General features: G+C 38.8%; 1 protein-coding gene across 3 annotated transcripts; it reads right to left on the bottom strand.

Moving 5' to 3' along the window:
• Positions 1-14,785: 14,785 nt before the first annotated feature.
• On the bottom strand, positions 14,786-70,287 carry ATP10B (ATPase phospholipid transporting 10B (putative)). Of its 3 annotated transcripts, XM_034066635.1 has the most exons (22): positions 69,998-70,287; positions 68,785-68,979; positions 55,992-56,196; positions 52,402-52,487; positions 49,609-49,715; positions 45,942-46,073; positions 43,586-43,713; positions 42,213-42,465; positions 41,061-41,296; positions 36,310-36,489; positions 35,176-35,758; positions 34,531-34,637; positions 33,666-33,792; positions 31,956-32,140; positions 28,279-28,591; positions 27,012-27,088; positions 26,343-26,468; positions 24,784-24,984; positions 22,931-23,011; positions 22,708-22,812; positions 22,292-22,479; positions 14,786-19,327 (listed from the first exon to the last, which is right to left on the bottom strand). In XM_034066635.1, exons 1-22 carry the CDS (start codon positions 70,270-70,272, stop codon positions 18,820-18,822), a joined length of 4,398 nt encoding a protein of 1,465 aa, XP_033922526.1. In that variant the 5' UTR covers positions 70,273-70,287; the 3' UTR covers positions 14,786-18,819. The 3 variants fall into 3 exon arrangements, with proteins under 3 accessions (XP_033922526.1, XP_033922524.1, XP_033922525.1); XM_034066633.1 differs by lacking the exons at positions 68,785-68,979; positions 69,998-70,287 and adding an exon at positions 66,711-67,341; XM_034066634.1 differs by lacking the exons at positions 68,785-68,979; positions 69,998-70,287 and adding an exon at positions 66,711-67,341 and having other exon boundaries at positions 31,956-32,137.
• Positions 70,288-72,089: the final 1,802 nt, after the last annotated feature.

Genomic DNA, 72,089 nt, shown 5'->3' with positions numbered 1-72,089 from the left:
CCTTGAACACTGACAGGGATGGAGCATTCACAACCTCCCTGGGCAACACATTCCAGTACCTCACCACCCTAACCGTAAAGAATTTCTTCTTATATCCAATCTAACCCCCCCTTGTTTAAATTTTAACCTGTTACCCCCTGTCCTATCACTACAGTTCTTAATGAAGAATCCATCCCTGGCATCCCTGTAGGCCCCCTTCAGATATTGGAAGGCTGCTATGAGGTCTCCACGCAGCCTTCTCTTCTCCAGGCTGAACAGCCCCAATTTTCTCAGCCTATCTTCATACAGGAGGTGCTCCAGCCCCTGATCGTCCTCGTGGCCCTCTTCTGGACTTGTTCTAACAGCTCCATGTCCTTTTTATGTTGAGGGCACCAGAACTGCACACAATACTCCAAGTGAGGTCTGATGAGAGCAGAGTAGAGGGGCAGGATTACCTCCTTCAACCTGCTGGTCATGGTCCTTTTGATATCCATGTGTGGGTCAGCCATGATGAGTGCAAGCTCAGTGTTCCCAAGCATTGCAACCCCCCAAGATTTCACAGGGAGTTGATTAAAACAGATTATTTACTCTGTGTGAGAGCACAAGAAGCCCCTCAGTTTGTAATTTCCTCCCATCCCCTCCACTCCCATTCTCCAAGAAGAACTAAGGAGAAAAGGAAGTAAAAGGTTAAATAAACAATTGTATATATATATTTTCAAGCAGATTTTGATTCTGCTTGATTTGGAGATGAACCAGTATTACAACTACAAATAGAGGGTATGATGTCAGCTACTTTGCTTCCCTTCCTCATATCATCCAGCACTCACACATGGGAACACAGAGCCCATCAGTTTGTCACCAGCTGATGGTGGCTTCAGGCATGCCTTTAGCTTTTTAGGCTTTGGGTATATATTAATATCAGCCTGGAAGGAGCAGAGGGTTTAAATATAAACCTCCCCATTTGAAAGAAAAAAGCAGTGGTAGGTGATTTTCTCATTATTTCTTCTCTCCTGTTGCATTGCAAAGGAGAGAGCAAGTTGAGGAGGCTCATTTACAGCACTTTCAATTTTGAGAAGTACAATTCATATTAACCCATTAAAGTAGGGGGTGTCAGTGCCTGTCTGACTGGGTGGTGAGGGCAAAGGGGAATTACATCAGTGAAGGATCTCAGCCTGCAAAGATGGTGGTACTGCAGCAGCGTCTTGTGCAATAGATGTTTCTGAGAGGCTTAAAACACCCTCTGCAACTGAGGCTGTTTGGCTGCCTCATGGGTCCTGCTTTTTTGCCCTTGGGCTGAGCTGCATTAATGCAGCTTGATGCTGGCCCAGCCCAGGAGCTGGCTCACCCTCCTCCCAGCAGTGATGCCTGTCTGCCAGGCACTGGTCCCGGGGCATAAATAACTCTCACAAGTGGTCCCAGGGCATAAATAGCTCACAATGGTCTGATGTGGAACTAAGCCTCCTACTTTACATGCATTGTAGCCCTGCTGCTGGAAGTAAACTTGTACATGCAAATTGTACATCAGTAAACAGTGACAAATGTGGCCTGATTCCCCGGGCATTAGGCATTTACATTGGTACTTTTTGTGCTTTGGAAGTGCAAAACATGGAATGGGAAAATAAATTAGCTAGTATTAGGGGTTATTTCACTTGGACTTATCTTTTTACGAAAGGAAGAAACTGCATGGTTGTGCAGCACGTTAAAAAATGCTAGCTGTAAAGTGGCAATGGGTGCTTTTGGCTTGCTTCCTGCAGTTGTTTACTGCTTTCATACCACTTAAATAATGATAAAATTTGTGTGTGCATGGTTCAGCAAGTCATTATTGCAGTTCTCTCTCTGGCTCATGGTGTGCCAGTCTCTCTGCTTGTCCTGCAGTGCCCAATGACATACAGACAGGGGTTGCAGACAGACATTCACTGTGTAGTCCTGATAACAGGTCAAGGATACCTCTAACACAAAATATGTCTGTGAGGTTGACTGAAACAGGTGGGGTCATGCTTCATGCTATAGCCAAGCTGCAATACAACCACTACTGCTGATTTACCCTCACTGTACCAACAGGCTTCATACCATAAAGAAGATAATACAGGAGTATAGCAAGCCACAGATATCCCTTTGCACTAGATTGTTGTACAGAAATATATTGCAGATGATATTTACTTAAAAGACAAGTAAATTTTTATTGTTGTTTCTGTTTGGCATAAGCCTAATTAAATGCTAAGCAGACTGTTTTCCTCTTCACTTAAAATATTACAATTAGTGGCAACATCTGTGTTGTACAATTTATTATTTGTATGTACAGTATTATAAAATACATAAAATATAAAATACTTTCCCAGCATTATAAAGTGGTCTACAAACCCCCTGCAAGTAGCTAATTAAACAATATTAAAATGCTAAGCTAATTTGGAGTAAGAGAAGTCAATATAATTTCTTGTCTTGAAAGTGTTTTTCTTATTCCATTACAGAACTCCAGGGAAAATGTGCTATGGGATGAACTGGTGAGGGTTCCTTTCACTGTATGTGGGGTCTGTATAGTACAGGCTGACACTTCAGTAGAACTCAATTTTAGGACGTTAGATTGCAGAAGTGTCCGATGGGTGGTTGTTGAATCAACAAGGTTTGAGTGAAACAAGACTTCAGGGGATCACAGTCACTGCTCTGTGTGGCACAAGGAACAGACTTCTGCACCTTATGGTACATGGTGAAGATAGTTGCTGAAGAAGAAATACCTCCCTGGCATAAAATACTATTTTACCACAGCTTTTCATACCCTGAAGCTACCTAAGGCTGAACACAGTGGGAGTCTTCTCTGCAAGGACAAAAAGGATTGCTCACAGTGCAGAGCTGTGTGCATTGTTCTTTTGAGCTGGTGTTGAATTCAGTTCCTCTCTCCATCTCTTCATCCAATGCATTAAAAGTTCCCTCCACTGTCCTGGTGTTAAACCCCAGTGGTGGATGCATGTCCTGGGAGATGGAGTGCTTCCAGAAGACCGTTAGCATCAAAGTGCATGGGCAGGAGGTGGACACAGAAACCAGAGTAGCTGTTCATTGTCTGGTGTCTGGTAGGAGCTTGACCCATCTGCGGTGTGACTCACACCCTCAGGAGACTGATTAAGCAGAGGAATACCTCTGTGTGGGTTATAAATAGCTTACAGCGTACATAGCCCAAAGGATGTATAAAAATAGTCAAGGATGACCTTGATTGCCGTCATTGGCAGCTAAATCAGCCTGTGTGTCTTTGCCCAGAGGTGGATCAAACAGGAGTGTGTGTAAGAGCAGGAATAGCTGGAAGGAGAAACTCCTTCTCTGGGGAATTTCAATGGTGACTTTCCTCTGCAGCTGTTACCTGACTGCAACTCCAGCTCAGCATCAGTAACTCCAGATGGAAATGCAATGTCAGCCTGTTAACAGAGACACTGTGAGTAAGCTTACAGATGGGACCCTTCAGACCACCTATGTGTAATCTTAGATGATGGATTTAGGAGAGGTACAAGGGAGCCACTACTGCAGGATTAATGGCATCATGAATTGATGTGAGCCACTAGATGCCTACAAGTGTGGCCCTGCTTTTAGTGAGTAGAAGTGGGAACACGTCAATAGCAAGTCTGTTTTGGAAAGACTCATTAATACTGCCTCTTCTACCCCTTTAATCCAGAGATACCCAACTGGTCTTTGTCTCCTCTCTGAGCTTTTAACCTCAGCTATGAGCTCTTTCTTCAGCTCTGAGAGTTGAGTTCCCAAGTCTACTTAAGCTAGCAGCATATCTTTGTACAGGACAAAAGCTGATTTTTCTGTTGCCACTGCATACACAGCACCTGGAGATAAAGATACATTGGAGTTGCTTTGCCTTCCAGACATCTCCATTCCCACCTGGTGCACACCAGCTCATGGAGGTACCTCACTGTGTAGTCAGCTAGGCACAGGCTTTCTGGTTGTTGCTGCTGGCAGCTTTGTCCAGGAAACTGGGAGTCTTCCTCTTACGTTCAGGTGGGAAGGGAAACCGTGTAACTGGGACCTGTATTTATCAATGTATAGAGAAGAAGTTGGTTGGTACAAAAATAATCAACAACATTTGCCCTGGCCCTTAGGTGTACAAAATATCCATGAGGATTCAAGAAATTACATCTAACATAAATAAAACTGACACTTATCTGGTTTTTGGTGTGTAGGCAGCTGGCTACCCTGCCTGGTTAACCTGCCCCCTCTTCATGCGCTAACCAGCACTATGACAGCACCATGACAGAGAAAGGAGCATGTAGGAGATTTTGCCCTCTACCAGATAGAGATATGTTTGTAGGGGGTTGGGGGGAAAGGCAGCAGAGGTATTGCTTGTGCCCATACAGGGTAGACATGATGGGTCCTGCTAAGTCCAGCAGAGCTATGCTGCTTTTGAGCTGCCAGGTATCCCCCCTGCTGATTCCCAGTTACAATGCAGGTTAAGCCCAAGGATCACAAGACACAGGAGGAAAGCAGAAAGCAAATGCTTTGGGGCAGAGCCATTAATTAATGCCTGTAAAATGTTTTTTTTCCACACTCACTGCTATGAATGTCTTTTTCGTTGTTGTTTTTTAAACACTCAAACTGATTCCTCTTTTCCAGCTTCAGAGTTGATTTAAAGCCCTGTTAGACTTCTCAGATCTATTTTGGACTAGCCTGTTAAGACAAGTCTGCAGACAGATCCCATTAGCACCTATTCTTTCCCCCACCCTGGTGAAGTCCCTTTGTGTGACCTGGAGAGTGATGAACGACTGCAAGTGTAAACTCAGAGACAACCAGGGACTGCAGCAGTAAGCACATGTTCAGGGACCAACTAATGCACCCACAGAGGCCATGTAGATAAAGAGCAACTGTACAAATAGCCAGGCAATGCAATATGTACCCACTTGTCCCTTTCTAGAATATTTTTATTTCTAGAATATTTCTAGAATATTTTCTATTTCCCTTATTTTAGCAAATGCACTGATATATTGCATGTCTGATCAGTCTTAGGAAATTCAGTCTTAGGAAATTCACAGTCTACATTTTTTTCCCTCTGTGAAAGCTTTTAGTAATTCAAATCCACGATGAGGGACACTTTGTCTTCTCAGCTGTGCAAAGGACACCTTAGGCTCTGCCTCTATGATGTTGGACTACTCAAGACTCCCCCTTGCAAATTATTAGACCTAATTTGGCTTTTGTTAATTCTGCTTTTTCACAATTTTACTTCATAGGCCATAGAGACTGGTTGAACCTGATCCTCACTACAGTTGATCCATCAGCCAAAATCACACTAAGTTTTGCTGGCCAACAGGACTGTTCATTTTGGCTGAGCTCTTCCATATGCAGAGAATTATCTGCTCCATTGGGCAGCTCTGGCAGCAGGAAGTCTATGGGAAGTCACAGGATTGTGACACTACAAACCACTATGGTGCTTCATGCTTTGATCTTCAGGTGGGCTGGGAGAGAAGCAGAGAGTTATGAACTGACTGAAGAATAAGGAATTGTACATACTAGGAGGTATTCAATAATATGGGCAAACAGATTAATCTTTATTCCCTGTTAACATAAGCACCTGGAAAAACCTTCAACTCACCTAAAATAATATACATAGATAGACTGATTCGGAGAAAACTCCAGGAACAAACTCGCCAACAGAGTTTCAAGTTGACAAGCAGGTATTCTTTATTGAGGCACTGGGAGACACGGGAGATACCTCCTCCTAAAGTGTGTCCCCGTATTGCTGTACAGGCCATCCTTGTATGGTCACTGGGCATATTACATAATTTTGCAGAAAGTTTCCCACATGCATACAAAAATGTGATGGTGGTCTTTGAGGTCGTTTACTTTTCCCAGCTTAATTAACATTACATACATAGTAATCATCCTGTCCTTCTACTTATTAGTTAGTTTAAGTGCTCCCATCCTGGCCATCAGCTAGTCCCAGATACTCCCCATCCCCAGGTCCTGTTTTTCCATTCTACTTTTCTTACACCTTTTGTACTAAGGTCCTAAGGACCTGAAACTATGTCAACTACCTTCAGGCACCACAGTTATTTTCCATTACAAAGCCATCAAGCTTAACATTACTTAGAACTGATTACATTTTATGCTTTTGTGCCTCCTTGTCTCAAGATGCATACAGATATATATATAAACCTTATGGGTATGCATGTATATATTTCAAAGTAGGGATGTTGGAAATGCACACCTTTGCTTCCCAGGGTTACAGTATTTAATGACTACTCAGTTTAAACCCTCTCACTACATAACTGCCAGGATGAAAACGACTTTTTGGTTCCTTTCCACCTCTACGGTATTATTTTTTTAATGTCAAATGTGATGCTTTTGACACTCATAAAAAGTATTAATTTGTAAATTAATTTATTTATAGTCTTTTTTATAGAGTTCAGCACTGTCAAGTCTGAATGCCCTTCAAAAGTTGCTAGGTGACACCGTCATCTCAGCCTGATGAACAAATGAGAGCTCATACTGTTGATGCAGTGACTTCAAGCAAACATCCTGCTTTTGTTTGACAGAGGCTTCTATCTTTTTTTTTGCAAATCAATCATTGTAGGTTTGTTATGAACTTCAAGCAAGCTCAAATTATACTTTCACCAGTTACGATATAATTCATAACTAAACTAGTTCAAAAAGTCAACGCAAATCTTTCCATGTGAAATCAGAGCAATTCATATATTTGCATGAGCAACAATATTCACAGACTGATCCAGGAAAGAAACATTTTCACAATTTCTAACCTGAACTCCATTTATCAAAGATGTAGCTAATTCCTGTTTCCCTGCCTCCACTGAGTACAGCTGATGGGAAGAGTGCATTATCTTTGTAACACCCCTTCATACTCAGGAAGACTAGTTAAAAAAAGCACACATACAGTGGAGGCAAGGCCCTGCATACAAACCAGAAACCTATGTGAGTATGCATGTGCTTGGGAACCCAGGGCAGAGCCTCAATTCTTCAATCCTGACAATATGGGTCCATCAGAAAAAAACATGTTTTTTTTTCCTGACCCCTTCCCAGTAGCTGGAGCCATATTATAAAGTGGGTGAAAAGACCCAAACACCCTCTTATTTGTTCACATAATTTTATTTTTTCTTTTTTTTCCCTTAAAACAAACATTTCCTGCTTCTTTTCTCCCTGTTTTGAAATAGTAACGACTCTACATTGACTCAAAGTGTTCACAGGGTGTTTCCACTTACACTGAACTGGTGAGAAACATGTTTCTAACAATTTCCCTGTAGGCAGGAACCTATAGAGCTGGGAAATGTCTCTCAGTGGGGTTTATCTGCAGCAAAATTGTGAGTTTGAAAAGGGGCTGTCAAAGGGCTTTCAAGGCTTTGGCCTGGCTCTCTCTAGCAATATTTTTGTGATCCAAATTGGCATTGATTCGAGATGTGTTCCTCTGCAGGGTAAACAATACCTTAAAGCAGCTGCTAATTAGCTCAGCTGTGTTCTGTTCTTGCTTTTCATGTCTAGATACCTCCTTCAGAAATAAGAAACAGAAGGAAAACATCCAAGCAGAAGAGTCAGTAGGCAAAAGAAAAAGAAATAGATAGGGACTGCAAGTGAAAAATTAATGAGGAGAGACCTGATTTCACAAAGCTTATATAAAGCTGGGCTGCGTCTGTGCAAGGAACAGTGACCTAGAAAGAGAAATCTGTAAAAATTCAGAGCAAGGTGCAAAGCTGGAATCCCTTGTTTATGGCCACTATGGGCTCATCTTTGACATATCTATCCAGTTTTCCCTCACCTCTGGCAGGTCCTGGCTCAGGAAGCAGCAGGGCTCCATCAGTGCTCATGGAGAGGGTTTGGCTGAGTATGAGTCCAGAGAAACCGTACCATGGGCTCAGCATGTCTTATTTTACATTTATTTGGTGATATCCAACCTCTTTATGCAGGATGGGGAATATTTATCTTTGTTTTACAAAACCTTAATTATTTGGCATGTTTTTTCATAGCCATTCGCATCAGAGAAAGACCTTGCATGTTAGGGCTGAGATTCTCACCCTAAACACACACTACTTAATACCTGAACTACAGGACAAAGAGAGAGGAGCATCTGCAAGGATGCCACATCAGCACACTCGTTTGAATTACACCTCTTGCTTAATCACCTGTTGCCCTGAGTGGAATTATTAAAAATGAAACCTTGTCTTTTATATTAAGAACATCCCAGGTAATACTGAGCAGGTCACTCTCTGCTGTTAACAGGTCTCTGAGGATTAACAAAGCATTTATCTCTCCTACTAATTTCTCTTGCCAATCTTTGCCTTACAGTTTGAATAAAGGGATCAAGGCATCATCTTCTGTTGCACCACATAAGCTTGTTCTTAATAGTATCATCCTTTAGCAGTGAGTCTAATTTGATTGTTTCCAAACCAGGAAGGACAGCTGTCAGCTACCTCCTAGAATGGATTCAAAGGCTATAATCAAGAAATCTTCTCCAATAAGTTGTTCAAAGCTGGTGCTTATCACTCTTCAAAAGACTGCGAAGACAATAAACTAGTCAATTTACTCTAATGGACAGGTGCAATCTGAGTATTTAGTGTCTTGTTAATATTGACTGGCAAGCTTAAAGGAATTTGAACGCCATGGATGTCAGGTGTTAGACTGGCAAGACATGAAGCAGCGATGATAAACATTTGTACTTGTACAAGAGGCTAATTCCAGTTTATTTTCTGAGGTGTTAACTATTGAAAATAATGATGTTTAAAACTTGCACTTTGTGAAACTGTTCAGATTTCCCTTGGAAACAATTGCTGTTAATTCTCTTAAGGTTACAAGGAGCCACCATACAATAGCAGGGATTTTTCCTGAGGAATCTGATCTGGGTTCTCTCAACATTTGGCACCACTATTTCTTACCCTCTTTTGACTCCCCAACTTTTGCCAGCGTCCCAGCCTCTAATGACTTAAGACAGACTTATTGCCATACCACTTGTACCAGGTAGGGCAAAGGGTTATTATATCCACTTACAGACTGGGAAGGCAACCAGAGAGACTGTTCCACACCTCCTGAAAAGCATTTAGCTCAGGTAGCATCACTGCGCAGCACCTGCAACTGATGAACCCTGAAGCAACCTGTTTGTTTTCCTACAGAGAGCTACTCAGGTCCGTACCCCTTTGGGGGACACCAGCCAGTGAGGCAGCCTTTCCTTGCTTTTTTAGGGTATTTATGTATTATGTGTTTAAGAATGCTGTTGCAGGGGACAGACTATTAAACCATCTGTTGCACAAGTTTAGAAAAATACACACTTCTCAATGTCTGTTTTCTTTGTTTTAGCAGCACATTATCCATTTTGCTGCTGGCACCTGCATCTTTCTGACCCTGGAACCTCTGCGCAGAGCGAAGAACATCCTTAGGGCTGGCTTGGGAAAGGCGGGGTAGTGAGCAAGTGACTTCTTAACCTCAGGATACTAATTAAAAAATGCCCTCGAGTCAGCTCCAAGTCAGGTAACAAAACAAAAAGCCCCAAAAGGCCTGGAGGGGAATGGATGTTCAGAAAATAACAAGCCCTGTAAGACCTTTCTGTTGGTTCCAGGCAGACAGTTTCAATACACCATGCTGAAATCTTACTGAAAGTTGAAACCACTTATGTACAATTTCTTTTTTCAGAAATACAGGCAAATTGTTAACTTTCCTCTTCCCAAATATATGGTTATTTAACAGAGTTGAACTATTAGTGGCTTAACAAAGAACGAAATATACATGAACTAATTACACCATTTTTACAATAAATTCTGTTTTGCCTTTTGTGAGCCGAAACAGTTTTTTCAATGCTGACAGACAATTGATTAGAGCAAAATAAACAATATTAAGTAGACAAAACATTTATTGAATGTGAGCATTTGGGGGATTCTGAATAGTTTCCTATAAAAAGGATTTTCATGTATCACTGAATGGCATATTTAAATAAATTGAAAAGCAGAGATTGGCCTGTGAAACATTGACTTTGACTATCTGTTTTTCATCAAATGCAACTAATTTGCACTTCAACCTATTTCCTGTTTTATTAGGTGATTGTAGCTTTCCAGTACGAGTTTAAAACATTACATGCAACAAATAGGGCATATCTAAGGACATACTTCTGACAAAATACTTTCCAGACTTTTGATGTTTGTGGTATTATCATGAAGGTTAATGATGACAGGAATAATAGCAAGCAGTAGGTGCTGAAACTCTTATAATAAAAGAGCAACAAAATGAATATGAAGCTTTAATGTACTTACATTTATATGCACCTATTATTTTAGTATTTGACTAACTCCACAAACTCCAAAGTTTCTCCTATTTTATACCAAAAGCACTGTATGGAAAGTAGCTGTTTTAAAAACAGACAGATCTCATATTAATTCTGTATCATGATAAAACTTTTGATATAAGCCACACAACTGCCATGGAATATTATATTTCCATTTCATTTGATTTAGAAAAAAAAAATCTATTTCTTTATACTGAGTTAATATAGAAATCCGGAAACTCTAGGCTGTAGTGAAAGCGCTAAAGCCAATTTAATTAGAAAACAAGCAAGAATACCAGATTTTCCTATTTCTCGGTATATGCAGGATCTGTCTCTGTGCCACTGAATGCAGCAGAGGATCTGCCATGGACCCCAGAGGGGTTTCCTTTCACAAGAGAATTCTATTGTCTCTCACAAGCAGCCCTTCAGGTCTAGTATGTGCTAATGAAATTGCTCTAATAAATTAGCAATTACAGCTCCAAATATTAAAATGTAGCTCTCCTCAGCAGAAACCAAAGATGATGAAGCCCTTCAACAAAAAAATCTGTATTTTCAAATGCTGTGATTAAAACCCCAGTTTCAGAAACACATATGTGTAAACCAAAGAGAACTCTTAAAGACAGGTTATAGCTGATTTCCCTGTACAGCTTGTCTTTAAGTTTCTCTGGTTGCTAAGATACTAGCAGTATTACCTTTCACTATGTCTTTAGGATTTGAAGATTTATATTCTCCTATTGCCTGTGAAAGTCTCCTCCCTATATTGCATCTATACCTTTACCTGCACCTTTCCTTTCAGAAAGAGTGTAAGTGAGATTCTCCACACGTATAAAAACACAGACTCCAGGAGTGGATCACTCCTACCTTCCAAGTACTTAAAATATGCTCTGCTAAATGCAACCGTTTTATTTAGAAATTAACAGTTTTGTTGTTGTGTCATACCAGGTAATGTACTCTTCTATAAATGCAAAGAACTTCAGTGGCCTAAAACCTGCCAGAATAATCCATTTTTGTCAGTGACACGGACAGTGGGATTGAGTGCACCCTCAGCAAGTTTGCCGATGACAGCAAGCTGTGGTTTGGTTGATACGCTGGAGGGAAGGAATGCCATCCAGAGGCACCTTGACACGCTTGTGAGGTGGGCTGATGCCAACCTCATGAAATTTAACCATGCCAAGTGCAAGGTTCTATACCTGGGTCAGAGCAATCCCAGGCACAGCTACAGGTTGGGCAGAGAAGAGATTCAGAGCAGCCTTGCGGAGAAGGACTTGTGGGTGTTGGATGATGAGAAAATGAACATGAGCCGGCTTCAGTGTGCACATGCAGCCCAGAAAGCCAACTGTATCCTGGGCTGCATCAAAAGGAGTGTGACCAGCAGGTCAAAGGAGGTGATCCTGCCCCTCTACTCTGCTCTCGTCAGACCTCACCTGGCGTATTGTGTGCAGTTCTGGTGTCCTCAACATGAAAAAAGACATGGAACTGTTGGAACAAGTCCAGAGGAGGCCATGAGGATGCTCAGGGGACTGGGGCACCTCCCATATGAAGACAGGTTGAGAAAGTTGGAGCTGTTCAGCCTAGAGAAGAGAAAACTGCCTGGAGACCTCATAGCAGCCTTCTAGTATCTCAAAGGGGGGGCTATAGGGATGCTGGGGATGGTGTCTTCATTAGGGACTGTAATGACAGGACAAGGGGTAATGGGTTAAAACTTAAAAAGGAGAGGTTTAGATTGGATCTAAGGAAGAAATACTTTACTGTAAGGGTGATGAGGTACTGGAATGGGTTGCCCAGGGAGGTTGTTCGAGGCCAGGTAAGACAGAGCCTTGGGTGACATGGTTTAGTGTGAGGTGTTCCTGCCCATGGCAGGGGGGTTGGAACTAGATGATCTTAAGGTCCTTTCCAACGCTAACTATCCTATGATTCTATAATTTTATATGAGGGTTCTGATTTTCAAAGTTAACTTTCAAATTCTATGCTCAAATACCTGGTTTCCTCAATCAAAAGAATTTTGATGTCTAAATAGTTTTGTATTTTAGCACTCTACCATCAGCCCTGAACCACCATGAAGCCTCCAGGCTGGGGAAGGTTTCTTCAGGATTTTATAAATGATGATGTCCATTTCCAGGAGAACTGAAGATGGAGTGATTTGAAAGCAACTCGTTCTTTAAAGTTCATCACTCTCACTAAGCATGATTAAACACTATATAATTTAACATTATTTGCTGATAGAAAATCAAAGTATTTGCCCCCAGCATGCTGACATTTACAGCAGTGAAGAACATTTGCACATTTTATGCTTATAATAACAGATGAGGTATGAAATGGATTCTGATAATGCTTTGAACACCATGGAAGTCTTGTCATTTATCACAGCATATGAGCTTGCTCTGGATCCCTACCATTATTGTGATGTATTTCTATACAGTAGAAGTAAAGCTTTATTTCAGTGATGGATTGCGGATGAACCTTTGCGAGTCCAATAAGCAGGTCCTTTTCAAGCAAACCCCACTAATCTCATTTCTCACAGTTTCATTTGTTGTTGTTAATAAAGTCCTGGGAGGACAAACAGCTGATGTGGATTGTCTGTAACTCCTTACTGCAAAGAGATCAGATTCTCCATTGAGATTCTCAAGTGTTGTACATTTCTGTGAAAATATATCACAACCAAATGTGGAGTAATCTCACAAAACTGCAAATCAGTCTAAATTTTAAATGAATACAAGTCAAATGCACACATGCTGCCAGAACATTCCTTTTAAATAAGCTGCATTCTGAATCAGTAGTAGGATTTAAAATATTGATTTGGTGTGTGCTTGGACTCCTTTCTCAAAAAGTGCTGGAGAGTTACATTCCTTTGACCTGCAAATTTTAGCTTTGGGTTGGTTTTTTTTATCTGAGAACTAATAGCTGCAAGCACAATTCTGGCTCTTTGATGTCTCTGGACTCTATTCCCTCCTTACTGTGAAATTGAAGATTATAAAAAGCAGCAATGGATCTTAAGAACAGATTCCCATAATTTATATACATTCAAAATTTTGGAGAAATCTTATTTGAATCTTTACAGCATTACCTCCACTTGAAAGAAGATTAAAAACAAAATCATTTTAGCCTACTACAAAGTGTGGGGCCATTCTTCACAGTTTTCGGCACTTAACTGAGAGCACACAGGGACTCATACCTAACTAGTTTTACTTATAAAACATGTTAGATAGACATTTCAAACTTTGTGTGACCTCTCAACAATGCCTAACAGTCGTTTAAGAAACTTGTTTGGAAACTTCCAGAAGGTCTTGGACAAGTTCTTCCTTTACTATTATGATGCATTCCTGGTATGGTACTTATCAGTCCCTCTCCTGTCCTATGTACACAGTAACAGAATGAAGAACCTGCTTTCCTCTTCAGATCTTGATTTAGACCATGACATTACTGGTTTCAAGCTGCCTAAACATTATGAAAGAGAAACGCTTCAGACTGAGCACATGTAGATGGTAGCAGTTGCTGACAAAGTTCTTCAGAAGTATTAACAAAACAAGAAAGGCTTTAATTAGATTTCTGTTGAAACCAGCTGGTTCTAAACAAGCTCTATTGGCCTGCCTGCAGACTAGGGATTTACATTTGTCCATTTTTGGTGGGTTTTTTTATTTGCTGTGGGGTTTTGATTGTTTGGTTAGTTTTTTTAAATGCAACAGAAAATGTACAGGTGTTCCCTAAATGGTCTGAGTTCAAATAGAGCAATGTTAGTAAATCAGGAAGGAATACCAGCATACAAAAGGAAGGCCCAGCTGTGTTTGGATTTATTTTCCAATGTATTGTCTACTTAATTTGTTTTCAGTGCTTGGAATACATTGTTTCCATTTGAGGTTTTTTTTGAATGTCATCTTGTGCAAAGTACAATGCCCAGGAAGACTGAAGTATCTGCTGACCACTGGAATAGTTCAGGGTACTATAAGCATAGCAGCTATTAAACCAATGCATTCAACTGTAGAGCCCAACTTTGTTTTCTGGCTGGCTTCAAGCTCTTTCTGGGACTGCAGTCAAAGTGGAGAACAAGATCTGACCAATTGAAAGCATAACACATAGCTCTGACAAGTTCCTTGTCGGGGTTATCTGAGGCAGTTGAAGAGATTATCTGTGGCTCTTGTGCCACCCTCATGATGAGGGCAATGAACTGTGGCGGAGAAATAGCCCCCAAGGCTGGCAGCAAAACTGCTCCCCAGTCCCATAGAGATCTTGACACAACTTTGTGGTGTTGAGTGGATGACAACAATAAAGTAGCAGCTTTTGATTTCTGTGAAGTCAAGGTCAAAATCAGTCTCCATGGAGCCAAAAATTGACCTTTTGGTTACAGCGGTGATAATTTACAGAGCTCTGCTTTCGTGTTGAAGAACATAATAACCACTCAAGTTCTTTGGGCACTAACATGGAAAGAAACCTGTAATGTATGCCTCGAGGTGGGAGCATACTTCACTAGCTGCACTGGGGATGGAGAATAAATGACGATTGCTTGAATGTCTTCAGAAAACAGACAACTACCCCTCTGATGTGTTTGGAAAAATAATGATTCAGACTCTGTTCAGTCTCAGTCTTGTTTATGTAGCTGAGAATAATCAGGTGCTAAATTAAAGAGCAGGGCAGCAAGTTCTGCTCACAGTTTTCTCATGTACTGATAACTGCAGCAAGTTCCAATCACTGGCAATGTCAAAAGTACTTTATAGAACTTCAGTGTTATTTGGTCAGCTTTCTAAATCCCACCCTCTGTGATCATTATCTTCAAGAGCCTCTTGTCTCCACGTTTATGTTTTTACTCATCAGTGCTGCTTACAAGTACCTAATCATGCCACATCCTGCCTGCAGTCACCTTGCCCCTAAAGCAAATAGCTCTGTACTGGCACACCACCTCAAACTGCAATCAAACAAATGAATTAAACATTGCAGCATCAGCCAACAGAGTGACAAAATATACGTAATTCATCCTTGGGAAAAGTGGTTTCTGTGCTAGAGCACGATGCAAACCTATCTCTAGATAATTTAAACCTGAGTTTGTATTTCTGAGAAATAGAAGGAAAGACAACGAACTGGATTCTTCCTTTTACCCCACCTGAATAATTCTGGATTTTAGACTGAACAGCTATTACTGATATCAAGCAGATAATCAACTGTAACTTTCAAAGACCACATCTCCATCTTGCTGTGCTAAGACACAAAACAAAGTGTAGACATGGGTATGCATTTCCCTCACCTTGTATTACGAAAACTTGAACAACTTCTGTTGAGAACACGATGGATGGCTCTTCACTGACTGTTGCAAGCAGCCTGTCATTGCATCTGTTAGTCAACAAATAGACCTGGTAATCCAGCTCCTGTTCACCTCTGTATGACGTGACACCTTCAATATGCCGCATAGATATAACTCTGTATAGCTCAAAGCACTGTTTCATATACGGTATTCTTACTACGATAATATCATATACCGAAAAAAAAAGAATATGCAATAATTCCATAAAAACACTATTAATTTTAGTGTTTTATAGTTCAAGTACATGCAATATTGACTATCATCAGAGGATACATTGTAAAGTGAGACTCCTGTTCTGTTGTGAAGCATTCATTCCCATTAGAACTAATGGAACATGTATCTTGACAGTATTGTTAAATATACATTGAAATAATTAAAAAAAAAAGCTAGTTTGGAATTCCAGTTAGGTCTAAATAACCCATTTAGTAAATACACTTCCCCTCTTGTATATAAATTCTTTGGAGGGCTTGCTTTCTTACTGTAGGTTTACTTTAACTGGAAGAAAAAATCATGTTTTTTAGCTCTAGATCCTACTTCTCAAAGGGGTTTCAGCTCATGATCAAAAGGAAGTGCCTGTTCACCATCTTTTTAACATGAAATAGTTCATGATTACTGCTTACCCAAGAGTATAGGAAAGATCACACTGATTAGGAGTGAATATAGGTCCTGAGCTATGTCAGCATCTGCTTTGAAGGAGGGATGGTAGCGCTGTCACCCAGGAGGTAGGGTATCAGGGGAGAGATTTGTAAAGCTGTAGAGGCAGCTGGGATGCAGAGGCCAGGTCTTGCCTGATGCTGCCTTTTTTTTTTCTGCTTGTTTCAGCTTTCTCTCTCCTGGAGGATCAGGAATGCCTTTCCTCTATGCTGCAAAATCTCCAAGAAAATTAATCTATTGAACTGTTTTGTTATCATCTTCCACAACAGAATTAACAGGTTGTTCTAGCCGTAGAATTACTTAATGCAGCCATTCAAATCTGGATTCTTTCCTTTAACTGAAATAACTATATTTGCTCACAGTGTGGAGGCGACTTACGGACTGTCTTCTACTTATTTCATCCTTTAATATACTGAGGCCTCCATCACCATAGAGCTTTTAAGGGTGATTTTGTAGGAGATCATAAGGAGTCCTTCCTTCATTCACCTTCTTAAAGGGCCCTCCTTTAGCTATGTGCCATTCCTGAACCTAAGCCCAGCTGTCAGGGTAAAATGCATGGTAGAACAGTTTTGCAGAAGCTGTGATGAGAAAACATGGAACTAATTGGTGCTTTGAATTCAGGAATGTCTACAGGTCTTCTAGATTTGCTTAAGCATAACTTGTCGAGCCCTTTCCCGTATATGCTAAGTCCCTTTGCGCATTCAGATAAATTTGTTATCTGGTTTTTGTGATAAGCATTCCTCTGGAATGGTCTATTAAATAGAGGAGTGACCTCTGAAAACATGAGTTTGTCACTCATGGGTGACATAGGAAAACCACTCTTCTGCCTCTGTTTTTGTCCTCTCAACAGCACACCAAATCATGACCATATTACATTTATTATTACAAAAACACTTCACATTTTGTAATAAAATGCATAAGAAATTGGCATCTTCTTTAGGCTCAAAGGAAATGGACCATTTAATGTAAGAATATGGCTGTGAATCGTGCAGGTTTCATCTTAAGTCTTGTCACCCAAGGTCCATTCCCAGCGAGCGGGCAAACATTTGAGCAATCTCACACTCCATTAACAATAATCTCAGCTATGCCTAATTCCCTTCATTTTGTATATTGTGCAAAAAAAATCTCTTTCTGAATTGTTTTGCAACTGACAGTTAATACTTTAACAATTACAGCTCTATGTATGCTCTTGCTGTGGCTACCAGAAATCCCAGTGGCAGATATGCTACTCAATTTCGCCTGGTTGCTTTTAAGTAACATCTTGAAGACTTTAGTTACAGTAATTATTATAACACACAGAAGTTAAATTAGTATTTTCTAAATATAAGGTTATGAAACAGATCACACATTGTGATAGTAAATAGCCAAATTAATATGGCATGTATAAAAAAGGCCTAAAACCTACTTAAGTCAGAAGCAGCGGTAGATTCACAAAAGCATAGTTGGCTTGAATTTTAAAAAGTTCAGATTTCACCCCACATTGTGAAGAAAAACTTGGGAAATGGTCTTAGTAGTCAACATTTCTATAAGAAATACCAGTCACCTTTCATTGCATTGCAATACGTAGTGATGATGGTGACATTTTCTTCCCCCCTCCATCTTGTTGCTCTGAGATACTGAAAGGGATGAATGTATTATGCATATTTTGGTCATTCTACACTATTTACTTACTGCAATGTGATTAGTGACCTTCATATACTGCTTGTCATAATCTTCATTACTGAAATCTCCATCAACTACTACATGTAACCAACTGTGGGGAGGAACATAATTTATACTTGGTTGAATGCAGCAACACTACATAATAATATAGAGAATGTAAAGAAGAAACTGAATTTCTAGATGAAAAAGTAGAGACAACTTTAGAATTCTGGAACACATACCCTTGAATTTGACTTGTTATATCTATCTCCTTCTGTAGGTATGAAGTAGACTCCACTTCTCCCTGAGTTATTCTCTCAGTTCTTGTGGTTCAGTATTTGTATTTTTCTACTTCATAAATTCATTTGTTCTTTTCTTAACAGTATGGTCAAAACACTGGCTGCATAAAAATAGTGAGCTTACTGTTCAGGGAAACAGACTATAAACTCGATATTGCTATACTGATGAATTCCATATATTAAAACCTGGAACATTCTGTCATTTCTTTCCAATGCTGCTATTCTGCAAATACCTTTAGTACCAAGAGGTAACATATTTTCCAGGCAGAACTGTAATTTTTAAGTTAGTAAGGTCTTTTTAAGACTTTGATAGTAAAAACTAGAGTGGGATGTGTTGCTCTAAGACTTAATATAGAATGGATTCTCTATTACCTCAACAGCATAATAACATCGAAACATTACTAGTACAATTACTCCCAATTACTGTGAAAGAAAAATATCCCTTGATGAAATAAAGTAATTGTGCATTTCTCAGAAACTGTGTAATGCTCATTTAACATTCCTCTAATGAGACAAAACCAGGAAGATCAAGAAGTTACGTAATGACAAACTACATGCACGCTTAGGAAAAGTCACTTATTACAGATGTTATTGTACTAGCCCTCATGTCTCTCTCCTTTTGTAGCGAGCATCATGGTTAAGTATAAATAGATTTTTCATTTTTCTTATAGTATCCTTCTCCATGCGGACTGTGTATCCCATTTCTGAATGTTTCTTCACAGTGTCACTGCACTAACAGATCGCCGATGACTTCCATGGTTAAAATTGTTTTCATTACCTTTAGACAGTTTGCCACTGTCCTGCCCAGGGGTTGTTACCCTGCTGGGTACAAGGGGGTAATGGCCAGAGAAAGGTCCTGCTGAAGGGTCTGTAGCAGTAGATTCTTCCTCTGCCCACCTATTAAAGAAATAGTAGCCTTCTTCAGGAGTCTCTTTCCTGAGATGATTCACTTTGGATGTTGAAAGTCTCTGACTTTCTGTGTCCCTGTGAGACACTGTTGCTGCTGCTGGATGTAAAAATGGTGACACACATAAGTGGCTGATGTTTTGGTCAAGATCATCATTAGATGTAGGTGATATTACACGTGCACCAGAAATAGGTTGTTTTCTTGATCTCAATTTCTGGATTTCAAGATCCTGTTGCCCTTTAGGAAGTTTATCTATTTGCTGTGCTTTCAGAATCAGAGGAGTTCCAATGGTTCCTCGCAGAGCAAAAATGAAGAACCTGATGAAACAGGAAAAGAATGGATTATTTTACTTAAGAGTTCCTTCCACAATCTGCATCACAGAACATGGATCCAGTTGCTAATTTTCCATTGCTCTACAGGCATCTAGTAAACATCTTATACCTGGGTTGACTCCTGGATCTTAATGCAACATGTAAGTATACGCCTACATTGACCTGTCAAGTCAACTACATGTATATAAATACTAAATAAAATGTAACAGAACCACCTGATTAATGAACACCGTAAGAATGATGCATAGAAACTTACCAAGAGCTGCAGTATTTGAAGAGGTGGAGTTATATTTATACTGCTGAAAAAGGCTAAAGAAGGGATCTTGATTTGATATATATCATGAACCCAGAAATTTAAAAACCTTGGCTTATGTATTTGCTCAGGAGGCAGTAAAAAGCAGAAAGTATCCTACCTCCCCTTTGCAGAACAGAGAACTTATATAAGCATACATTGTGAGCAGTGAGAAAGCACACAGCCTCTCTCCATGTCGTGTCAGTTTTGTCTGAAAACCAAAGACTCTTTCAAAGCATCTTTTTAATAGGATTTGACCTTTACATAGATGGCCTCTATATGCATTTTAAAACAAACATGGGGACTCTTTGAAATTGCATTAAGAAAGCTGCTGTCCTCACATCCTGCTGCTAAATGTATGCATAAATAAGTATAACGAGATTAAAAAACCTAACAAGCCAAGCAAAGTACAGAAATGTCTTTTAAGGCAATGGGTTTCTCAGGCCTATCTGCACAAGCAGGAGTGGATAAACATATATCTGGTGTGCCTGGGCTCAGGCTGGTTAATCCCATAGCATCTCAGGACTGGGAGCTGTTCAGTCGCTAATTAGAGTTGGGCAGCGAAGAGCACAGCCACAGAGAGACCAGGTCTTGGCTGTGCAGATCTGGTGTGGATTATATTGTCCTCTCGCCCCTCAAACTGCCCTATCTTCTGTGCAAACTGCAGGTGGACCAGACAGGAAGACAGAGAAGGGAAGGAGAACTGTGTGTTTCACCCCATGAATTGCTTTCATTTGCTTCTGCCCTTCCCACAGCCCTGCAGAGTGTGAGACCCAGTTACCTGTCAGGCCTTTTCAGTGCTTCCTGGCAGACCACAGCCTGCCTTCCATAGCTGGAGAAGTAGATCTGGTTCATATGTTGAAATCCTCCAGAGACACAGTACCTTCCCTTGCCAATGAATGAACATGGTATTCAGATCCCTCTCAGACTTGAGGGCTTTACTACCTAGCACAGTGCAGTTTGTGTCCCAAAATACAGTTCAGAGGCAGTTTTGAGATGTGGATGCACAGAGGATGCACTGCAAAATGCTCCAGGAGAAGCCTGTGTGCAGGGAGGGCACAGGCAACCTCCCACGGGGTGCCTGCACTGTCTCAGAAGTGTCAGCACAGAATTCAATAGCAAAAGAGAGCCAAGGAGAGCAAGGATTTTAACAAAACCTCTTAGAAACTTCTTAAAAAGAAACCATAATCTCAAGGCTCCAGGGTTTCTGAAGGAGACAGGGAGCTGGCAGTGTGGTGAGATGAACAAAGTGAACTTAAGTGCACTTTAACAAAGGGTGGTTTCACTGCTGCTGTGATACACTGACACAGCTAAATCATAGCAGAAATTGCAGGTAGATATTCTGTGAAGGACTCTGCAGAAAATAATCTGGAGTACCTACTGAAGGAACTGTAGTTCTCCAGTTTTGAAGATAGGAAGATACAAATCTTTAAGCTCAGTATCCTGCTGAAGCAGCAACAATCTTAAACTTGCTGAATTCCCAAGATGGAGACACAAGTTCTCCAACCACGTGTTTGATGTAGCTCTCGTTAGAAAGCTCAGGGTCTAAAATGACACTGAGGGCTGATAGGAAAACAAAGATCACACAGGGGCAAACAGACTGGGAAAGGATACCCTTCCTAAGACATGAGACCTTACTGAAATATGTGGTGTTTATCCTGACCTGAAGTTATATCATGTAACATGTAACTATAACAGCATCTCAACTCAAATAGGGAAATAATAATTTGAAGAAAAATATTACCTGTCTTGAAAGGTTCCTTTTTAGACAAAGTTAAGGCTCAGATTCTAATGCCTTATAGCACTTGCAGAATCAGATACTAAAAATATTTTCCTGTTTCTTCCAATACCAGTATGCTGCACTACATGACAATTAGGATGAGAAGGACACTAGCAAGATAGCGAAACCAACCATTTCTGTTACTGTCCAAGGACAAATACAGATTCTAAATAAGTAGTGAAATTCAGCCAAAGCATATCTGCTTAAAGAATGCTTACAGTATGAAGTATAAAAAGCAGTATGATTACCACATACATACATAGGAACAGAATTGCTGTGTTTTTCAAACAATATTCCTCAGTAACCTATCAAAATAACTAACCCTCTCCAAATAATATTCAGCCTCAGTTAAAGCTATCTTTAACCTACCTGATTTGCCACACAGAGTAAAACTCAAATTCTGGATGCAGAAAATTATTTAATATGTAAACATGTTTTAAAATTTGGTCTAATAATACACTCTAATGTCCTTAAACAGAATACATTCTGTAACTTTCAAAGCATATAGGACTATTTCAAAGTCTCTCTTTCTAGTTTTTATCAGCTCAACAACACTGTGTTTATGATAAGGAACAATTACGTAACAGGTTTGTGCTGGTAAACTTTGTGAAGCACTCCAGAAAGAAAGGTTTTCCTGGTGGGAAAACAAAAGCAATAGATGTAAAGTGATTCTCTAGGTCTGTATAACTGAATAAATTGATGGTTCATGAACTGAAAAGTTGAACCCAGGCATCTGACTTCCACACTTGTCACCTGTCCCTGTGTAGCACATGTGCCCAACATATCACATAACACACACAGCATTACTGTTATTTCACTCAAATGCCTACACATTCGCAAAACAAAAATTGAGAGTAAAACAGTGCATCATTCAAACCTCGGCAAGAGTGCGATGATGGGGGTAATAAGACACAGCAAATAGAAGGTGGGGTCTGAAAGCTGTTTCTCCATAATCCAGTAGGGATTGGTAGGAGGGTTGCAGAGCACGCAGGAGGCATTGTAGATCAGAGAGAAGACCAGGTAAAACGCCACACTGCCGATCATCGTTACCAGGTGGAACAGGGTCTGCAAGCAGAATGTGCAAAATGACAGTGATGCTTGTGACACTGACTTTGGGTATAAGACAGGAGGATATAAAGTCAGATTAGAAAGAACATATCCAATAGTGCATCTGCTAGCTACTTTTTCTGACCCGGAATTCAGGTAGATGGCTCTAAAACACAATGTCTGTACAGTATGCTGTGTTCACAATAGAAAAGCAATAAACATGAACAGGACAGGTCAAACACGTACCCATGTTTTCATTTCTAGAGCCTGGTGCAAGAGAATGGTCAGGAGGGAGATGGTATTTATGGGGTTTCCAAAGGAAAACACATCTATGTCAGAGTCCTCATAGGTCTAGAAAAAAGGCAGACAGACTGTGATGAACCTAGACAATTCACAAGTGAATTTATCTGTTTTTTTTTTTTTTTAAGGAGAACAGGAAAATGAGAATATTAATGACCCTGATACTTACCAAATAAGGAATAAAGAAGCAAATGAGGCTCTGATAGAAGGCATCCAACATTGTAATGATAAAGGTTGATAGGTTGTATATCTGTAGGAATTTATAGATAAGAGTCATTACAATGGGAAATACGTCTCTAGGCTGTCCTGAAGACATAATTGCTGCCTGTTTTTCTTCTATTCATACTACCATTCTAGATAATAGGTCTCTCTTCATGAGTAAATGGCTCCTGAGCAGCTGATTTAGACCAACACTTATCTGTGAAAATGCATTTTCACTGTGTTAACTGAAGACAGACCTTGACTAAAGACAGACCTTAGGAAGATTAGCCAGTCAACTAAAGGTCTTATAAACTGAATGTCATGAATGCCCCCCACCTCCACAAAGGACACCATTCCTCAAACATTTTTCAAACAAAGCTCTTACTGGAGCCATAGAATTGGTCAGATAACCTTTCTGTTAAAGTTCTTTCTACCAAATCATCTATTTTGTGCCATTTTAACTTGATTGCTTGGCATATTTATCTAGTGATTTGTGTGACCACAGCTCGTGTGGAGTGAGGTATGTTATTGGAGTGACAGAAGGCTGGACTCATGTTGTTTTAATGCACACAAAATGCCAAAGCAACAACAATAACCTCTTCCAAATCGTAAAGAACATATATTTTTGCATATATGCAAGGTCCAAGAGTTCCTAAGAAAAGTGATAGAAAGTCCTAAAAGCCTCAAATTCTGCACTCTCTTGCCTTGGTTTTTCAAACCATTATTAAACACAGTGTGAACCATCAGTGTTCATCAGTGCCAAAAATCACAGTCCAGGAAAATGAAAGTAAATATTAGGAGAAAACGAGCAAATTCCTAAGTACCCTACAATTTTGCAATGTAAAACTCAGGTAATTTCAAATTTTGCTCATTAACATTCTCATAATTTCATATTAAAAATATAGGAATATTGGGAATAAGTGCTACTGTACGGTATGTATCTGCAAAGCCAGGTATGTATGCCTGTATATGTGTCCTTTTTGCAAACATAGAGATATCAGGCTGGTTCTTGAAACTGGGGTAAAAACATGTCGTATTTCATGAATGTTTTCTGAGGGTTGTCAACACTGAGTAGTCAAAGTAAAAAAAGTAACTAAATGAAACAGCTCATGCTTGGAACAGGCTAAACACGAATCTGTGACAAAATCCTTTTTGTATCAGCAGGTGTATATCTGAATGTGAGAGCAGAAAAAGCCTGGTCAAGTTGGTTATCAATTTAAGGTTTTGTGTTTCAAGTCACTTTGCTGTAATCTTTTAACAAGCTTTTCTTCTTCAGTAGGTTGAGACTATTCAAAGCACCAAATCTGAGCAGAGTTTAATCATGGACCAGCTAAACTATTTTATCCTAATTTATTACATTTCTTATCCAGTTTTCTCCTTATGCCTTCACTGAGAAATTTTCCATCAGTATGGTGTGTACATATATATAAATACAAACACACACATTTTTACTCCATCATCTCTTCTTCAGATTAGAAACATCAAACACTGGGCTGATTCACTAGCACATCACTTGTTATAATACAGCATGCTGGTACCAAACAGGATTGCTCCATATATTTAATGACAGAATAAACCTTCCCATTTACATCTTCCAACTATGGAACAAGCACCCAGCCTCACTTGCAGAAAGCAACTTCAACCATATGTTCCTTACTTTCTGACAGTTACAATTATACCTTCTTTTAGTGAACATCAATAAACTAGAAACCATAAATGGATCATTTGGTTCCCAATAAATCTATAATTCACTCCTCACAAAACCAAGACACGTGCAGTCCTTTGGCTTCTCAAGCAGCTATTTCAGCAATCAAGACATACCTCTGAATTTTGTCCATTCTTATACAACTCAGGCATACTTAGAAGTGTTTCTGCAGAAACATCTCTATCCAGGACTCCAAAGAGAAGAGGGGGCATTGAGGTGAAGAAGAGATTGAAAAAAATCATCTGCCAGTAGTCTATCATTGTGCTGCCTGAGAACCCACAGAAGAACTGGTACCAGAAGAGCAGGTTGACATAGGTCTGTGTAGAAGCAGATACAAACACAAATACAAACACAAACTCTTACAAGCCAAACTGTGATTCCCCACAAGAGCAGAAGCACATCTTTCAGGCTGATATGATTTCATTTCTCTGGGTTGTGGGAGTTTTGAAGCTGCACCTTTTCTGGTGCCTCTTTCACATCCACTTCTTTTCCCTACACTGTTCCTAGCTGTTACAGCTGATCTGGACTTTAGTTTGCAATGCATAGATGATCTATGTCTCTCATAGTTCCACGTATGAGGTTTATGTAGTACACTGGTTATTAACAGAGTCTCCCAAGAATATATTATTTTGGTTAAAGGTACCATCAGGAGAGAGCTCTGCACTTTATTTCATAAAGCAGTATATCCTAAGGATGGTCTTCACACTGATCCACTGTGATACAGCTTTTTAAAAGCCATTAAGTTTCTTTAAGAACATATCATAGAATAATTAAGCAAACTGTTCACAGCTCTGAGCACCACATTTTTGCAAACTGGTTGTCCATGCAGAATCAAAGGTCCCCTGTGCCTTAATGGTACTGGGGAGATAATAGAAGAGCAACACCCCAGTGTGGAGAGCTATTTTGCATTGAAAATAACTGTCTTTTGAACTCTAAAAGGATGCCCAATCAAGAAAAAAGAAGTTTCCATTTTCATTATAAATGTTAACAGTGATAAGAAGCAATCCTCATTCAAAATTATATATATAAAAAACCCAACCCAGATACTTTGAATTCTAAGTAAATAGTCTTTCATGCTCAGAGTGTATTTCATGTCAAACGGACTTGTTTGCACAGTCTTGCAGAAACTATTGCTATCAGGTTTTTCCACTTTACATTATTCTTCAATGCACAGCTCATTTGCATATACATTAAATTTTTAATAAAAATGCCAGATATGACCACATCATTACTTGGAAGTGGTTCCTATCAAATTAAATGCAGAAATTCTGAGGTTTCACAGGCAAACAATTCTTAATGCAATGTCATCTTATGTATTCTGGCACTAATAATCTGCTCTTCCTTATGAAAATTTTATTTTGAGGCTCATGGGTACTATTAATAAAGTTTCTTGAACTACCTATAAAAGTTACTAAGCCTTGAGTCCTTTTCCCTCTGGAATAATGCTGTTTCAAAATATATTTAGAACCCATATTTTCCTCGATGCTTTATACAGCGTACTACTAAGAAGGAGGTAGCATGTTATAAACTTGAAAACTGAAGAAACAGGAAGTCTAACTTCATAAAAAGTGAGAAAGTATAACCTGCAAAAAACCAAACCAACCACCCAAAAAAATCCCAGCCCTGGACTTAATCTTTGCTAGGTTGGAAATTTCCAGAGTCTGAGGAGTCTTACCACATTTTTGTAGAAGAAGTAAATCACCATCTTTGCCAGGCGAGCATAACACCAATGTCCGTGGACGAGAAGCAGTTTTTTGAGATGCTTAAATCGGGATATTGCAAAGTCGCTAGCCATGACAGCCTTTGGTAAAAAAAAATAGAAGTTAATTTACAATATTTTTTCCCCTATCAACATAATGAACATGGATGAGGAAATAATTTCCTCATATTGAATACTGAAGAAAAAAACCCAACCCCAATAAACCAAAACCTTGAGAAAATAGTTGGAAATTCCTATCTCTGCAGAACTATCTACCTTAGAAAAATGAAGAAGGGGGATACATACGAAGGAATCTGGGGCAGAAAACACTGCAAAACAATAAACAAAACCTGGAAATGCTATAGCAGAGAGGATTCAGAAGCCAGATACTGACCTAACACTGGACAGGCATCTGCTAATTTTCCAGGCTTATGGGCAAACACACGCTTGTCCGTGCATGGTAATTGTTGTCTCAAAACACTCTCTTTTGGCTGAACCCATAATTACAAACTGCATATTAATTCACAACAGTAACGATGCCAAATTACATTTTTAAGATGACACGAGTATAGGGCTCCTATGAAACTTAATAAGCAGCGAGAGACCGTGTGACAAATGAGGAAAGGAAATAAATTAAAGGCATACCTGCATGCCTTCTTGGCCAGATATCCCAATTCCAATATCAGCTGCTTGAATCATACTTACATCATTTGCACCATCACCTAGAATGGGAAGACAGAAGAGATCAATAAAGATGCAAGAAAAGGTGTTTGATACAAAATGCCTATATCTGAAGAAAAAAAACCCCTTAGCTATGCTGATAAACAAAGGTTATTCTGTACTGCCACACATCTTAGGTTTGAGTTACTTAGGGTAACTCATCATCAAGTAGCAATCAGTCATGACCTCTAGGCTCTGATCTTAGTTGGAACACCTTCTTTTCCAGAAGACCTGGATCCACCAGGGCTAACCCCAACAGTGGGACCAGCTGGGTGGTGGTATGCACACCCCAACACAATCAGCATCTGCATTGTTTTGTATGTTTCTGCTTAGTGAACTCCTTGCACTCTGCAACATGCTTTGCAGCACCCTACTTCACTAAATTCTCTAAATCATACAATAAATTTGACTGGTGCTGACGGTGTAACAAGCCAGTTTCCGGAGTTATTCTGCTTATTTCAACTTGCAGCAATGTGTTTTATACATAACGAAATTTCCATGGAAAGAACAGCCATGGTTGTTGCCTGCAGTGTGGAGATTTTGAATTAGGTTAGCTGACAAAGCAAAATAAATGAAGTGGAAGGCTGAAACCCTGTATTTTGAACACTAAGGCAAAGCAAGAAATTTGAAAATACATCAGACACTTCTTTTTCTATTTGGTCCAGAGAGGTGTATTTTCTCTAGTTTTAAGTCATAAAAATCAATTCTGTAAGAATTTTAGTGGGAACACTTACCAAAAGTGAAGCATGAAACTTAAAGCATTTCACATTATTTGGATGTGAAAAGCAAAAGAGTGAGTGTTTAATATCACTCTTGGGATAACTCTGTTTTTATCAGTTCGGAAAATCTGACAGGAAAGAGATATCAAAAGGCAAAACAGTGACTACTACTGACTGCTTTCCACACCCAAAGGAATGTGAACATACATTTGTATAGGTGAACATGAAAGGTACTGCTGGGAGATTCTGAATTTGGAGTACCTTTATCTTGCTTAAATGGGGGACAGGTTTGTTCAGTGAAAGCTGAAGAAGGACTTTTATATGGCTTTTGATCAGGAAAGAGTATTCAATGCTGGTTTCCCACTGTATCTATCTAAAGCACAAAGAATAGCTCATACAATATATTCCATACACTTCTATAACTCATAAGGAAAAAGCTTCCCCCTTTCTTCTGAGATTCAGAATGGAGGTACCTATCGACAGGGTCATCACGTTAAGCTGCCTCCGGACGAGCTTGACCACCATGCTCTTCTGAAGAGGTGTGGAACGGCAACACAGCACTGAGTGGCAGTGCTTTGTCAGTGTCAGGAACTTCTCCTCCAGGCCCCCCTGGAAGATGACATTCAGTGTCCGCCCGTCGACCACCAACCCAAATTCAGGGCTTGGAGCCTCAGAGGCTGCAAAAGATGTTGGGATAATGCCAAAAAATTTCCTCCGTGGTTTTTCAACCTCATAGTTCTTCCTCACCTCTTCCAAGGTTAAATTCAAGAGAGATTCACAGGTTTCCTGTGAGAAAACAGAAGCAGTTCTAGAAATAGTTATCTCCATCTCCCTTTACAGCACGGCACCTTGCAAAGTGTATATTTGTATAATCACGCCAGTGGGTTTAAGCCTATCAGGTAAACATTAGAGAAAACTGAGAAACTCACTGATTTGTCAGATCTGAGAGTCAAATCCTTCAATGAATCTTATAAGCTAGTTAGCTGTAGTAAAGAATTACTTTAAAAGAAAATAATCTTCCCATCAGGAGGACATATTTGTATTTGGAATTAAAGTTGAGAAATTAAAAAAAACTCATTTTTTCTAAAGGATGTTTTCAAAATCTAGTTCTGCTGTGAAGGGTGTGAGATATTTCAGTGTTTGCTTCCCTCAGAAACAAACTGGTAGAGAAACAAGAGGTTCAGACTTTCAGAATTAATTGGTAGCTTTGACAGTTTGGCCTTTTCTAGGTGACAAATCAGGTGTGTGTCACACACACATTTCTGCTAGAGACAGAAATAACGCTTCATACCACCAGCACTGTGCCACAAACACAAACTAAGTCTTTCCCTTTTTGCAGAACTGCCTCATTTTGGAATGAAGTCCTGTTTTAGATGCAAACAACTGGAATTGAATTAGTATCAAATACAAAAAGATTGAAGGTGAGAACTTTTATCTCTCCCATACAGATCTCCTAAATTGGCACACTACAATCAGAGGAAAGCCAGAATGATCTAAAAGTATTTATGCTGCCTGTTAGTACTAAAAGTCCTCCTTCCATGGCATGGCACTGAATACCTGAGGAGCTAATCACTCCCTTTTCTACCTTTTCTGTCAGCTTTATTGAGAGATGATTCAGTTCTAAAATGTTATTTTCACTTTATGTTGCATAATGTACATGTGTAGGATGTTTGCAAGATTTAAATTACACTTAAGTGGGAGGTTCTGGAATCAAATGTACCTCTGACTTCTAATAAAAAGCTGCATCTAGCCTGCACACTTAAAACCTATAAAATAAATATCAAAGCAACAGCATCTTTCCATGAACAAACCAAAAATTGCAGTGGAATTTCCTGTTTTGCCTTGGCTTTGTTTTTTAAATGAATGCCCCAGACGACCTCCTCGTGTTGCTGCTTCCTGGAATATACTTACTTTTCAGTATTTGAATAAGCCTCTGGGCTCAGGGGGTAAAGAGATTCCCTTCCCACTGAAGCCAGTTCACAGGTTAATTCTGGCTAAATTAATGAGGTAAATGCTTTGTATGCATTATTTGTTTTTCCCTGCTGCTGCCATTGGGACACCCTTTCAGAACCAGTGTCCTCAGCTTCATTCTGAAAGGAAGGGAACTAAATCTTATTGTGGAGCAACTCCGGTGCCCACTGAGCAACCCATATTGACACCAGTGGCCATATACACACAGCTTGCATGTGAGCCTGCTTCAAGGGCCATATAGGGTGCTATGGGTAAATGCTCACATGCTTCTGATTCCAGGAGCCATGGTGGTCCCGCCTGTAGCACTTCTCTGACAGAAACCATCTTCTAATTTCCATCCTAAATATATTCATTCTGCTTCCCGTTAAAGCAGATATGCGTATCAAATGAAATTACACATTGAAGCAAGGAATGTATTCCGTGCCAAATTCTGTATCATCTATGCGTGTTTCCCTATTTCCATGACATTAAAAGAGACAGACATTTGCATAGGATTTTATTCTTGTTTGTAGAGCTACTAAGTGCAGACAAAAGCATTTAGAAAGTAGGCCATCTGACTGCTGTATACAATTGTCTATCACATGAAAAACAGTCAGCATTTTAACTACAATTAATCCTCACAATAGCTTTATAGAGAAAGGTAAGCTTGTGTTATTAACCCCTCTTCTGTGGGGAAGAAAAAGCTGAGGTAATCAAGACCTTGTTGAGGCTAGTCTCATGTAACTCCTGATACTGCTGAGTACGGGCCACATGTGGATGCTGCATAGAAAGGACAAAGCAGCACTGTGGAAAAAAGGCACTGACTACTGTCTAGAGCACCTCTGGGCATCCAGAACTATAAGGGAAATAAGAAGTCACTAGCAAGAAAATAGAGAAGGGAATCACAGCTGGCATTTTGGACCCTGCTTTTCGGTTTTAAAAATGCAACGGGTCTGGTTTAACCATAATGCCTGAACTTGCTCTCCCCTAAATCCATCTCACAAAGCCATTTCTCCACCAGGATGCCTGGAGGGATGAAATGTTAGGCTATGCACAGTGGTAGCCATTCTGCTTTCAGAAAGCAAAGTGTCATTTTCCTGGTACACTACATTTACAAACCTGCTTCATAAACTGCAAAAGCCAAGGTTGCTTTTCCAAAGTCTTGTACTCTCACCATCCTCAATGACATTCATCTTCTTCGAAGGTTAGGACTCTCATTCTCTCTCTCCTATTCAGACAGTTTCAACAACAGCCATAGATTACACCACAGAGTTTTCACTGTATTTCAGTGAGTCACAGGAGCTGACAGATGCCCCTTGAAGTGGTTGTCCTCATTTTGGAGCATGTTTGCTTTGCCTATTGCCTTGCTTACTGCCCATAGAAATTCAGGGAATATCTGTACACATCAACAACTACGTGAAGAAAGTGGTTATTTTTTAACTGACTCACAAGAACTATATTCAGGTTTCCAAGAAGGTGAAATGCTGTTTACACAAAAAATACTGGATTAAATTGTTCACTAATAAATTTCTGATTAAACCTAATCCTATTAGGGAACATACAACTAAAAAGTTCTGAACTGAATTGAAACTACACCTACATACCTTTTCCAGACTGAATCACACAGTACTTTCCAAATCTCTTCCTATAGGTAGCTCAGAGGGTTAAAATATCATTGTAACTGAAATTTCCATTGCAAGATCAAAAAACAGATATTAATATTATTAAGGACTCAAGCAGTTTATTTTTTTTAAAGAATAATTTATTTTAGAAAAATCATAGAATCCTAGAATAGATATGGTTGGAAAGGACCTTAAGATCATCAAGTTCCAACCCCCCTGCTGTGGGCAGGGACACCTCACACTAAACCATATCACCCAAGGCTCTGTCCAGCCTGGCCTTGAACACCGCCAGGGATGAAACATTCACAACCTCCCTGGGCAATCCATTCCAGTGCCTCACCACCCTTACAGTAAAGAATTTCTTCCTTATAGCCAATCTAAATCATTAAATAAAATTCTACCTAACTGTCTTGTGTTTCAATTCATCCCGTTATATGTGATCTAAAGGGTTTCTGGCCTAATGTTGCTATGTAGGCTTTAGGTTGGTTGTTTTGTTCTGAATGCAGTCTAAAGCAAAACACTGTCAAGCTGCAAAGAGAGGGAAAGATGTTAAATTCTGTGTCTCTTTCTCTACTCACCTTACTTTCAGTGTTAATGGTGAAGACAGTGTCTCTTTGGTTCAAGAGTTTACAGGAATATGCAATGTTAACTGCTGTTTCCTGTTTGTCTCCTGTCAGCACCCAAATCTGTATCCCGGCTTCTCGAAGAGCTGCAATAGTGTCAGGCACTCCATCTTGCAGCCGATCCTCAATCCCTGTTGCTCCTGGGCAAACAGGAAAAGAAGTTAACTAGTTTTCTTTCATTTGGAAATCATACTGCCATTTTCTTTTGTAAGAAGAGGTCTTTGACTTCCAGCTGTGATCCTGAACTTATTAAGAGCTGATCCAAGATATTGTCCAGCAAACAAACACAGGCACAAGATCTGCATTTGGATTAAGATCTGAATGTGTCAGCAACCGAGTTCTGGCATTTCATTTTACTCGTTGCTAGAACAATGCATTTCATTTCTTTTTAATAATCCAAAACGACAATGTACTGGCAGAGAAATTACACCATATGCATTTTTAAAGTACTGCATTAAGTCCCATCAAAGCAACCAGAAGAAGATGAACTTTGACTATTTAAATGAATGCTGTCCTTATTATCAAGTCAAATGCTTCAACCATCAAAGGGAAAAGCACTGGAACAGTAAGTTTTCTTTTTGAAAATGAACAAACTTAGAAGCAGATGAAAGAACACATCCTGATAACGAGTCACCATCTGTATGTTACAATATTTCTCCACTTATCTCTTCCACCAAAGGTCAGTTTGAAGATGCAGCAACTCTGATACGTTAAACATGGATATTGATTGAAGCTAAAAAAACCACTTGTGAAATTAAGAATGAAAGTACACAAGATCCTTAAGATTTGGCAAAGGTAACAGATTCTGACAAGACCAACGTTACCTTTTATGTGGTTCTGCTTATGGCATTTACTGTTATTACTCTAATTTTTAAAATCACTGCAATGATTATGAGAAGCCATAACACTAATAGCTTGCAATCACAGAAATTCAGGATAATGAAGTATGGGCACAGATTGTATTCACAGAGAGATGAGACTGAGATAACTCCAAAAATCAAAGTCCTAAAGAGCAAAATGTTTGGAAACAAAATTGATTCCTCCACAATTGAACAGAATAGTGTTAGATATGAGGATGATGGATGATGCACAAGTGCCAATGAATGTAAGCTCTAACATGAAATACTTTTTTTCAGAGTACAGAAAGCAAACATGACAATGCAACAGCAGCAGGAATTCACTACACTTCTAAGTTACATTTTTTTTATAAACTGGATACACTATATATAAAAAATATATATATAAACTATATACACTACACTTTTAAATTACAATTTTTTATAATACAGTTTAGTTACCAGTTCCCTCGGAATTTGTGCTCAAACTTGAAGTTAATTTATGGTATTTTAAAAGCTTATCTAAGGACACAGACACGTGATTGAATTATGGGAACTTCATTATCTACCGTGTCAGCTAAGCCACAGTAACAGCTGATGTACATGGTTTTTGCTCTTGGAACATATTCTCAGTATACCTTTTCAAAGTTAATGCTGCTCAAAATTTAGACAGTCATTGGTCTGTATACCCTAGCCCTGAGATTTCCAAACCTCAGAGGAAGGCTTTTTGATATAAATTAGTATAAGGTGTTGTCTGTCTGATTGCCAAGAATATCACAGGAGAGCAAGTGAGATACTTCATGCAATGACAATTCTCATTTTTAGCTACCCAGCAAGGTGAGTTTGGTCTCCAGATGCTGTGCTGTCTCCATTAACAGCTCATCTCTGTTGTCAATTGCAGCTTCTGCCTCCCGACGAAAATTGGCCCATTTCTGAAAGTCATCTTCATTCAAGACCTGCATAACACAATTTAAAACAGAGTTCATTTGAAACTTAAATAAGAAAAGAATGCAAACATTCTGGATCCCAAAGACTTAACTCCTATCCAGGCTGGTAAAGTACTGTGCCATCTTTAAAATAACACAAACTTCCAAGAGAAGACTGCAAGAATTAGTAGCAATGAGAAAAATAGACCTGCCTTCCTGTGTGTGTACATGGCCTACAGCTGAGACTTTAAAAATGTGACCCAAAGAAACTCTTGAACACACAGCCCTTCATTAGGACTCTGAAGTGGAAAACACAGTTTCTGAAGGTTCCTCTGTTTCTGCAGGTCTTGAATATCACCTATGTGTCTCACATAGACAACTTCTATATTACAGTATCAGGCTAAGATGTACTAACCCAGTCCAAGGGCAAGTTTTTTGAGAGCTGAATGCCAAACAAAACAGAAATAGGTTGGCTCCTCTGTGGGCTTTTTATTTCCTGCTTGGAATCATTTTGGAGAAGGTCAGCTAGAGTTACCATAAGAGAAACAGAAATTAATGTTTTGAGACTGACCAAAACCCCATCATCTGCTCACACTGAGGAAAAAGCAAAAACAGACTGCAGAGCAACCAGATAGAGAGACAGAAAGATGGGTTGTGCCTGAGCTGTTCTTTGAAGCAGAAAGAATTATAACCATTATATTTTTCTAATAAATCTATTGACGTGCACGGAGCAAAACCATAAACAATATTAGGCTAATACCCTTCTACCTTCTTAGCTATGCAGAGAGTTCGTAGGCCATCACGGGCATAGTAGTCCAGATGCTTCTGTGTTTTTTCTTTTATTCTTTTCATTCTCTTCTCTGTGCTAATGTCATCTGTGAAATACAAGGAAAAGAATCCTTAGTTTAAGCACAGACCATTTCAGTACTTAATGGCCTAGAGGTTAAAAAGGAGCGGGCATTAGTAAACACTGGATTCCAATATAACAGCAATTCCTTTAAAAGCCCAGAAATGTTAGCAGTGCGTAAGCTGAAAGCCTGCTAAAGATGCTTGTTTCCCTTAAGACACCATGGCTTGGAATTTTTTGTTTGTTTGTTTGTTAGTTAATGTTATAGCACTCTTGCTGACAAGCTGAAATACAATGGTCAGGCCCTTATGACAGTATTATTGCAGAGTACACAATCCACATGGGTTAGCGCTGTCAGTGAATTTTAATTAGCCCATTCCATATTCTGAGCACTACTCAAGTTAAATAAATACCTCACTTCTGATCTGCAAAGATAACACTAGAGAAAGCTGCTTCTTTTTGTACATCTAATGCCTAGATAGAATATTTCATGCAGAAAAGAGTACTGCAAACTCCTTGTGCTCCTTTATAGGAGACACAACAAAAATAGCTCATCGGCTAATTACCTTTGGCAGAGTCTTCCAGCAAGTCCATTATAACAGAGTCAGCTCCTTTTGTGTAGACAGCAATCTCTTTGGTTAGAGGGTGTCTCACCACTACAGACATCCTTTTCCTTACTGAGTCAAATCCCAAAGTGTAGAGAATATCAAAAGTCAGGAGTGTGCCTTGTGGCAACCTTACGGTCACCTGCTCAGGAGTTCGGGACACTAAAGTAAAGCTGTATGCCTGGGCAGCATAGACAAGCGCTGCCTCATCTGGGCTCTCAGCCTCATAACAAAAATCTGTTGGCAAAGAACTGTTAGTCACAGATTTGAAAACTTCATCCAAGGAAGCACTACCAATATCGGTGCCGTCCTTTCCCTGGAGTCCATCATCTCTACCGCTGGCACAGCAGTCGTCATTGTCACAGCAATCCAATGCAGCAAGCTGCTCCTCTGTGTTCCTTGCACTTAAGCTAGCACCTAGGTCTGAGCTAGACTGAGACGATGAAAAAGACTGACTAAGGCTTGCTAATTTTAGCCTCTGAAATATCTGGTGAATCTTCTCCAGGGTGATTCCTGAAGGTTTTATTGGTGGTGGTACTGTGACCTAGAATTATGAGAAAACCTATGGTTAAAAAAGAAATAAATGTGAACTACAAGATACTTTTCAAAATCTCAATATATTTTTCTGTTTCTAAATGGTGATAATGAGAAAATCAACCTTTTTATTTTTCTTTTTTTATTTATTTTTTCCCTATTTAAGTGTGGTGAGGAATTCAGTAGAGGAGTCACAGGTGAGTTGGCATCCAAAGCGGATGGTGATTTGTATCTCTACCTCTGAAGCAGAGATGGAATCAAACCCCTTGTAGTTCTATCAATAGCCTGAGAGATCAGAGAAAACTCAGTATATTCAACATATTTCTTATAGCATATGTAATAGAAAATCTAAAAGAAGATACTGTGGTAGCCATAGCTATTCAACAGACATAAAAAGCCATGTTAGGAAGGCAGATTCACAGCCAGGGAAACAGTAGATGTTACAAAAAAGGTTAAAGAACTAGAAGAAAATTTCCAAACCATTTTTTTCACCATGTTGAGCAGTATGTTTTTAAAATGGAAGCATAATCAATTTTCCTCATACACTTGAAGTTAGATTACCCTTTGTCTTGGCTCAGTAGCTGTGGAGACCAGGACTGTATTGCAGATGGCAAGGGCAAGAAAAAAGTCAGTAAGAGTTGTGGAAGTCTTCATATGTATAAAAGGAGAAAGGTTTTCAGTTTGGAGCGCAGCTTCTCTCACTCGCCTCAGCAGCCTGCTATCAGGAGTCACATCCTTTTCCTGGAAGAGAAATTGCTTAATGAAGATTTTTCCCATTCAGCCTTGTCCTTAAGGAAGAACTATCAACTAGAGAGCTGCTTCTAGCCTCTTACTGAATTTACATCTGGAATTATGAAAGGCATACACCTTTTGTACTTAACATCTACAGAAAAAAGGATACATTTCTAAAAGTTGTATAACTAGATAATTTGAATGAAATGAATCTTGGAATAGAAGATGATTTCAGAAATTTATTTCTTTTGAGATCTACTAGAAATCAAAAATAATCTATGCTGTGACCCCTAACTTTGAAACTGCTGACTACTGAACTAAGGGCCCTTCTAAATGGAAGTGGACTTGTCCCATTGTTATTTCAACAGAGAATATACTGTGCTTATGGCTTGGTTATAGCAGTATAACGTTTTTCTTTCCAGAGTAATTTTGCTTTGTGTCCAGAAGAAGCAGCTGTCTCAAACTGTTCTTCCTCAGTTTTTACAATGAATACATACATACTTCATTTACTCCTGAAATGTTACTGTAATTTTACTACCACACTCTTTCTAATCAAACCTAAATTTGCAAGCCAAATTACTTAATGTCACTTACCTATGATTTAATTTGATGTAGGGGTATGGAATATTACTTTTAATGGAAATTTCATTTTAGCAGAACCATAGTTACCAAAAGCTTCCAAATTTAAGAGAGACCTTCCTGTAAGCCAATGCTTTTGGATGCCTTCTTTAAGGAACTGCCAAAATGATTTATCTGCTTTCTAGATCATTTCAGTTATTACCCTCTCATCCTTCAATCTGGCACAGTTTTCCTAAGTTCCATATATATGCAACAGAAGTCAGGCATTCACCTTCATGGCAGTGTTGTGCTGAGCTCAATATGTTGCATAGTAACTCCTGCTTGCTAAAGTGAATAGTGGTTCTGAAATCATCCTAATAATTACAAATAAATCTACTGTTCATTTTGCAGCACAGAGCGTGAATGAAATACAAAGAGGGAACAAGGTTTTACACTTTATCTGCTGCAGGAAGCTATGGTTCCTGTGGCTCAGTGTTTTCATGTTTCTTTTGTTTCACATATGGAGAAATGTTTTAAGTATAGATGCAGTCATTTCTCCAGCAAACTGGCACATACTGAAGATAACCCTGATTTTTTGTTATATTCTCTAGTCTATTAAAAGGAATCAGTGGCTGAAAAGTTAAAGCTGTCATTCTTTCACGAAACTTCACTGCAGGAGACAATTACTATGGGTAACTGTCTATTGCCAATACTGTGCTTAGTCCATATAGCAATCCCAAATAGCTTAACTGAACAATTCTAATGAAGAACACATATGTGCAAACACAATTGTCAAAACATTTATGTTGGGAATTATATTAGATTTAAAACATGAAAAATCAGAAGCTCACTGACTTGCCCAGCTATTCATATAATTTCCTCATCCATTTTCACAATTAGAAAGAACTTGATGAACCACAAATTACTACTCACAGATCTCAGCCTCTTTTACCTATCACTATCCCACCCAATCTCTTTTGCATCTATATGTTCAACATCTGCCTGTTCATGCCAAAATTACAATACACTAGTGGATACTCCACTTTAGCAGAAACTTTCTGAACTCAAAACTTTCCTCTGGAAAAATAGAAACCTGTCAGGTCAGCTGTGGCCTCAGAGGCAGGTTTTAAAAACAGCGATATAAAACCTCCCATATTTATCAGAAAAGATTCTCTCATTTTCTTTTTCACTGTGAAAATAGGGTGACCTGAACTTCCAGCCTGATGGAGCTTTAGGAGATAAAAAATTCAGACAAACAAGTCTGTTCATTGACCAGCCTGAGCTTATATAAAAACAAACAAACAAAAAGGCAAATTAAATAACACTCATAGAATCATAGAATAGTTAGGGTTGGAAAGGACCTTAAGGTCATCCAGTTCCAACCCCCCTCCCATGGGCAGGAACACCTCACACTAAACCATGCCACGAAAGGCTTAGTCCGACCTGGCCTTGAACACTGCCAGGGCTGGAGCATTCAGAACCTCCCTGGGCAACCCATTCCAGTGCCTCACCACCCTAACAGTAAAGAATTTCTTCCCTATATCCAGTATAACCTCCCCTGTCTTAAGTTTTAACTTGTTACCCCTTGTCCTGTCAAATTATGGTGATCAGTTAAATCTACCAACTTCTCAATATTAGTAATTTTTAGTGAAAATGCCAATGTTATAAAATGGCTGGTGCCATTCAGTTTCTGAAATAGCCTTATCAATTTTATAACATCTCGTCTAGTTTAGGACACTTAAACCTTGTAACAATAGAACTATTGAAATCTTCATGAACTGTTTTTAATAGCAAGACACTTTATTAGAATTATTAAATCTAGAAGGAAATGCACTGTCATGATCTTAATTCATAAGAGTACCTAAAAGGCAGACAGAGTAAATATTAATTCTCTACCTTCTTCCTTTGTCCAAAGATGTATTTTTTTAAGAAATTTTGACTACTGAAGTACATTCAGGCCCATGATACTTGCTGTGTAACTGAAGTACTCAAGATGCTCCAGATTTGTAGTAAATTACAAATGTATCAGAAAAGGTGATAAAAGTTCCAAAGAGCAGGAACGATAGAGGCACAGAACATTTTATTATCCCCATTTCATTAATAGGGAATTGGCTTGCTTGATAAAGAAAGACACTACTATGCATCTTTTGAAGGACATCAATACACATTACACCCTCTGGGCAATTACCACGTATTCATATTTGTCATAGAGGTTAAATGATTTATCCAGATAGAATGACACCTATTAACAGCTAAGGATGGTTATTTCCATGACAGAAGCTTATTCTTCCTCTGCAAAAATCTTTGATACTAGTCCCTCAGATATTGTTCTTACAGTGGAAAAATAAAAATATCATGGCAGTGTATTTATAGAAGTTGTCTGGCAGTAAAAACTATAATTGGTGAAATATGCTGGCAAGAAATTAATATATCACACTTAAGAAGTCTTATGAGGACCCTAAGAGATCCTCAACAGTCATGACCTATAGGTTGTCAAGAACCAGTTGAGGGGTTCTCAACATCCCATGAGGACTGGGCTGGCAAATATTTAGGATAACAACTGACAAATGCCTCATATTCCAAGAGCAGAAGTACTGGCTGATATCTGCTACATGACAGAGGAACTAAATGGGGCAAGTAATATTTTATAATAAATTTACATCCTCCCCCAAAAAAGTCAGTAAGTCTAAATACCTTGCCAAGAAGTTTTGAGAATTTGGAAGAGTTTTCCAGGCATTTAATTTTAATTGGAGTTCTAATTTTGAAAATGTTTGACATTCCCCTAGAATTCATAGAAGCCTTGCCTGAAATCATAGAATCATAGAATAGTTAGGGTTGGAAAGGACCTTAAGATCATCTAGTTCCAACCCCCCTCCCATGGGCAGGGACACCTCACACTAAACCATATCACCCAAGGCTTCATCCAACCTGGTCTTGAACACTGCCAGGGATGGAGCATTCACTACCTCCCTGGGCAACCCATTCCAGTGCCTCAGCACCCTAACAGTAAAGAATTTCTTCCTTATATCCAGTCTAAACAAGAAAAGAACAATCTGATTTTAATTGTGTTGTCTTAGATTTCAAGACATTTCAGGTCTAAAATTCATTGGAGTCCAAGACATTCCTAGAATTGCAATGAAGAAAATGTGTCCGTCCTCTTCAGTGCACACCAGGTGAGGCAGAGGTCACCTAGGTACTGAAGGAGGACAAGGCTTTTCAGCATCTTGCAGATTTCGACATCTTGCAGGGTTTAAGACCTTATCCTGATAAGTCCTTTTAGCTTAATTTCTATTATCTTTGTGCTGCTTTCTCTCTTTTGTCTTGAAAAATGCAATATTTATCTTTTGACACACTAACAGACTCCCAGAACTGCTCTGGAGAGTGAAGCATGGGCATTTTACAGGCACAGTGTAGGCGTAACTAGATGTTGTTGAACAGAAATTATATGTTGCAGTGATAGATGCAGAAGTAGTTTGTGGCTTTCTGAGCTATGTCTGAACTCAGACTTCAAAGCCATATTCTCTTCCTGAACATCATCTCCTAGGAGGACCTGTGCCTCCTGTTTCTGCAGAGCCAGGTTCCAGACTCATGTCTCTAGGTCCTCTTGCACAATCCCAGCCCAGAATCCCCATTTCGTCTACCCTAGTATTTTGGTGAACCAGAATAGCACAAAAAACTCATTCCTCTTTGTGCAAAGTACCTCTTTCCTACTGTTATGAACCACAGTCTCAGTCCCTAGACCCTAATCTCATGTTTCCTCCTCCTGTCATGCAACAATCACAAAATCTCACCTGTATGTGCCCACTCTTCTGCTGCAATCTTTGATACAGGGACTCAGATTCCCAAACCCTCACCTAGCTCCCTGCAACTGCAGCCTGCACACTCCAAGCGAGGACCCCAGTGCTTTGCCTCTTTCCTTCAGCTCCTCTAGGACCTGGATTTCTCCTGTCCAGCTTTGGCTTCCCACCACAAAATGCAACAGAAAGAACTTAAAAGCATTAGTTCGATCTGTTTGTACTCACAATGGGGCTGCTGAATGCCACTTGAGACTGGTTGCTGTCACGACGACCCAGCGACCTGTTCCTTGTATGCCCCTGAAAATGAGCCCTAGCACTCTGGCACCTCCTTAAAGGTCTTGTGGTCCTCTGCTTTAAAGTGCCTGGTGTCTCAATATTAATTGGAGGAAGAGTGAGGTGCTGAAGTTTTGCAAAGTCCTCATTATCTAAATCCAACTCTTTGTGGGTTTCCAGGCGCTTGGCTGTAAAAAGAGAAAACGAAACCTTACTTCTTACTCTGGGTTTTTTGTTTTTTGGATTGCCTGGGAGGAATTCCTTGGCTGGTCAAAAAAACCAAACCAAACCAAACCAAAGCCAGAACACCTCAGGAGCCAACACCAGAAAACTTCAGTATCCACTTCATTTTCTGGCAGCTCCCACTTTCCAATGACTGTTATTACAAGAGAACAAAAATACATTTGCAAACCAATCAGTCACTTTTATGGACTTCTGCTGATGCTTGGTCTCTTTAGTTGCATTTTGTAGTTGACTGGAAGATGAGAGTGAAACATGGTAATTCACAGATTTGCTAATGGTTTCAGTCACAGAGCACAAACATCTTTTTGGCAGCTGCTTGCCAGCTTAATAAAATCCTTTGTGCTATGTAGAGAGAAAGCGACCAAGAGTGGGCCTGTGTCAAACCCCTAGATTCAGAGCACTGAATGCCAGGAGACTTCAGATAAGGACTGCAGCTAGGGTCAACTCAAGAAAATGTGCAGCTGTAGCTTTCATATCACACAGAAGACTATGGTAATTACTTTTGGACCCACTGAGTTTAATTACTAACTAATCTCAGTTTGTGAGCTTATAAAAGGTTGGCTGGCATTCATTTAGAAATGAAAGAGAAAATGTTCTCTCTGCATGCTCAAGTGGGTATTGAATGAAGGGCAGAGCCTGAGATGCCTGCAGAGGAAGCTGGAAAACTTTTCCTGTCTGACTTCTGAATCATTTAAAACACCTTCACTTTTGTGACTCTCTAACAGGAGTCCCTCTCAAAATGAAGACAAATTCACAAAGTTCTACATTCAGTCAGAGGGCTCATTAGGTTTAAATATGAATATTTAAATTAATAACATTTAGTTGCTTAGAGAGAAAAGCTAATATAGAAAAATCTCTCACCATTTTCCTGATGTGAAAATTCAATTCCATCCACAGTACAGCGTCGGAATACCATTTTGTTTTCTGTTAGTGTCCCAGTTTTGTCTGAGAAGATATACTGGATTTGTCCAAGATCTTCAGGAATATTTAGGGCACGGCACTGTATGGGCAAATCTGTTTCTTCATCATACAGGTCAATGTCATTGTGAATTAAGAAAACTTGGCCCAACTTGACTAACTCGATGGACACGTAAAGAGAAATGGGGATTAAAACCTGAAAGAATTTAAATTGTTATTGAGGGATGAGAAAAGTCTTACTGCTTTCTGTCAGCAATGTCCTGGTTCAAGTATACCAACATTTTTGAAAGAAAAAGCTCTTCCTAGAGACTGTTGGACTCAGTATTACTAATAGTTCAGAGGAGAAAAGAAAATCCTGCACAGAACAGCAATGGATAAGCAGGGACAGAAAATTCCTATTATACCAAACACAAAGATGGGTCCTTCAGAAGATGCTCTTACAAAGCACATTGTCTGGACTGAGGAGCATGCTTGCCCTTACCCTCCTGAAACTCTGAAAGGATGCAATAGCACAGACTAACTCTTAATGTAAAAGTTCAAAAAGCAATTCCTTTGCACGCAACACTTCCCACTCACTAGCTTCCCTGCCCTGAATAATGAATTCTGAAGATGCACAAATATTCTATTTCAGTAATGAAGAATAATCCCCCAAGAAACCTCTGAGCAGCTCTGAAAGTTATTGACACATTTCATTCATATTAAAGAAATTCTGTCCACTTAAATCTCAGCAATTATCTTGAGAAATCTGGAAAGTAAACGTGATTTTTTTCCACCTGTCCCATAAAATGTTCTCTCCCAATTAGGCTTAATCAGACTCAGATATGCAAGCATCCTACTTCTAATTTAGTTTCTTTCTTAAACCAGCTGAACTAAATCTAATTATTATTCCCTGTTGGGAAAAAAATTACAATTTTTGTTTCACCATTTTCCTGAGGTATTAAGTGACATTCTATTTTGGAATTCTGGACATAAGCAGAAAAAAAAAGAAAAAAGGAAAAGCTGACATTTGGATGTAAACATCCTCTCTATTGCGTATGCTAAAGATTCTGGAGTTATTTAAAGATATAATACACATCCTTCCTATCTATATCCTTGTGGGTTTCAACTGTGAGAAAGAAAAATTCTGCAGTTTGAAAGAAAGAAAGAAAGAAAAAAAGAATATATTCTTTCACACATGCATGATTTGAAACTCCTAACAATATTTTCAAATAGGATTAAAGAGGTTCTGCACCACTATTAGTTGATATTAATTATTCATTAGTGATTACACTCAGTATTGAAGAGTTTCTTCCTTGAAGATGGCTTTTATCTTTTACCTGCAACAGGATTATCATTGTCAAGAACATGTAGAAACCAGCAAGAAATGGAGACAAAAAATTGCCATTCTCATCTGGGACATCATAAGGTGGATGCTCTGAGAAGTTTCTGGTCCAAATGCCATGACCTGCAGGAATGATATACAATATTGAAATATGCTGAGAAGGTGATTAACAAAGCTTCTGAAATTTGCAGATATGGACTGCTATGATAATTAAAAAGAAAGAACATTTCTAACGTAACAGATCCCAAGCAATGTTGCAAACCTATTGGAGAATGCGAAGTACATGCAGAGCTTTATAGTACATGCATACAACTGATATGCTAGTAAGAAAGGAGCAGTCATGGATATTTTTCTTCTCATCTCCTTCAGCACATGTTCCCCAGGGCTCCCAGCTCTGCACAGACCTTTCCTCATTCTACAGCTTGCTGCTGGGGGACTCCATGCCTACCACTACAAAAATTCTCAGCGCTGGATACTCCCATTCCTCTTTCTAACAGAAAGAAATCTTGTAACCTCTATGGAGACAAACTGAAATCTTCCTTATCCTTCCTAACTGTTCAAGATTTCAATTTGTCTTTTTAGAGCTTACAACTCCTCTATAACTCAGTCTGGGCAGCTTGTTTTTACATTCCTTTCAATCAGGTCGTACCCCAAAGCTTCTTCTTCCTGTGTCTTAAATGTCAGTAGATAAAATTGCACTACTACAACAAAGCCTTCATTTCTGGACTTAACAACATCCCATCATGATTATTTTACCACCTTTCACATTGCCCTTCCTGAAATAAACTTTGCTTAAGGATGTTACTGAATTTATAACATCAGAAACTTCACAGAGAGGTAGGACAAACAACTCGGTGTCCCTCATTGCACCATTGCTCCAGATGCCAGAAATCTCCATCAGTTCACTTCCCATATCCAGCTCTGATAAAACTTATATTAACATCAGCTAAGCAAGCAGTTGCTTTGCAGCATCTGCCTACTGAAATGTTGCCAAAGAAATGCAAATTTTCCTCACTGCTACAGACCACAACTGGCCTGAGCAAGGACAGCTATGCTCTATAAACCACTTCTTACCCTATTTTTCCACTGTGTGCAAGAAAAGTCCTTAAAACTAATCCACCAGTGATATTTCTTCCTAGAACCCTACATTTAGACAAGGCTGTAAAGCAAGAACTCATGGTAGATCTACACGATATTTTGAATTGACTAAATGGACTTGTTAATGTTTACGTGTTTCACTTGCTATTCAAACATTTTATGTCTGAGGATTTTGTTTGTATTGGTTCTTAAAATCTGATCAAATAAATTGTTTATTAAATGCTGTGACCACTTTAAAACTTACATTTAAGGACATTTCTCAACGGTGCTTACACACTAAACAATGACTAATCTCTACATCTACATGACAGCAGCCAAGGAACAATAAACAAAGTGTCTCTCTGCCTCTCAAGGGAGTCTATGTTATCTTTGAACCAGTGACCCATTCAGAGGTCAGTGGGCTTAAACTTTAGCCCTTTCCTCAGGATTATTCCTCCCCATGGCAGGGGGGGTGGAACTAGATGATCTTAAGGTCATTTCCAGTCCTAACTATTCTATGATTCTATTCTACAATTCTTTGATTATGAGATCCTGTTAATCCTCACGTGCCTGGGAAAGACTGCAATCAGGGCTGGAAGTCAAGCTGGTGCTTATATGCAGTGACAATGATGTTTTTGAAATTAGAAATCTAGTAAACTCTAGTCAGCTAACCCCAGTTACTATATTCAAGAGAGCTCACTTGCAGGGACCCCAGCAAAATGCAGCCTGCTCCTACTTAAACTATTAATTCACCTCACAGCCATTTGTAAAAGGGTTCTTAATAAGGAAGGTAGCTGTCAAGACTGTAAACTGGGTGAATTAGCCATGTGCAGCTCATGGGTTGTAAACTGGGTAGCTCTGGCAAACATCACTCCTGAACATATTAGAAGAAGATGCTACTGAAATGAAGGTAAAGCTACAGCATTTCACCTTTGTTGTTATACACAAGGAACAAACATCCACTCAGGAGGCAAATCTCATTTGGCAAGTACCAATTCCTGCAATGCATTAACCCAATAACTTTCACTTGCTAGCTTTACACACACTATACCACAGTGAAGATGTGCCTTAACTGAAATAGTTGTAGCCATGGATGAATTTTCTCCCATCTGAATTGCTCAGATTTTCCATTTTAACTTGTCTATTGGAAAGACCAAGCAGTCTAAAGACCATTCAGCTCTAGATCTGGCCTCACTCATGTCTATAAGATCAATTTTAACCACCATTACAAAAAAGCAATGAAACAGAGGTTTATTTTTGTCAGTGCTTCATACCTACAGCTCCAACAAGACACATCACAAACAGGAGTCCCACACACAAGAAAATATCCATATTCATCTGTCGCTCTATCTTGCTGCGCTTGTAACGAGGACCGTTGTTATTTAGCATGGCCTTAGTTTCATGACCTTCAAAACACAAATGAATATCATCATGTTTATGTAATATTTTGTAAGGCTTAGTGCATTGTTTGTAGTTTGTTTTTTTGTTGTTGATTTTTTCTATTTTTAAGTATTTCTCTCATAAAATGAGAGCAGGATATTCATGGCTAACATTCATTTGACTCTACTTTCATTCAGTAATTTCACTGCCCATCTTCTTATTTAACTGAGTAGCAGAATATATATTAGAGACTAAATCTAGACATTTACAAAAGACCTCCATTACATTACAGATTTCAGCTGTCATACACATTTTACTTTCCCAAAGACAGCAAATTCAGTAAGATCACAAGGCTTGTATAAATATTCAAAAATCCAACCTCCTTGAGAATGAAAGGAAGAGGAACAATAATAATATATATATATATTTTTTTTGCATTTCATAAACAACTTGATTAGGTGCTAAACCGAGTCCTGAAATCTACATTTGAATATTTTTCAGCAGCTATTTAAAAGCCACTAAACACATTACATTCATTAACTAAAATAAAATCCAACATGCCAGATCCAGCAGTGAGAGACACTAAAGTTATGCAGTTTTTCTGCTATGTAGTTGTACAGTGTTAACAAAGCAGTAGGGCAAGAGACACCCCCAGATCCCTACCCCAATCCTTAAAACTTACTGAATTAGAATGAGTTGGCATATTTGTAATGGAAAAAGGAGTGCTATGAAAAGCCAAGAAGCAGAAATTGCTTTTATCTAAATATTACTTAAACTGTGGCTCCTCAATTGGGATGTTTGGTTACCATCTGTTGCTATATTAGGTGGTATCTTTAATATTTATTTCTATAGTCCTTTTTCTTGAAAATACAGACCCTGTAGACTTGTATTTAGTTTTCATTTGTATGTGCATAATGTGTGTGAGACGGACTATTTTCTAAGCTACCTACTGGCTTTCTCTAGGGAAGTGGCTGGAACTAGAAGCTGGAATTTAAGTGGGATTCAATCACTCCTGCTGGATTCATTCCAGGTTTACATCAAAGGTTATTAATTGAGGCAGAGAGGAAGAGAGAAAATTACTCTCCAGCCTTATGTTCAGGACATTCACCCAAGAGCTGGGACTCTTGGCTTCCTGTTCCAATGCATATGTAATTATTTACACAGCCTGGAGCAATGTCAGTGGGACCAGCTGATACTACCAATGCTCCTTCCTTTCCAACTCATGTATGTGTACATACCCAGTCATTCCACACAGTCAAGTATTCATGGTAGAACTTGTGAAGCAGGAGACATATGTTCACTCCCATACAGGCAGAACTGACAGCAAAACCTAAGCTTTCACCCCAGTGAACAAATATTCTAACCACTAAGCTACACACAAGAGGAGGATACTGCTGCGTGCACTTCTGTTCCTCCAGCAGCTGTGTGATTCTTGTTCCTCACTTTTCTTTAATGTCACACTTAATACAAATGTTGAAAACACAATCCCTCCTAGAAAACCCTCAAGGAAATGCTGATAGATTCATTTCCGGAAGATAATAGGAAGACATTTCTTCCCAAATATCAGCTCTATCATTCTCTTCCATTTCAGCTGACCAACAGGAAATACAGATATCACCTTGCAAGAAACAATATTAGAAATAAGAGGAATAAGCTACTTTGTTCTCCACTAGTCCTCACAGTACTATATGCTGTGTAACACAGCATCTCACCTACCATTCCACTAGTACCTTATCTCTCTGTTGCTGGATGCTGATGGGCTTATCTAAAACTTCATTCTGGTACTTTATTATCCAAAAAGCATATAGATCTTGCTGCAATCCCCATCACAATGGGAAAACTACATTGGCTGTCGCTCAGTAATGAGGTTTTTGTGCATTACTGTTATTACTTTGTGCAGAACAATGGATAACCATGAAAAGTATAACCAGATTTGGGTCAGATGAGAACTGCACAGGCTAAACAATCACATTAAATGATGGCTGTACTCTTCCATTAGAAAGGAAGTTTGAGGAGTAATAGAGTTATAAAAATCGAGAATGTGCCATCTTATTATATGGCTGTTTTTGATTGTTCAGAAAAGTTCACAGACCATGATTAAAAGAAAGAGTATAATCAAAGAACCCTAGAAATTAGGCTGGTACTGGCTCAAGTGAGTCTATTTTTAGAAGAAAAAGAATAAACTTTTATCCTGACATTAGGAATTAGATGTCAGTTGGAAACTGAAGACTTACTCAGATCAAAGACACCATTACCTTGAGAATGACTTTAAAACTCCAACCTTTGCTACTAGCATCTTAGGCAACATTAACAGGGATCCACATTAGGATCTGTGCTGTTAGTCAAAGGAACATACTGGGAAAGGTTGACTAAAGGGAAAGTTTGACTAAAGAGAAATAAGATAGAAATTCTATCAACAGAAGGGAAGACAAGTTACTTCAACGTATATGGAATGATCCCTACAGAGATTTTTATCTAGTAGTTACATCCAAAAAAATGAGCGATGAATTTGGCTCTGGCTTTCCTCCTCTATCTGGTAGGCACCATCCTAATATGTGGTGTCCAGAGAGACAAGCAATGAAAGATCCACAAAGTGAACGCTGCTTTAGAAACATACAGGAGCTCTGGACATTCAGAGTCCATGTTTGCAATAGTGAAGTTAAATGGCCAGTTGTCAGGTAAAATAATCTGGATTGCAGAGATAAGTCTAAGATAAGTGACTCTTGCAGAGATGGTGATTTTTCTCTTAGTTGGCTTAGCCTTGAACTCCTTGCTGCTGATTAGACACAAAACAGGTGACATGACTACTGGGAAGATAAAGATAACCAATAATGGGATAAACTGCTGTGTGTAAACTGACTTTTATTTAATCTACAAATAAAGAGCATAGCTCATACTGACACTGAGAAAAAGATGGACTGACCCTCTGCTGAGCATGGCACTGCTGCATTTGATCTGGGTACTGACTCTGTCTTGCTTAGTTCATACCTCTACTGTGTGAAATTCATGGTTGCATACACACACTATATCTATGTCAGCACAAACCTGTGCTGCTGTCGCATCCTCTGTTACCTCCAGCTGCTGCTCTCACTGCCACCTGTGTGCTGGCACTGGCACGGCTTGGCTTTGTGATGATCTTTTTTGCTGGGTAGATCTTCAGCTGCACCACTTTCTACCCTGAGGAGCCAGTGAGACCTCCCTTAGGGCAGCTGTGTAGGTTTTATGCCAGATGGAATCAGTATTCTAATCAGAGCTGCAGAGCTGAGAGTTAAACTCACCTTAGCAATTCCTCACTTGTCTGGGTATTTTTGCAATGTATTTCACAAAGAGCAAGATATTTGACATACACAAGGATACTGTCACTTGCTGTAGACTCAGCTCGGGCCTTGCTGACTTTGGAGATGGATAAGTAATATCTTTACTTTAAGAAGCTGCATAATTTTCCCATGCACAACCAGTTCTTAAAGTGCCAAACTGTTGTGCAATATTAGACTACACTTATTTACCTAAAGATATTTACAGGGAAATTGTATGTTTACCTAGATAGACAGTATACCTTACCTGCGTATATAACAATTCCCACTGCAGCCTCAGTGTTTCTGATTGTACATCCACGAAGCAAGAGACTTTCAATGTTAAAACCAACCCGTTCATGATTTGGTTGCTCCCTAGAAGAAATAAAAGAGAACAAAATGATGCTTTTTTCTGTTCTAATACAGAATTAAACATTTTTTTTGTGTGCACGTCTGTTTCAAGTTGAAACCAAAGAACTGTGAAGGTCCTATTTTGCTTATGTCTCACTCAGCTTCAGTAAGGACACCAAGACTGTTCACATGGTGTGCATGTCATGATGTTAATACAAATCAAGTTCAGCTTTCAACTGGTACCTTATTTGGCAGATTGAGCACCTCATAAAGGAAGCCAAGATACATTATGCACTGTCATCCAAATTAAACTCTTCCAGAAAGCTGAACAGGGTTTGTCTGCTGTTGGAGGTTCAGATGAATACATCATACCCTGCAAGAGCCTCTAACTCTCTGTCAGTCACAAATGGGCTTCTCATCTTTGTGAGCCTCACTTGAGCAGTCTCTATGCTGAAGCTCTTTTCCTTACTTTCACACTAGATACAAGACTTTTTATCCTGGCTGAAGATGTCCCATCACACACCAGATCCTCCTGACAGCAGGATAGACAGATGAAAAGGGAATTATAAGGAGAGTGCTGCATCAGGCAGGTAATTTCTTACTTGCTTATGAAAACAAAAGCATAAACCTACTTTTCCTCACAATTTTTATTATATACTCTGATAGGCTCCTCCTTAGAGATTTTTCACTTCAGTCACTTTATCTGGTTTTATCATGTAAATATATCAGCATCAGAATTATATTTTTTTTCTAAAATACATATCTTTTGCTACTTTCTACTTCATATTTGGCATTGCATATACCAGTAAACTACCATGTCACCTGTAGGGAGAACAAGGTTGGGTGCTACTTCAGGGCTACATACAGCCCTATGTCTATGTGCAGCTGCACGTGATTACATATCAAACTAGACAGGTGAAACAGATTAGGTGCCAACAACCTACAGCTTGTGGAACTGCAAAAAAAACCCAACCCCAAAACCCAATAATGCCAGAAAACTGTTTTTCAAGGAATGTAGATTCAGCCCTAGTGAACTTATTTAGTAGAAGCTTTCTTGCATCCCCCGAGCAATATTTGCTGTGGCCAAACATGTCAAATGGATGTCACCAAGTTCTTTCTTATAATTTTTAGCAGAGAGAGCACTGCGGTTATTTTGTTACAAGCCAGTAAAGCTTCAATAATTTATTAAGGGTTCTTGGAGAAAAATGTAACCTACTCCAAGTAATTTGTGTTTACAAAATAGCTCAAATAACAGCAGACCAAAGACAAGCTCCACTAACTGTTAGTAAGTAATTTTTGCTGGCAAATTCTTCCATTTAGCCCTGAAGTAGGGAGAGAAAGGCAGCAAATTCCATATTCCACCAAACAGACGAGATAATAGGCATTTACAAGAGATTTCTGTTACAGACTTCCAATAGGGGTTTTAAGATCTTGAAACCAGTCCTGGGGCCTAAGGGTATGTACTTGTGTGTATTTTCTTGTGACATACTACCTACATTTCTATAATCTCAGTGCTCCTGTGCCATGTTACAGCAGGATAATTGGAAGGATTGCTTCAATTTAGATTATACCCAATGGTCTTCAAAACCAAGAACCACAGACAGCGATCAATACAAATTTGACCTCTTTTTCGCTTGTAAGATATCACAGTAGAGGGGAAAATGGCATTGCTATTAGAGGCATCTTACTTGCAGGGCATAAATTCTCATGACCAGAATAAGTACAATCCGTGCTAACAGGTGATAAGCCCCTGGTTTACTCATGTCAGAGGATCTGTCCATTTGCAGCTACACCAGGGCATCATTCATTGTGTTCTTGTAGAGCCATTAGTTCCTAGTTTAGCTACTAATAACCTTAACAAGGCATGGATGGGGATGGTGACACGTTCATACAGTTTAATTATTTGCGTGATGTTGGACATGCCTTTGGTATGGGGCAGTGAGTATCTCTGTGATGTGGTGTGGGAACTGGCATGGACCAACAACTGCTCTGAAGAGGGTGCTGGGAAACAGCTGCTGCATATTAGAAGGTAGAAAATTTTAGGACATTATCCATGCCATACAAATATACCTTATAGCCAGGAAGTGGCCCTAAAATTGCTGAATTTGCAAATTTGTCAGTAGAGATTTCCCCATTATGCTTGTGCCAAAATTATTTCATGAAGAAAAAACATAAGGAACAGAGGATGTAGCTTTATCCTCTCGTACATGGTGAAAGACACCTTTTTGATACCCCTCGAACACATCAGTTCACTAGGATTTTGCTTGTTTGCTTACTTTTTCTAGCTGTAAGAAGTAAATCTGATTTGTTTGTTAGATCCTGGATACCCTTTCCCTGTGGCTGTAAATATGAAGAAACTAGAGCCATGCAGGTGAACACTTTGAAACATTGGGAAAGATTTAGATTTAAAATCTAGCCTGCCTTGACCCTCAGGTCAAACATAAATGAGCTTATGTGTGAATTCCAAAAGGAGCTGAAGCCTTGTGAGAGCAGTGTGTATGAAACAACTGAAAATTCATTGTCAAGTCTTTATTCTGCTTTGCTTCAGAACATGTATTCCAGTCTACATTTTACATTGACTTCTGAATCCAGGAATAGATAATAGTGACATTTCATCATTTTCTGCAAAATACATTTCTTCCACCCAGTTCCTCCAGGAGAAATGTTAAAGTTCAGATACAAAATACATCTGTGGATAACAAATACTTACATGTACCCTTTGAATTTATTGAGATCATTGTTAGGCATTTCACAGATGATGGTGTTTTGGAAAAGTTCGGGTTCAAACAAAGCATTCTGCAAGATGAAACACAGTGAGAATTAGTGTCAAATATGATGCATACTTGAAATACTAAATCACTAAAAGCAGCTAAACAGATGCCACCATCATAGTTGGAGGCTACAGCACTTGCCTTATCAGAGGCAGAGAGAGTTTAGCTCATTTGGCCTGAAGCAAAGCTTCAGAGAGGCTGACTAAGGATCCAAGATTTTCCTCTCTTGGATTAACAACTGGTTAAATTAAATGCAGAAAATGCTGTGCATTGGGCAAGACATCACAGATGCCAATTAGTGAAAACATCTGTCTTCATTTAAAGAGAATAACAAATAGTTCAAATTATTTATGAAAGAAAAGCAGCCTTCAACCAAAACCAAACTCAAATGAAAGTAATTTCAGGATTTATCATGACTTTAAAATATTTTAGAAGAGTTTTATTACTGGTCAGGGTGGTATAATCATAAAATAAGAGCTCACACATTTGAATAACTAACATTCCAATAAGACTAAAAGCAAGACTAACATTAAACAAAACCCACCCAAAAAAACCCATACAAAAGCAAAAGGGAGAAGGGAGTAGAATAAGACCAAACCACTGGCACTGACAAAACAAGACAGCTTTTCAGGCCAAGTGTTCACTCAAAAAGTGTTTGGAACTGAACTGAGATGTGCAATTTTGCTTGATTTCCCTTGTGTTCAAGGAAACAGGCCTGGGATTTTGACTACATGAAGCAGTCTGGAAAGCAGAGAGATTGAGAGATACTTGACTGACATAAATGGTGTTTTTTTTGTTAAATGAAAAAATACAGAGAACTTTTATTTTAGATTAAGAAAATGTAATAAAAATGGGAGTTGACGAATGTGAAAAAGAATCATTATTACTGCACCATAAAATGTTTAAAAGGACTGAAATTCACTTTAATCGAAAATTCTCCCAGTAGGAAAGCTGGAAAACAAATCTGCTGCTGTGCCTCCCTACCTTTTCCTACAGCAAGAGAGACTTCAGGAGATTAGATTCCTTTAGAACCTGCAAACCCTGGGAATTCTTCATTGCAATTCACAGAACCTTGCCAGACTGCAGGAGAGCCTGGTTGATTCTGTACCTTCCTTATATTGCCAGTCCTCAATTCTCAATTTTTTTCTCCACTGTGGTTTAGTATTTTAATTTTAACTTTATTTTCTCTGCCCTGTTCTTATTTTTTTTCACTGAGCAATACATATCTATTTAATATTTGTATAATATCTAAGTACAAGCAAGTAGAGAGTGATTCAGAACAGTTGGAGGAAATATAAAAGCTTGATGACTATAAGGGTATTCTGTATACTTTCTGACTCATGTGGCTGAATATTTTTCAAGTCTTTACAGAGATATTGTTCCTCTCTAGTGAATCTTACTCAACTCAGTGAACTCATCAGGAAAATCAGTAGATACTTGGTTCTGTTAGAAATACTTGTACAACAGGAGAACAGGAAGATGCAAAAGGCAACTGGAGGACTCATTACTAATGAAGAAAACTAATAGGCTTCTAACTAGGATACAGAAGGATGATTTTTCTCCCAATTTTTTTTCCTTTGATGACAATAATTTTGTATTTGAAAACTCAAAAAATATTAAAAAAATATATAATCCTTACTCTCAGTCTTTTTCAGGTAGGTGAATTTCATATTACTAAGCATATCCTAAAATAAAGAACTAACCCCAGTTCATATGTATTTCCTTTTCCTCTCTCCTTAAAGACTCACACTTTATAGACACAATTAATTCTGAGTAATTTACACAGCACATAAGTGACAGGACCAAACCAACCTCAAAGAACAAGGAAGAAGTTGGCACAATAAAACCTGTATGTACAATATTTAGGGCACTGGTTTGTTTTTAATTTTTTTTAGCCAAGGTATTTCCTACAGTAATACATTAAAACGATAAAGTAACATAGTTGACTATTTAAGCTTTGACCTTCTTGAGCACTGGCTATCAGCACAGTCAGAACTACATTCCACTCTGCCAACGTAACAAAACTTTGTAAGTATAAATACTTCTGGTCATACAGCTTATCTAAATAACAACTCAAAGTCTAAAGAAAATAACCATGAATAGGTAGTCTGGAGCATGATTTGGCATGGGGGAATTTTCTGATTTAAAGAACGACTTCCTCATATTGCAAACGACTGAGCCAAAACTTTCATTTTGTATAATGGTAGAACATTGTTTTCCTCTAGAAGCAAAAATACACAATGCAGCATTTCAATTTTTTCACTGACAAAGCCAGGTTTGTCATCATTGCAGGGCACTGGGAAAGGTATGATTTATATTATGGCATCCACCTGAGAAAGTCCATAATTATGCATGCAAAGTAATTTCCATTTGAGCAAAGAGAACCTAAACCAGAATCCAGTCCTGACCGCAAGTGGCCATGGAAATGATGTACTTTTATTTAATAAATCTGACTGCTCACTGGCAGCTGTGTCCAACCCACCAATAACTCCAAAAGATCTTCCTAATGGCACTGCTACTAATGGATGAAAAACCGAATGTAATTCCTAGAATTATCTGCCAGGTTTTAGGATTTCTTGTCTGCTGGAGTGATTCCAATGCAAGAAAATATTCTTCTTCACATACTACAGCTCCTTAACCTTATACTGTGTTATTTGAAAAACTGCCCTGCTATGTTTGAAAAGCTATTTTAAAATGTAACAAGCACAATTCCAAGTTGTATTTTCTTGTTTACTTCAGGTTTGCCAAGCATGAGCCAAGAGACTATTCCACTAAACTGTTTGCAAAAAGGAAATGATACAGTCTGTGGAAAAAAAAATATATATAGTGGTTTTAGGCATTCAAACTGATGCCTACTAACAATGAAACTGATGTCAAACACATAACTCTCATTTAAGTTTTCACATTTTAATTTACCTTGAGTTCCTATTCAATTACTTACTACACTTCTATAAAAGATTCCATTATATCATTACAACTTAGTGTGCCTTAGAGCAGTTCCTAGTTGAACTGCTGGTACATATACCTGCCTAGCAAACAATAGTAGAGCAGTTGCAACAGAGATGCAAAATCCATAAGGAAGCCTGCTTCCATGTTGGAAGTGGGGCTATGAGTTCTCTTCCAGTTTCCATGGAAGAATAATTCACTCAGTAGTGGCTTTGTTGTGGGATGGGCTGTGTGCTGTAACAACCTGTGGTGTATGGATGGCTTGTACGTAGAAAAGACTTGCTGCTTTCTGGGATGGCGGTAATGTGTGTTGTGTGGTTGCTTAAGCATCTGCTAATGCAGTTTGTTGCAAAGAACGATTGCAAATTAAAATGAGCTGATCTTCCTTTTTATGCAGCCATCCCTGTGCCAGTATAACAAAAATCTTTTAGGACAAACTGCTCCTTTTCATACAGTGCATTAGCTGCAACAGCAAAACCCTGTCATAGCTGTATCAGCACTGACAGTCAGGACTGCTGCACTTTATGGATGGAGCTGGTGTGCAGATAAGCCAAGACCAACCCTACACTTTCAGCAGACTTACCTGGCTGGAGAAGCCCATCACAACTTGTCGTTGTTTAAGGTTGGTCTCCCCGTCGAGGTTGGCAGTTTCCAAGTGACAGACCCCATTCTGATCAGAGGAGTACAGCAGTAGGATATCAGCTGGGATGGTCTCGTTACACTGCAGCTGCACAAAGTCCCCCACTCGGACATCCTTCCAGCATTTCTCAACATAAGCATGTTCTTCCCTGTTGAATTAAAAACATGTAATGGGTAAACAGTGACATTAGGCATGCAGGCTTCCTGATTAGTGGGGCTTCAAAAAACAAAAGAAAATAAGGGGTAGGGTGGAGGTGACACCTTGCTGTATTTTGTTTTAAAAGTCACAGCACAACAGCTAGAAATCAATGATTTAAACTCTTTCATTATCACTTAATTCATCACAATCAAATAAAATCTTTACTTGGAATAAAAAGAAACTACAACAAAAGTTCTCCATTCTAGCATTAGCCCTATAGTCTCCAGAGCAAAAGACAGAAAGTAATTCAGACTAAGAAAGGTGTTTTAAAGCTTCTTATTCAAGAAATTTAGACATTTTACCAAAAACCACTGGTTTTGACCAAGTGACTATTTCTCAGATAGTTTCCAACAACACAGATATTGAAAGAAGAAAACTGATCTCTCAGCTACGCTTGCTTCAGGACTTTCCAGTTTGGAACTCTCAAAAGGTAATTACAGATCAGAGCTTAGCCTACAGAAACAACTTGAAAGGGTAAAACAGCATAACAAATGACCCTTTGGTATTATGCAATAGAGCTCAAGCTTAATGGAAAAGTTAAGAAACAGAAAGCTTCTAAATTAATTAAAAATACCCCACCAAACCCAACCAACCAACCAACCAACCCCCCAAGCCAAACAAACTAGGAAAGGAGAAAGGAAAAAGAGCTTAAGGGTTTCAAAGACAAGAAATTACTATTTCATCAACAAATCAGTGCTCAATGGTTCAGAAAACAGCAAACGTTTTTGATATTACATTTTCAATAGTTTATCCTTGAGCTACTCTTAATCATCTAAACAAACTAAAAAACTGCACAATAAACAGGGGCAACAATAGCCAAGGTCTTCTAATTCTCTGACAAGAAATTATTTTTCAATATGAGTCACTGAATCATCTTATATCTTGCTCTGTAAGAGAAACAAATACTCATGACACTTTACTGGACAGACAGTAAAAGGCTTTTTGTAATGACTCAGAATCTCATTTTTGCTTAAGTTTTTAATCATCCTCATCTATTGCCTGAAGAACACTGTCTTTCAATTAAGCATTTGTATCATGAGAAAGGGAGCAGTGATACAGCAGATAAAGAGTTTTTGTGGCAGTTCAAAGCACACATCCAAGCATTGCTCCAGAGTCAGGCCAAAGGCTAAAAAGGCTACTTCCTGCTAACCTATTTTCCCGGCCTTCCATAAAGGAAAGCCAGGCATGATGCTGTCAGGCAAACCCTTGCACTTGGCTGATATCCTTATCTGTGAAACATGAAGCAACAGCTTCCTGAAAAAGTTATGCACACAGTTAAATCCTGTGCATTTCCCAGTGGCATCCCATTTTTACTCAAAAAAAAAAGACATTTCCCCCACCTTAACTATTTTAATCCCTTCATTGCTGGATGTGAGGCGCTTACTAAAAATGATATCGTAGCAATAATTATTATTTCATTTGTTTTTAATTCCTGAATTTTCCATTCTTCTTTCTTTTGTCTGACTCCACTTATCTGCATGTCTTTCACTTTTTTGCTCAACAACAGACATGAAAGGGCACACTGAACAGGTTTGTTGTAAGTAAATTGATGTCACTACACATTAAAAAAACAAAATAAAATCCAGAACAATTTCTATTTGAAAAGTATTCAAGCTGCTGCATGTTGAGTATTGCTCTACAAAGTAGATACTAATGTTAGTATAGCAAATCAACTAAGTAGCTATGAATCCTTCCTGTGTCAAAAATTTCTGGGTAGAACTTCTTAATCTGTTGGTCTAAAACATAAAAGTGAGAGTACAGAAGCAGCTTACAGCAAGAAGATAGCTTGTCTTGCTATCCTAGACATCTGGATGCTGTGTACAGTTTGCATATAGTGTTTGCTGTAACTTCTGCAGGGCAGTCCTACCTCTCTGTACGTCACCTGTTGCGCAATTCTGAAGTTTATAGAACACACTTCTGATTTTTTCTGGTGATAAAATGTTATAGAAGGGCCTTGCCCAGATGGCTCTCTGCCACATCAGCCTAACGAAACTAGGTTAGCAAAAATAATCCACAGAAATCACGGATTTGTAGTAGTTTTTCAATAATTCCCTATGAAACATACATTACACATTAAGCTTTAGGTTCTGCCCATTCACTAATTACAAAGGAGACAGTGAGTCAGTAAAGTCAAATGACCACCTTCAGATCAGAGTAAAAGTTTTACTTAGCACATGGACTAGATTTCAGGAATTACTAGAATCCCAAACCTGCATTCAGGAGAATAGACTGTCACTCTGTCCCAACAAGCACTGAATTTGGTAAAGAAACACATTTGCTTTTCCTGAAAGAACTATTCAGCTGGAGCTGTAAGATTAACAATTTCCTACAGGACAAAGGTTTTCCACAACTTTGTAGAGAGCTACCAATGGATGAAAGGAAGAAAAATACTTCAGAAGGAACCTGGTGTGCCCCACAGCAGCACAGACCCAGTTGCCTGAAAAGATTTCTCAAATGAAGCAATTTCCTTTTAGCAATTCCTGTAACTGGGAACGCTGCCCATTTTCTATTCAGTGATTAAAGTTCATAGCACAAGCTCCAGTTGCTAAATAAACAGAGGAGCTTCATAAATATAAGATGATTTGACGAGAAACATACAAAAAGGGCAAACACATTTATTCAGTAAAATAAAAAAGATGTGGTGATTTTCAATAGGCTGAATGTTAATTCTTATACCACATGGCATCAGGGCTGTGAGACATCAAAGACATTATCCAAGATAAAAGTTTCTCAGTACCTTCTCTCATTTAGCAGTCAATTTATCAACAGGACACTTGGAAAGTGTTTCCTTAGCGTCCTGGGCTAATAGGTGGCATGAAAATGCTCATCAGAATACAGTGGTGACAAAAAGAAGCAGTTAGCCTTGAAGAGTTGAAGTCTGCCAGAATTTGTTACTAGATTCATCATATCTTACCAGAAGGCCTGAACTAAACAGACTTTACAAAGTAATTTCTGGGAAGAAAGGATCATAAAAAGATCCTGCTGTGGTTGGAGACTGTGGGGTAACATCAATAAATTATTGACTTTGTGTCGACAATTTCATTTCACATTCTTGGATTCAATAAAAAGAAATCTCAAACAAAAACTGGGTCAAAATGGATGGTGAATGGGAGAAAATAATTATTGTTCTGCTCCTTAGAGAGATCAAAATAATTCTTCATGTGCACCCCATAGCACATCCATGAGTCCTAGATTGTCTTAGAGAACATTATAAAAAATAAAGTTCTGAGATTCTCAGTTCTACACTGAAGTACTGAAGTACACAAGTGTACTTCACCTATACAATCTAAATTTGCAAATAGAAAACCTATACAGTTTTAAGCTATCAAAGATTACTCCAGCTTTTACATGGAAAAACCTCACAAAATGTTTTCCACTTTATGTCCGGGACTTCATGGATAGAAGCTAATGCCATAAAACTTTGAAAACCTGACAACAAAGGAGCAGATTTAGGACTTCAGGAAGGGACTAGACTGGAAAGGAACCAATCTGAAACCTGCCCATAGGTCAAAGTGCAGCACAACTTGGCTGACTATATTCCTAACCAAGAGGCATTATCTGAGAACAAGAAAATACTATAGAGTAGCTGGGAAGATTGTTTTTGTGATGTAGACATCAGCCCAGCAGCATCAATGGTGTCATTTAGCAGCAGCCAGTCCTGCAACAAGCTCTCATTAGCAAGCAGGTACAGTCTTTCCCCATAGCCCCAGTCTCTCAGGATTTCAATACTACTTTAAGACAGCAATGAGCATCTTTTAAAGATAATGGGAGTAAAATATTTCTGAAGTCTGATAAAATGTGTCTCGAAACTATTTTGGTATTCCAAATTCCTTAACATTAGCAATAGATCCTATCTTTTAATGTGCTAAAACTGTCTATAGTACCCTAACAAGGAAGCTATTCTCTCAACAATAAAAACAAATATTCAACTTCTGTAATCAATTCAAGTTTACGTGAACTTTAATTAAGTACCAGAATTTAAAAAAAATGTATTATACGCCCGTATATGAGGTTTAGGATTTCTTTTAACTTGCCTTTTGTTAATCTGTTTCAATTTTATGATGACCTGTACCAAATGAAGAAATAAAAGTTATGGATTATTTGTATTGTGGAAAATCCAATATTTTTTAAAACTGCCTTGAACAAAATATGATTGCTGTATTTTTGTCTGGAATGAACAGGTAACTCTAAGCTCACTTACTTACTGGCTGCTAATCATTAGCATTAGTTTCTAAGGACTCCCATTAACTTATCAAGTTTCAGGAAGGCACAGCCTATATCATCTTTTTTTTGCTACAACTGTCTCCTTACATGACCATGTAGCTCTTGAGGTAATAAGGTAGAAACCTGTTCTCTTTAGGTCTTAATGGTATTTTAAAAATTCAGCCAGTTAGGATGGAACTCAGTTCCATGAGGTCATGTTTTTGCAGGCATCTGAGCCTAAACCATAGGTTCTCATTTAATTGCCCTTTGTCTTTATTCATTACCTTCTACTGCTGTCTGCTAAACCAGTGCACTTTCCATGTGAAGCAGCATTAAATGCCTTGGCAGGTAATAGATCTCAAAGAAAGCTCTGATAAAGCAATACACAAACCAGTTGTAGCCTTGTAATGTATTTATGGATTTTCTTCCACAGAGACTGAGGACCCTCACTGTAGCAGTATGCACTGACTGACTAGAATTTCTAGCTCACTGCTTTTTTGACTTTCAAGTGCTGCTGCCTGGACCAGCTGAGTGTGGAAAACTTGACGTTCTCTTTTGCACTTAGTCAGTAGGACATGTTCCATGTTATTTTCACCACACAATCATCATGATCACCATAAACTAATTCACATTTTAATTATTCCTTCACAGTTTTGGAGCCACTTCTTTCAAGCAGTTGTGTGGTGACATAGCAAACCTGTTTACTGCTGGTTAAGGCCAGTATCTCAGCGCACTGGAAGTTTGAAGAATGCCTCAGCTTGCACAAACAGGTGGCTCTTCAGTAAAACCCACTGTTAATTCAAGTATCCCTAGTTAGATACAAAAATTACTCAGTCCTGAAGTATATACAGGTGACAGAATGATTGGATTTGTCCTAAAGGATAGTGACTTGCAATAACATCATACCACAAGATAATCCTGCAGTCATTGTAATTTATTCATATTGCTACTTTTATAAGAAATAATGAATGTATCCATTGCTCAAAGTTCATGCTTTGTGGCTGTCACAGGAATGCACCTCAGCCATTCAAGAGCTGGAGATCTTCAGGAGATCTTCAGCTTCCAGGTGATGAAATTAATGCACTGTTCAGACAAAGCACCACTGAGGTGTAGAAGCTTGATATTGCTATGCCCAGGGAAATTGTGCCTGAGGGAAAGTGGTGGGACTTGAACTTGGTCACAGGATTTAGGCTCTCTTTTTTTGGTGTATACAACAAACTCACTGAAACTTCCAGCAGGCTCCTAGTCTTTAAAGTTATGCTTTGTTAGAAAACAAACATAATAAACAGAAAGAAAAGGCTATTTAACAAGTGAAAACTCAGTGCTGCTGAGCAAGACTTCGGATGAAAGCATTGGCAACAAAAGTCTTTTTTCTTATTGTGCTCTTGGCAGGGTGGTACTTTCCTCTCATCCTGCTTTCTACTCTACAAGCTTTCAGGTTCATCCCGGGTTGAATGACCTGTGTGTGATGTCTCTGGGGTCAAGAAAAGCTGTCTTTTTGATTTCACCTCTGAGATTTGACAGCAGGTCAATTCCTTTTTTCAGGCATGCTCCCTACTCTGCTGTGTTCCAGGGGCCACAAACCTCTGTTGATCACTGTGTGCCTGGCCAGTCCCGTTGCAATCCCAGACACAGGGAGCATCCAGGGGAGGTGGAATCTCTTCTCCCTTCAGAAGGTCCAGCTGATCAAAGCACATGAATGTTAAAACAGAAATGCAGCCTTTGTCTTCACTATCCAGTTTCTCTAATTTCGAGAAAATAAAAGGTATATTGTTCATATGGTAACCTGCACACCGCAGATCTCCATTGCTGTCATAGAGATAAATTGCCACACTGAATGACAAAACTTCAGTTGACTGAAATGCTTTAATTCTCTTTCAAACCAGTGAGTCTAGCTTAAGAAAATTCCAGTTTTTCAGTTGTTGGCAGTTCTAACTTCATGCAACACAGAGATGAGTTTTTTGTATTTCCAGATTACTGCTCTAGGACTAAAAGTTAGTGTTGATTCAGAAATCTTTAAATGATGTGAAACCTTACACTAAAAGCAGATAAAGAGCCACAGCAAAGGCCATCCCTGGAGTTTTTGTATCACACACATCACCATGCTTACAGAGGAGGAGGAGATTGATGCTTTTAGGAACTGCTCAAAACCACAGGGCCTGAAAGCACTGCAGAAGAACTTTCAACTGAAAGAGTAATCAGGCTGTTTCATTTAGGATGCTTAGTGACTTAACTAGTTATGTGACAGCTCTACAGGATGATTCAAAGCACAGAAACTAGGCTTCTCTGAGTTGCTGTCTCAGATATACGAGTTTAGGTAATTAAAATTAAGCAACGTGAATAATTTAAATAATATTTTTTTAAGGCTGCTGCTGTCTGATGTATGTGCATTCAGTCAAGTGTGCTGCTGTTCCATCTTGAATGGGGCATAGTTCATTTGTATTTGAAACTCTGAGGAAAAAAAAAAAGGTTAAACTTTCTAGAAGTGTAAGATTCTGTCTGGAAGCTAAGGAGTTCAACAAAGCCAAGTGCAAGGTCCTACAGCTGGGTCAGGGCAATCCCAGGCACAGCTACAGCAGAGTAGAAATTCAGAGCAGCCCTGCAGGGAAGGACTTGGGGGTGTTGGTTGATGAGAAACATAACATGAACCAGCAGTGTGTACTCACAGTACAGAAAGACAACTGTATCCTGTGCTGCATCAAAAGCATCATGACCAGCAGGTTGAGAGGCGATCCTGCCCCTCTGCTCTACTCTTGTCAGACCTCACCTGGAAAATTATGTGCAGTTCTGGTGTCCTCAACATAAAAAGGACACGGAACTGTTATGAACAAGTCCAGAGGAGGCCACAAGGATGATCAGGGTCCTGGAGCACCTCCTGTATGAAGACAGGCTGAGAAAGTTGGGGCTGTTCAGCCTGGAGAAGATAAGGCTGCATGGAGACCTCATGGCAGCCTTCTAGTATCTGAAGGGGGCCTACAGAGATGCTGGTGAGGTACACTTCACCAGGGACTGTAGTGATAGACCAAAGGGTAACGGGTTTAAACTTAAACAGGGAAAATTCAGGTTAGATATGCAAAAAAGTTCTTTACTGTAAGGGTGGTAAGGCACTGGAATGGGTTGCCCAGGGAGGCTGTGAATGCTCCATCCCTGGCAGTGTTCAAGTCCAGGCTGAGCAGAGTCTTGGGTGACATGGTCTAGTATGAGGTGTCCCTGCCCATGGCAGGGGGGTTGGAACTGGATGATCTTAAGATCCTTTCCAACCCTAATCATTCTACGATTCTATAATTTATAGACTGTTATAGCTTAATCCTAGGGGTATATCAGATCCTGGCCATACATTAATTACGCATCAAGTAGTTCCTTGACCATTACAATATGTCAAGAAAATGAAATAATAGCTTTTAGCAACTGTGAGGTTAACATTCACATACAGCTTACTTACAATTAGTGCTGGCCCATGCTGTTAGTAAGTTGATGACAGACCAAGGAGAGTTCAGAGAAAAGTAACCACAGTAGGTTTGGAGGGATTGACTGACAAGAAAGATGAAGACAGTGATCTATACACAGATCTCAAGTACAAGGTGTCTGTGCATAGCAAAATGAACATGTGAAACATCACACATATTTTAAGATTATAATTAAATGTTCTGGATGAAGAATAACTGATTAAGTTTGCATGAAACCAGGTGATGTCAGGAATTAAAATGCAGCTAAAGAGGTATAATAAAGCAGAACATAATAGAAAATGCTTTGACTATTTTGCAGTAATGGAAGCTGCCTTGCTTGTAAAAATTTAAAAGTAAAGTATACTTTGAAGGACATCAGGAGAAAGAAGTCAATTAAACATAGGTCTGTGCCATCTGCAACTGAATCTTTTGTTCTCTTCTTTTGGTGTTGAGTGATTCCTTCTGACAGCACAACAGTTGGTATGCAATTATTTTGATTTCAGAAGTTTTGGTTCAGAAATTGAAACCTCCACAATCAAATATTAGATCTAAGTTATTTCATCTCCCCAAGACACTTCAATGACTATTAATTGTCTCCCATTTTCTCAATTAAATGTTCTTTAAATACTGCTTGAAGTGTCTTTTCCTTCATTTGGCTAGCAGACTAGATTTCCCACTCCAGCTGATCCTTGTGAAGAGAAAATGAGAAGAAATGTGTTTACAGGGCAGCCTATTTAAATTAAATTTCCCTTGCTCTGTGTTGAAAGAAGGCAAGTTACTTCATTTCCCCGAGTCTTCAAGAAAGTTTTAGGTAACATTCAGCATTTGGTAGATTGCTCTGCCTTTGTATTTAATTGGGTTTTTGTTTTGAACAGGAACCAGAGTTCTTGTTTCTGAGATACCCTTTAATCTCCAAGATTAATGCTTAAATTCTAAGTAATCTTTCATCTCAGAATGGAAGATCAGTTGCTTTATTGAAAAGAGTATTTTGCTGCCACAAGACTTACAAAATTTGCTGTGTTTTAAAAAGGACTTTCACCTATGTTAAAAAATTATCTACAGAAGATGACTCATAAGAAAGAAAACTGGAAGACATTATACTCTTCCATGGCTTCTCAGGCAGCAAGAAAAACAAGAAATATCAGCTTCTCAAAGCGCTATAGAAGCCTGATTAAAATTATTCATGATATAATAAGCTGTAGCTACTGATCTGATGGCAATTATAATTACCAATGATTTTTCCAGACAGGGTGAATGCTATAGTCTGAAGCCCTCCTCGTTTTCCTTTCCTTACATCATGTTTTTGGGCAATGAAACCTTAGTGATAGACAAGAATCTAGGCAACACTTATTCATAGATCAAAGTCTCTTTTATGGGATGGGATAATCAATTTTAAGACAGGCCCATGTCAAGTTTTAGGTACTCATGGCTATAATTTGAATTTGGACCTGTACATATACTATAATGCCATTATGGACATTTTTCTCTTATACAAAACAAGTCTTATTGTATTCCCCAATTCTCATGTTCCCATGATAAAAGGCTTTCAGATAATTTATATTTAACATGGTTGCTTTATGTAAAGCAATCATTTCTATGCAGATTCATTCAGTAGTACCTACTGCACCACCTATTCTCTTTCATACCAGTTTTAACAAGCGTTAAGAAATAATCCATTGCTTCATGTGTTAATGCAATATTGAAAAGATTAAAAAAATCCAAATAGATTGCAATCTCAGATGTAGGCAGAAGAGCAATTTAGCCACCCCACCCAAAGAGCTACAATTATTGGTAGTCTTCATGGTGGAAGAGAATAAATCTTAAAGGAACAATATTTAGAAACTTGTAAAATGCCTGGTTTTTTGGACAAGTTGGCAAGGAGAGCAGTGAGGTTTTGTTTCTGGCAAGTCATTGTCTATATGTGGGGATAAGTTTAGTCCCCTGACAAGTAAATCCATTGTTTTCCTATTTAACCAGCAGGATATAAAAATCCAACAAACACATACAAGAGAAACAAACAGAAATAACAGTGCTGTGTGATAAAAGCCAGAGTTCGGCAAGATCTTGCTTGTGAAACTGTACATTATATAAATCACTACTGATTAATTTGATGTATGGCAGGCAGCATTCACAGAGATAGAAAGTTTTGCTCTTCTGACTCTCAGATGTGAGATTTTAACAGGGAGAAACAATTTTCCACTTTGCTGAGAGAACAGTTTTGATACAATTTTCTTTGTATTAAAACATAATTTTCAAAATTCTTTAAGTCCTAAAAGCAGCAAGAGGTTATGAGACATGTTGAAGTAGTGAGCATGGACACGTGTAGTTAATTCACTTAGAGATGATTGAGCAGACATATATAATATTATCTCCCATTTTTAAACAGCATTTTTACAGTTTTATTTTACATACAAACTAGTAAAAGAAATAAAACTGAGAACAGGGTACAGTGTAGAGAATGAAATTAAACATAATTCAAAGGGTTATGGTTTTAAGAGGTTTTCTTTTGTATCTAAGAATGCAAGCAGGTCCCACAACAGCATCTGTTTTCACCCTGTGTTTAAAAGGCCACACCAATAACATAAAACTCAAACTTACCTTCCCAGTCTGAAAATGAGGTTTAAACAAAAGAAATATCTTTCCCTGTATGAGAACAAATACCAGATGAAATACAGTTCCTAGGATTTTCCCCTGTTTTTCTTAATCACTGTGATTTTTCTGCAGTTATTTATTAATTTTTATAAATAAAGCCTCACCATTTATAAAAGATCTCAAGACAACTTTTTTTGGGAAATAAAAGCTGTATGAAACTCACCTGCTGTAGATGTAGCATCCCATGTGATTGATTTCTTTGTCTAATTTATACCGCCGGAAGTCCTCCCAAGCATCTTTAATGGCTGTCATGGCCATTATAACACAAATTGGGATCATAGAAACTTCTGGTTGGAAAGCATTCACGATGGGCACAAAATTCAGCAGTGCAATGACCACAAAATAAATATTAGCAAAGCGGTGAAACTGCTCATAGATATTTTTAGGGAGGAAAGTCAAGATGGTATATTTTGTAGTCTTAATTTTATTGGAGTCATAGTATCTGTTCGGATTTTCCTTCCACTTCTTACTTCCAAAGCTCAAGTTGGAGACGATCACTCGTTTATTTTCATTTTTCTTCTTTCTTTTCTTTACTTTTCCTCTCTTCTCCAGCTCTTCATTCTGGATTTCAGTGTCTGGAGTACCACACTGGCAGCAGGTTTCTTTGAAAAAATGTTTTTTCCATACCATTCTAGAGAAACATCCTGGAACACTTTTCCTTGACATCTTGTTTTCCTCTCGAAATGTAGCCTCAAGTTGAAATCCAACAAAGTTATAAGAGTTCAATAATCCAAACAAACTCCCGAGTGGTAAAGAGTCGAAGTGTCTGAATCCCAGAGCTGCCTCTGCTTCCAACCCAGCCTCCACCTGCCTAGGGACAGGTATTATCCTGACTCAGCTGCGCCAGGTCCTAGAGCCTGCTGGGGAGGCTGCACCTTTCATATGACAAAAGCATCTTGAATGTTTTGTTATTCCTGTTAGCATACACCTGGAGGCCCTGTACAGAGCACTTCCCTGGCACTGACTATCAGCTCACATGTAGTGTCTCTGTTTTAACACAGAGCAGCGACAAATCTGAGAGCACACACACGATTTTCACGGTTCACTCCACGAATTTCAGAATCATTTTATAAGCTTGGGTGTTGCCAGGAAGTTCAAAGGTAATAGGCAGAGCTGTGTGTCCCAGAAATCAACAGATGGTTGCTGGAAGTCTCAATACTGACACTATTCCTCTCTTTTACTTCCTCTATCTGCTGTTTGATTTCATGACCATAAAATGGATTATTAAATAAACAAACCTATGATACGGTAGTTGCGGGAATTATACATAAACATAGGCAATTGAAGGGCAGTCTACTTAGATTTTCCCTCAGCCTGATCTTTCTCTGATAGACCTCCTGCTTCTGGACACCTAAAGTACCCCTCTCTTGCCCAGTCACCCCTTCCAGCCTCTCATTTCTTCTTCCCCATTGGTCCCTGTGCCTCTGACACGTAAGTATGCTAGCACAAATGAGGGCTAGTTTCCATGAAAGCTAATGAGATGTGTGCAAATCACAGTAATTAAAGACAGGAGAAAAAAGGAACAGATCCAAACATTTAAACTTCTTCTAAATGAAAACTCCTAGCTATTTCATTGTATAGTGACAAGCTAAGTACTCTCAAGTCAAGTTAGTACTTGGACAAGAAACTATGATGAAATAAAAATGTTGCAATAAGAATTGCACATGAAAATACTTCTTCCTTCTGAGTCAGTACTGAGCAAACATTGCAGCTTAATGCAGGTGTTGTACCGTCTCCAAAGTGAAACTGTGCTGTATTGATCACCTGCAGTTACTGCAAGTCCTGTACATTGTTTTTCAGTTCCTGGTTATGCTTAGATGTAGTTTATTAATAGTTTTTGTGTTAATGGTTTTAGTGTCAAAGGTCAGAAAGACATTGCTCCAATTTGTTAAACAGCCCCAGTAATCCTTTCCAGACTTGGATACATTTCAGTTTCCCTCCAGATTCTTCTGCTATGTGGGGAGGATGTTGTGTGTGTTGGCAAGCTGGTTTGGAAACTTGGACTGAAAACTCGTATATCAGCTCACACTGCTGTGATATGAAACAAAACTTCAATGATCTCAGGATGACTTAAGTGAGAGAAATAAAGCATTTCTGAAGGCAGAACAAAACTCTTTCATAACAGCTTGTCCAAACTTACTACACTCCAAAGGTTCAGTGAGGGAATTATACAAAATTAGATGAGCAGTTTCCACCACATCGAACACAAGAAAAAATAATCAGTTTAGTTTACTTACTTGTCATATACCCTGGTTTTAGAGGAGTTTATTGTCTTATCAAATTGGTGTTTTCTGTAGTCTTCAACAGCATCTTTAATCATACTGGCAAGCAGCACTACAATCAGAGGCAACATCGTAATCTCCCTGTGGAAGACTTCCACTTGTGGGAACCAGTTCAAAACCACCAGAAAGAAGAAATAAAGATTACCCAGCCTGAAAAGGTATAAAATAAATTAAAAGTAGTCAGAAATTAGAATGTGTCCTTTTCTTAATGAACACCCCCTATTTTGTGTCAAAGGAACATTAATCTTTTCACTTCTTTATCCTCCCCTCTTCCTTTCCCAGAATTAATTAATCAGTTGCTTAACTGAGATGCTAATTTTTTCTTTAGAAGAGCCTGTGATGTACATTTTAATAATATTATAGCTACCCTCAATTTTTTCACTTATTATGAACACCTTTTTCCTCTAGGAGCTGAAACTTCTTTAATGATTCCCCATTGCCCAAGTGCCTGAAAATAAGCACAAAATCAAACAAAAGCCTCCAAAACCTTCAAAACCCCAAACCAGTGTAAAAGAATGGGTGTAAAAACCCACATGTTCAGAATGGAAGGATTCATAAAGTGTTCCACTGGTGGAAGGTAAAACTATAAATATGTAAATCTAATATACAGAATGAAAATTTCAAAGCTAGAGATGTATATGTAACTTTCATTTGTATTTATTATAATGATATTTACATAAGCATCTTATTGACACAATTTGTTATGCTGGGCACATAATTTCAAACCAGCACTTGAAAAGAAACCTGATCTAGCATTTGCATATACATGTATACTGTTTATAAGCTGGTAAACAAAGTCGCTTGTCTTTGAAATCTACAGAATTTCATAGGTGTCTCAACACATCCAGTGAATATTTTTTCATCTTCTTAAAAAGTAAAGGTTTATTCAAGAAAGAAACAGATTTTTAAATAAAAAACTTGAAATTTTTACATAGAAAACTGTTCCAGCACTCAAACAGGAAGCTGGCCACAACGTTGGCTAAGTACACCCAGTGTGTACTCACTTTAAACATTTCAGTGTGAGTTAAGGGACATTTGGTTACAAATAATCATCACTAGATTTTAGTAATGCGACAGCTACAAAAGCAGGCCTCCTCTATTGTTCTCACATATCACTGTCTCAACGAGAGCTCTTAAACCTCATGTATCACTGAATTATGCTTTTTACCTGTGAAATTGCTCAAAAAGATTTTTGGGCAAAAAAGTGAACCATGTGTATTTTGTGGTCTGTATCCTGTTTCCAGAATAAAATGGAAGAGCTTGCTTCCAGTATTTCCACTGTCTCTCATTGTCAGGTAACACAATCCTCCATTTGTTTAAGTTGAGTTTTGGTTTGCCTCTGACAGAAGACAGCAGTGGTGTTGATTCTGAGGGAGTCTGGGAGGAACTCTGAGCTCCTAGTCGCTGCCAGCGGTACAAAGCAGAGTCCACAGACAAAGCCATTCACAGCAGGGATGTCAGGCTGAAAGACAAATGCATGACAAGAAATGAAACCCAATTCCATTCTGGTAGTAAATTCACTTCTTGTCTTTCTAGCAGAGGTTTAAAGCAGCAAACAATACTCAGTGCATTGCATGTTCAGTCTTTGATATTAGCACTTTCTTCAGAGAATGCACAGAATAAAAATAAAACAAAATCTTCAATATAGAAATAGCTATTTCTACCTTGGGAGCAGGTGGAAACCCCAAATCTATTTTGTGTGTGTTATAACAGCAAACAACCATAGATAAAGACAATTTAACAGAGGTGAACAATGGCTTTTCCATCACAAATTCTGTATCATTTTCTTCAGTCATAAACTGTTACCAAATCTATTCAGGTATTTTTCCTCAAATGTCTGACTTTCTTACAATACTTTTTCTATTCACGCTTACTTACAAAAGGACTGATTCAGGTGTTGAATCTTAAAAGCTCAGATAATAAAGAGCCACAGCATCAGCTTAATCTCATTTACACTCACATAATAGTTTTCCAGAGTCTCTGTAGAAACATATTTTGAATGGAAAATGCCAGCCAGCACTAAAACAATTTGTGTTTTATTGGTTGGAGAGATAAAGGAATTAAATCTCCCAGTGCTAATCCTATTATCATTGAACACTTGTGTTTTGATTTGTTCATATATCCGCAACTGCAATTGCAATCCAGTGTGCAGAGCACTCAAGCTTCAGCAGCACAGGTGTATATACTGTTATGCTCAATCTAAACACAAGTAAAATCTCAAACCAACAGCAGGAGTCTGAGGACTGGAAGCTGCTTTACAGTGATGGGGCACTAAATGTGGAAAAGCAAATAGGAAAAGTTACTGGCCTTGAGCAACTTCAAGGTTTCACAAAACAATGTGTGAACTGAACCCACCTCAGTTAAGAGTTGAAATACAGAGGCCAAAAAAACAAGTGAAACTTGGACAACTGCCATTTAGATCAATTCACTTAAGAACAGGTTTAAACTTTACTTAATAGCAGCAGAATTTGAAGCAGACTGACAATATACGTATATGTTTGTATCAGTCTAAAGAAACACATTTCAAATATATTAAACCTTTGAAATTGTTTCTAAAAGCAAGTCCTTTGCTTCTCCAGCTTCCTCTTTCAAAAAGCCTACTTTTTACTGCATGCAATATATGATTTCCTCTGGAAAAAAACCAAACTTATTCATATTTAAAATATGTACATGTTTGAGCTTGGAAGGGGGAAAATCATTAGAAGTGTGTTGTTTCATCAGCAAAAAAACAAGTATTGCTTATATACTACTGTCGTGGTTTAAACCCAGTCAGACATAAATCATGCAGTCACTCTCTCACTCCCCCCCCCTTTTCTTCCCCCTGCTCCTGGAGGTATGGGAAAGAGAATTGAAAGGATGTAACTCCCACAGGTTGAGATAAGAAGAGTTTAATAACTAAGGGATAATACAAATCACTACTGCTACCATCAATAATAATGATAAAGGAAATAACAAGGGAAGAGAACACAACACCTCACCACCCACCGACTGATAACTCGCCCCACCCCGCCCAACCGAGCACCAACCGATACCTAGTCCAACCCCGCAGTGCCCTAGCCCTTCCGGATAACTCTGAGTTACATCCTGGGCATGATGTGCTGTGGTATGGAATAACTCTTTGGCTAGTTGCTCTGCTTCCTCCTGGCTTCCCCTCCTCCCTGGCAGAGCATGAGACTCACAAAGTCCTTGGTCAGTCTAAACATTTGAGCAGTAACTAAAAACATCAGTGTTATCAGTGCTGTTCCCAGGCCAAAAGCTAA

Source organism: Melopsittacus undulatus, chromosome 10 (assembly GCF_012275295.1).
Source record: "Melopsittacus undulatus isolate bMelUnd1 chromosome 10, bMelUnd1.mat.Z, whole genome shotgun sequence".
In the NCBI taxonomy this organism is placed as follows: domain Eukaryota; kingdom Metazoa; phylum Chordata; class Aves; order Psittaciformes; family Psittaculidae; genus Melopsittacus; species Melopsittacus undulatus.
The sequence above is the reverse complement of the archived record's forward strand: the minus strand, read 5'-3'. Positions and strand labels throughout refer to the sequence as shown.

Coding starts and splice junctions, on each gene's coding strand:
- ATP10B (XM_034066633.1), bottom strand. CDS start 67,213: ATGTCAAGGAAAAGTGTTCCAGGATGTTTCTCTAGAATGGTATGGAAA. Junction 32,141..33,665: donor GACCAAACTCACCTTGCTGG/GTAGCTAAAAAT, acceptor CTGTTTGCCCAG/GAGCAACAGGGATTGAGGAT. Junction 19,328..22,291: donor ATCATCGCACTCTTGCCGAG/GTTTGAATGATG, acceptor CTGTTTCATCAG/GTTCTTCATTTTTGCTCTGC.